Source organism: Dendrobates tinctorius, unplaced genomic scaffold, assembly GCF_039654945.1.
Source record: "Dendrobates tinctorius isolate UK_male_01 unplaced genomic scaffold, ASM3965494v1 ptg000094l, whole genome shotgun sequence".
Taxonomy (NCBI): domain Eukaryota; kingdom Metazoa; phylum Chordata; class Amphibia; order Anura; family Dendrobatidae; genus Dendrobates; species Dendrobates tinctorius.
The window spans coordinates 9692696-9764784 of record NW_027361762.1 but is presented as its reverse complement, the minus strand read 5'-3'; the positions used below and the strand labels follow the sequence as shown (position 1 = coordinate 9764784).

Here is a 72089-nt window from a genome sequence, read left to right as displayed (position 1 = left end):
AGCTTTATATATTAGATATCTAATATATAAAGCTCAAAGTGTGTATGTATGTATGTATGTATGTGTGTGTGTATGTCCGGGATAGGTATCCGCACCGTCGCAGGTACAGCCGCAAAATTTGGCACAGTCGTACGTCTGGACCCCGAGAGCGTCCTAAGCTATGTTGTGAGACGAAATTTTAACCCCGGGTCTTCCAATTCACCAAACAATTTTGCCCCTATCTACATACTGGGGAAAAAGTGTGTGCGTATCAAGCCCCGCCCCTCATTATGATGTCACAATGGTTGCATGGCGACGCTGATGTCATCATAAGTTGCAAGCCCTGCCGCCGCTCATTATGATGTCATAATGGTTGACTATGGGATGGAGGATGTGTGATGGGTATATGGGCACTGGACTATGGGATGGAAGATATGTATGACAGGTATATGGGCATGGGACTATGGGATGGCGGATATGTATATGGGCACAGGACTATGGGATGGAGGATGTGTGATGGGTATATGGGCACTTGACTATGGGATGGAGGATATGTTTGACGGGTATATGGGCACGGGACTATGGGATGGAGGAAATGTTTGACAGGTATAAGGGCACGGGACTATGGGATGGAGGATATGTATGATGGGTATATGGGCACGGGACTATGGGATGGAGGATATGTACGATGGGTATATGGGCATGGGACTATGAGATGAAGGATGTGTGATGGGTTTATGGGCACTCGACTATGGGATGGCGAATATGTATGATGGGTATATGGGCATGGGACTATGGGATGGAGAATATGTATGATGGGTATATGGGCATGGGACTATGGGATGGAGAATATGTATGATGGGTATATGGGCACGGGACTATGGGATGGAGGATGTGTGATGGGTATATGGGCACTCGACTATGGGATGGAGGATATGTATGATGGGTATATGGGCATGGGACTATGGGATGGAGAATATGTATGATGGGTATATGGGCATGGGACTATGGGATGGAAAATATGTATGATGGGTATATGGGCATGGGACTATGGGATGTATGGGCATGGGACTATGGGATGGCGAATATGTATGATGGGTATATGGGCATGGGACTATGGGATGGAGAATATGTATGATGGGTATATGGGCATGGGGCTATGGGATGGAGGATATGTATGATGGGTATATGGGCACGGGCCTATGGGATCGTGGATATGTATGCTGGGTATATGGGCACGGGACTATGGGATGGACGATATGTATGAAGAGTATATGGGCACTGGACTATGGGATGGCGAATATGTATGATGGGTATATGGGCATGGGACTATGGGATGGAGGATGTGTGATGGGTATATGGGCACGGGACTATGGGATGGAGGATAATTAAAATTTGCTATAACTAACCACAGTTAGTTACTATGCCCGGGCAGCGCCGGGCTCTTCAGCTAGTATCCATCTATCTATCTATCCCATATTTATCTATCTATCTATCTATCTATCTATCTATCTATCTATCTATCTGTCTGTCTGTCTGTCTGTCTATCTATTATCATCTGTCTATCTGTGTGTGTAATGGAGGGTGGGTTGGACAAATGTAAAAGAGGAGGTTGGACAGAAATAACATCACAAATCTTTTTTTTTGTTAAATAACATATCTTTATTTAGCTTACAAAAACGCATGCAAATCAACAAGCAATACCGCACTGAAAAACCGCATGAAATCCGTGACAAAAACGCATCAAAAACACACCTGCATTTTCTGCCAAGAGGTGCGGATTTTGTGCGGAAAAATCCGAGAGAGAATCCGCACTGTGTGCACATACCCTTAGATCATGAAATAAGGTCTGGTGCCTGCACCAGACTATTGCACCAAACTATTTGGATTATGAAAGTAGGCCTGGTGCCTGTAACACATTATTAACAAAAAGTATTTATATTATGAATTGTGGGATGATGGTGGAACCACAAATTTTGATTACAAAATGTCTGGTGCCTGTAAAAGACTATTATCCCAAAGAATTAGTATTATGAAATGAGGCCTGGTGCCTGCACCAGGCTATTATCCCAAACAATTTGGATTATGAAATGATGCCTGATTCCTACACCAGACTGTTAACCCAAACACTTTGGATTATGAAAGGAGGCCCTTTGCCTGCAACAAATTATTAGCACAATGAATTTACATTATGAAATGTGGGTGGACTCCTGCACCAGACTATTATCAAAAATTATTTGGATTATGAAATGAGGCCTGGTGCCTGCACCAGACTATTACCCCAAACGATTTGGATGAAATGAGGCCTGATGCCTGCACCAGACTGTTATCCCAAACAATTTGGATTACGAAAGGAGGCTCTTTGCCTGCAACAAATTATTGGCACAGTGGATTTATATTATGAAATGTGGGCGGGCTCCTGCATCAGACTATTATCCCAAATGATTTGGATTATGACATGAGGACTGGTGCTTGCAGCAGACTATTATTTCAAACAATTTGGATTATGAAAGGAGGCCTGGTGCCTGCACTATATTATTATCCCAAATGATTTGAATGAGCTAATTGGCCCTTGTGGCTGCACCCCAATATTAGGCCTAACGATTTTCAAGTGGAAATCCTGCCTTCTGATTTGCCGCTGAAGCAAAGCTTTATCACAAACGTTTAGATTAGCTAATTGACCCTACAGGCAGCACCCCAATATTAGGTCTAATGATTTTGAAGTGGAAATGTGACCTTATGATTTATCTCTGAAACACAGTTTTATCACAAACAATTTGGAGCAGCTAATTGCGCCTCGTGTCTGTGCCCCAATATTAGGCCTACAAATTTTGAAGTGAAAATTTTTCCTTATGATTTGTCTCTGAAACACAGTTTTATCACAAATAATTAGTTGTAGCTAATTAGGCCAAGTGGTTATACCCCAATATTAGGCCAAATAATTTTTAAGTGGAAATCTGGCCTTATGATTTGTCTCTGAAACACAGTTTTATCACAAACTATTTGGAGTAGCTAATTGGGTCTCATGGCTACACCACAATATTAGTCATAATGATTTTTTAAGTGGAAATCTGGGCTTATGATTTGTGTCTGAAACAAAGTTTTCTCACAAACGACTAGGATTAGATAATTGGCCCACCAGGCTGAACCCCAATATTAGGCCTAACAATTTTTAAGTGGAAATCTGGCCTTCTGCTTTGCCACTGAAACAGTTTTATAACAAAGGATTTGGAGTAGATCATGGGCCTTGTGGCTGCACCTCACTATTAGGCCTAATGATTTTGATGTGGAAATCTGGCCTTCTGATTTACCACTGAAACACAGCTTTATCACAAACAATTTTGAGTAGCTAATTGGGCCTCATAGCTACACCTCAATATTTGGCCTAATGATTTTTAAGTGGAAATCTGGCCTCCTGATTAGTCTCTGAAACACAGTTTTATCATTAACAATTTGGGGTAGCTAATAGCTTTTATATGTCCAGGAACATGTGACTTCAGCAGCCAGTCACAGAAGACCCTGTATCATGATGTTGTAGATGTTTTCTGCACTCTGATTGGCTGTCGTAATCAACACACAAAAAGTTGAGGGGGAAAAAAAGAGTGTGCTGCTCCTCTAACCTCCCCAACACGCTCTTCAAACCTCTCCACACCCCCTACCCTCATCAAATACATCTCACTGTTCCCCCTGCTCATCATACAGCACCACTATCCTAGCCAAATTATTAACAAAAGCATTACAGGAAACGCAATGATTTAACGAAATGTTACCAAATTGTGCCAACTTTGAGTAAAAATGCTCGTGAAAATGAACACGAATCGGAATATGCTACCTTTGGGCCAAAATTGAGATTGGCTAACATTTTCTGAACATTTTCCCTCATCAATACTACTGAGTCCTGACTGAAACACAGTATTAGCCCAAACAATTTTGAGTAGGTAATGTGGACTCTGGGATGCACATCACTATTAGCCCTAATGATTTGGATTATCAAGTTGGGCCTTCAAGTTGAACCCCAATATTAGGCCTAACAATTTTCATTAGCAAATGGTGCCTGCTGAGTCGTGACTGCAGCACAGTATTAACCCAAACTATTTTGAGTAGGAAATGTGGAATCCTGCAAGCATAACACTGTTGTTATTATTATACATTTTTATAGCACCAGTTATTCCATGGCGCTTTCCATGTGAAAGGGGCAAATATAGACAAGCACAATAAACATGAGCAATACAAAATACACACAGGTACAGAAGGAGAGAGGACCCTGCCCGTAAGGACTCACAGTCTACAGGGGATGGGTGAGGATACACTAGGTGAAGGTAGAGTTGGTCATTTGGAGATTCAGTAGATTGAGGATCACTGCAGGTTGTAGGCTTGATGGAAGAGGTGGGTCTTCAGATTCCTTTTGAAAGTTTCCATGGTAGGCGAAAACCTGATGTGTTGGGTTAGAGAGTTTCAGAGTATAGGGGAAGCATGGGAGAAGTCTTGTATGCAGTTGTGGGAGTAGACAAGGATATCTTGAGAGGATCGAAGGTTGTGTGTAGGTAAGTACCAGGAGACCTTGTCACAGATGTATGAAGGAGACTGGTTGTGGATGGCTTTGTATGTCATATTTAGGGTTTTGAACTGGAGCCTCTGGACAATAGGAAGCCAGTGAAGGGCTTGGCAGAGAGGAGAGGCTGGGGAGTAATGGGGAGACAGGTGGATTAATCGGGCAGCAGAGTGTAGGATGGATTGGAATGGTGCAAGAGTGATAGAGGGGAGGCCAGAGAGTAGGAGATTGCAATAGTTGAGGCGGGAGATGATGAGGGTGTGTACTAGCGTTTTTGCAGTTTCTTGGTCAAGGAATGTATCGATCCGGGAAATATTTTGAGTTGGAGTTGGCAGGAGGAGGCAAGGGCTTGAATTTGTGGCCTGAAAGAGAGGGCAGAGTCGAGGATCACACCGAGGCACCAAACATATGGGACTGGGGAAAGTGAGCAGCCATTGACATTGATGGATAGGTCTGGTGGGGGGGTAGAATGAGATGGGGGAAATATTATGAATTCTGTTTTGTCTATGTTCAGTTTAGGAAAGCGCGCATGAAAAGCTGAAATAGCAGACAGACATTGTGGGATTTTGGTCAGTAGGGAGGTGATGTCAGGTCCAGATAGGTAGATCTGCGTGTCGTCGGTGTAGAGATGATACTGCCAACCGTGGGATTCTATGAGCTTTCCCAGGCCGAAGGTGTAGATGGAGAAGAGTAGGGGTCCTAGAACTGAGCTTTGGAGAACACTGACAGACAGGAGGCGAGGTGAGTAGGTGTTGTGAGAGAGAGGGAAACACTGAATGTTCGGTCTGTTAGATACAACGAGATCCAGGATAGGGCCAAATTTGTGATGCTGAGAAATGAGAGAATCTGTAATAGGAGAGAATGGTCCACAGTGTAAAAGGCAGAAGACAGGTCCAGGAGAAAGAGGACAGAGTAGTGTCGCTTGCTCTTGGCAGTTAGTAGGTCATTGGTGACTTTAGTTAGGACAGTTTCAGTTGAGTGATGCGGCCGGAAGCCAGATTGCAAGCGGTCAAAGAGGGAGCAGGAAGAAAGGTGGGAGGACAGTTTAAGATGGACATGCTGTTCCAGTAGTTTTGAGACATAAGGGAGAAGAGGTATCGGGCGATAGCTAGACACAGAGAATGGGTCGAGGAAGGGCTTTTTGAGGATGGGTGTGATTGAGGCATGTTTGAAAGATGAGGGGAAGACACCATTTGTAAGTGAAAGGTTGAAGAGATGTAACATAGTAGCATAGTAACATAGTTATTAAGGTTGAAGGAAGACTTTAAGTCCATCTAGTTTAACCCATATCCTACCCTAACTTGCCCTAACATGTTGATCCAGAGGAAGGCAAAAAAACCCATGTGGCAAATAGTAAGCTTCACATTGGGAAAAAAAATTTCTTCCCGACTCCACATACGGCAATCAGACTAGCTCCCTGGATCAACGCAATATTAAGGAAACTAGTGTATATACCCTGTAATATTATACTTTTCAAGAAAGGCATCCAGTCCCTTCTTAAATTTTATTAGGGAATCACTCATTAAAACATCATATGGCAGAGAGTTCCATAGTCTCACTGCTCTTACAGTAAAGAATCCGCGTCTGTGAGTATGCTTAATCCTTCTTTCCACCAGATGTAGAGGATGCCCCCTTGTCCCCGTCACAGGTCTAAGAGTAAAAAGATCATTAGAAAGGTCTTTGTAATAAGATCACCCCTAAGCCTTCGATTTTCCAAACTAAATAACCCCAAGTGTAATAACCTGTCTTGGTATTGCAGACCCCCTAGTTCCCTAATAACCTTGGTCGCTCTTCTCTGCACCCGCTCCAGTTTAGCTATGTCTTTCTTATACACCGGAGACCAGATCTGTACACAGTATTCTAAGTGTGGTCGCACTAGTGACTTATATAGAGGTAAAATTATGTTCTCCTCATGAGCATCTATGCCTCTTTTAATGCTTCCCATTATTTTATTTGCCTTTTCAGCAGCCTGACACTGGCCATTAAATGTGAGCTTGTCGTCCACACATACACCTAGGTCTTTTTCAGTGACAGTTTTGCCCAGTGTTTTACAATTAAGCACATAATTATACATCTTGTTCGTTCTACCCAAGTGCATGACCTTACATTTATCCCCATTAAAGATCATTTGCCATTTATCTGCCCAAGCTTCTAGTTTACATAAATCCTCCTGTAATATAAAATTGTCCTCCTCTGTATTGATTACCCTGCAGAGTTTAGTGTCATCTGCAAATATTGAAATTCTACTCTCCATGCCCCCTACAAGGTCATTAATAAATATGTCAAAAAGAAGCGGGCCCAAAACTGACCCCTATGGTACCCAACTGCTAACCGTGACCAAGTCCGAGTGTGCTCCATTAATAACCACCCTTTGTTTCCTATCCCTGAGCCAGCTCTTAACCCACCTACACATATTTTCCCCTATCCCCATTGTTCTCATTTTATGTATCAACCTTTTGTGTGGCACCGTATCAAAAGTTTTTGAAAAGTCCATGTACACCACGTCCACTGCATTCCCTTGGTCCAGTCCTGAACTTACCTCTTCATAAAAGCTTATCAGATTAGTCTGACAGGAACGGTCCCTTGTAAACCCATGTTGATATTGGGTCATGAGGTTATTCTTCTCCAAATACTCCAGTATTGTATCTCTTAAACCCTCCAGGATTTTACCCACAGTCGAGGTTGAACTTACTGGCCTATAATTTGCAAGTTCAGTTTTTGTCCCCTTTTTGAATATTGGCACCACATTTGCTATACGCCAGTCCTGTAGTACAAACCCTGTTATTATGGAATCTTTAAAGATTAAAAATTATGGTCTATCTATGACTGTGCTTAATTCCTGCAGTACTCGGGGGTGTATCCCATCTGGGCCCGGGGATTTGTCAATTTTTGTGATTTTTAGACGCCGCCGTACTTCCTGCTGGGTTAAGCAGGTGACATTTATTGGAGAATTTTTATCCCTGATCATGTTATCCGTCATGGGATTTTCTTGTGTAAATACTGTTGAAAAAAAGTCATTTAGCATATTGGCTTTTTCCTCATCCTCATCCACCATTTCACCCAGACTATTTTTAAGGGGGCCAACACTATCATTTTTTAGCTTCTTACTATTTATGTAGTTAAAGAATATTTTGGGATTATATTTACCTTCTCTGGCAATGAGTCTCTCTGTCTCAATCTTTGCTGTCTTGATTTGCTTTTACAGAATTTATTTAATTTTCTGTATTTATTTAATGCCTCATCACTACCCACTTGCTTTAATTCTCTAAATGCTTTATTTTTATCTCTTATTGCACCCCTTACAGCTCTATTTAGCCATAGTGGTTTCCTCCTATTGTGTTAGGGTTGGGATGAACACTGGGGCGAGGTTAGGGATGAGGTGGGATGGGAGCAGGTAAAGCATGCAAGTGGTGAGATGGGATCTTGACAGAAGGGGGAAGAGATGATCTTCTGTCATGGTGGGGAAGCTGGTTTTGGAAGAACAGGGTTGAGCAGGTAAGAGGAGGGGCATTGGGGGCTGCGGGCCAAAGCTTTCTCTGATGTTATCAATCTTCTGCTTAAAGAGAAAGGCAAAGTCTTCAGCAGAAATGAGAGGAGAGGGAGGAGGTGCCGGGGGACGAAGTAGAGAATTGAAAGTGTGGAAAAGCTGTTTAGGGTTGTGAGACAAGGAGGATATGAAAGATGAGAAGTAAGCTTGTTTTGCGGCAGTGAGCACGGACTTGAAGCTGGCGAGGGACTGTTTGTATGCAGTATCATGCTCGGCAGAGTGAGATCTCTTCCATCTCCGCTCAGCAACCCTGGAAGCCCATCTCAGTTCTTTGGTCAGGCTGGTTAGCCAGGGTTGTCTGTTGATTGTACGTGCTTTGCTGTGCATAAGAGGGGCGCCGAATCAAGTGTTGCTGTTATTGTGGTGTTTAGAGTTGAGCGACTTTGGTCGGATCGGGTTTCATGAAACAAAATTCGCTTCAGATGAAACTGGTCCGACTAGGGCAAAAAAAGTCGGAGTTTCATCCGAAACCCGACCCCAATGCAAGTCAATGGGGAATAAAAGTCGGCATTGAGTGGATGAATGTCATCCGCTCAATGACGACTTTTATTTTCCATTGACTTGCATTGGGGTCGGGTTTCGGAAGAAACTCCGACTTTTTTTGCCGTAGTCGGACCAGTTTCATCTGAAACAAATTTTGTTTCATGAAACCCGATCCGACCAAAGTCGCTCAACTCTAGTGGTGTTATAAAAAGTGGCAGCAGCATCTGTGTCATGGAAGGAAGCTGTGTCTGTGAGAGGGAGAAGGGACTCAGAGAGTGATTGTAAGTTGAGGTGTTTGAGATTTCTGTGAGGGTGAGTGAATTTGTGGAGCAAGGGATGTGCACTAGGAGAGGAGAGGGAAGAGAATGTCATTAGGTTGTGGTTAGACCGGGGGAGGCATTAGTTAGTGAGATTAGTAAGGGTACGGAGGCAGGTGAAGATAAGGTCCAGTGTGTGGCCATCTTTGTGAGTCGCCACGGAGAGCCATTGAGTGAGGCCAAAGGAGGCAGTGAGTGACAAATGTGTAGAGGCAGCTGAGCAGGGAGTGTCAATGGGAATGTTGAAGTCACCCATGATGATAGTGGAGATGTCAGCAGAAAGGAAATGAAGTAGCCAGGTGGTGAAGGTGTCGAGAAAGGTGGAGATGGCTAGTTCTGGGGGGCAGTAGATGACAGCCAGCTGGAGGTTGCAAGGGGAATAGACGCGAATGGCGTGCTCCTCAAACAAGGGAAGAGTAGCAGAGGGTGGTAGTGGAATTGGGGAAAAGGAGCAGGTATCGGACAGGAGCAAGCTAATTCCTCCACCACGTTTGTTGCTGGGGCGAGGTGTGAGATTTAATCTGCCAATAGAAAGTGCAGGTGTAGAGCAGAGTCAGAAGGGGTGAGCCAGGTTTCAGTGATGCCAAGGAAGGAGAGTTTGTTTGTGATAAAAAGGTGGATATACGACAATTTGTTGCAGACAGTGCGTGCATTACATAGAGCTCCAGGTAGGGGAACCGGCAGAGTGGGGGCTGGATGAATGGGTATGAGGTTATCATGATTGCGAAAATGTGTAGAGGACCATGGCAGTGTGTTAGAAATGAGTGTGGGAATGTGTTTAGGATGGCCAGGATTTGGGGATATGTCACCAGCCATGAGGAGTAGCTGACAGAGCGCTAGAAGGTGGGAGCAGGATAGGACATGATGTGGCAGTGTGTACCTGGATATAAAGGATTGTATATGGAGGAACAGTTCTGAGGAGGAGGTGAGATGGTTGGGGAGGATGGAGGGGGAAATGGTTAGTTCCTTACTAGGTGGGGGAATTGTAGGAGATAGTAAAAAATAAAGCAGTATGGGGGTGAAACTGAAAAGAAGCTGAAACATTGTAGTAGTTTTCTATTCTGTTACATTACAGTCAATTTCAGTCCAATTCTAGTCTAATTCAAAGTAATGTAATTAGAAATCTGGAATTTGAAAGATGCCTGGATCAGACAGCTGTCTGGATCAGGCGCATGGCTCAGAATATATCTGCACCTAAGGACAATCAGGTGTGAGTGAGGGGTTGGGTGTGAATGGCCAGACCAGATGCTCAGAGAGAAACAAAGGTCATAAAAAGAGGTAGGGTTTGAAGTGACCTCTCAAAGATATGCATGAATAACAAGAGAAGTGAAACCGATTATGGAAACCAAATGATGGGTAAGCAAAGCATACCAGAGATATTAAATGCAATTCACATAGTGTCATGTCCACGGCCACCACAGCCACGGCCGTCCCGTTCACCAATACTTACCCCTCCGCTCTGGCACCTTGGTCGGGGGTTGCAGCGTGTCTCTTGGTACCAGCTGTCTTGGTATCTGACTCCCCAGGGCCTGCCCCTAGCGGTCCCTGTATAGGGGTTGGGTCCACCTGGTTTGCTCACCCTGGGGAAGTACAGAGCCACGACCCAGAGGGTCCACTCCTGGAAACTCGCCTCTCCTAGGAATCACACATAGACAGTCAGGAGCCAGGGAAAGTTGTGTACATTCAAAGCGTACCTGTGGGAAGAGGAAACAACTCGATTAGATGGTGATGGTGATGATGCTGATGATATTATAGGAGTGATGGTGGTGATGGTGATGAGTGGCCAAATGCATTATAGAATTGTAGTCTAATTCAAAGTAGCGTAATTAGAAATCTGTTATTTGAAAGATGGAATTTGAAAGATGCCTGGATCAGACTGACAGCAGTATAAGCCTCTCTGTGCAATAGCTCCAGCAAAACAAGATGTCCGCTTTTTATATGGAAAGGGACATGTGACTTCACCAGCCCTAGTGTCTCGGATGTTGTGTATGGTCTCTGCGCCCTGAATGGCTGCCAGACTGCACACCCATTGAATTAATAAAGAAAAAAAAAGGAAAAAAAATTACACACCACCGCTAATTTGACCCATCCAACCACTCCCCTCAAAAAACATGTCCCACCCGCTCATCATACATAACCACTAATCATAGCCAAAGTCCTAACAAATGCATTAGTGGAAACGTAATCATTTACCAAATTGTGACTGAATTTTGCCGACTTTGAGGAAAAATGCTTGTGAAACCGAACACGAATATGAATGTGCTACATTCGTGCCAAATTTGAGATTAATATCGAGATTGCCTCCTTTATTTGCCGGTTTATAAATTACATTGTTCCATGATTTTAGTTCCTGCAAGGCAGTTTTTTCTTTTCTAGTCAAATTAGAATATCCTTTGTGATCATCTGCCAAGGATTCAATCTCGGTTGTGCCTAATCTGGTGAAAAACGCAATGGCAGGACAAAGTCCCAAAGCTGGAAATTTTTTAAATTTATTAAAGAGATGAATAGGGACTGCACCATCCTCCTTAGATTCTCATTGATTTTCTAATGATTTGAGTATCTCAAGAGCCTCCATTTCCTCTTTTGTTGAGAAAATATCTTGCCGATCAGGTTTAAAATGTAATTTCTTCAATATTAATTTCCTTGCAAATAAATGGGTATCTATTATCAATGTAAATGCATCTAAACAAGAAGATGGAGAAAAGGTTAGGCCATATTCGATTCCGTGTTTGTCAATTCGTGGTGAGATAGATTGACTACCTGTAGTTGATCTCTAGTTTTCATTTGGCTTAAGTAGTCTGTTAAACATGTCTGGGAATTTTTTTCCAGCTCCTGCTTCTTAAATGGAAGACCCTGTTATACTCAACATCACTACTCGAAGCATTACTTTCTTGATCTGAAGGGCTGGAAGTTTCTGTCACAAAGTGACTGTCTAAGCATGACACGACCCACCAATCGGTTGGTAACCAAATGGCAAAACAAAAAACAGACCAGGAAACACCAGGGACCCAATAACAGCAGTAGTGTCATGGTCATGCGTAGCTGGACACAGTGCCTCCAGCAGGGCGGATTTAGATGACACGCGTGACCCTGGATACACCGCCTCCAGTTGGGCGAATTTAAATAATAAAACGTGCAGCTGGATATGCCGCCTCCAACAGGTGAATTTCGGAAATACACATATGTCTGGAAACCCAGCTTCCAGTAAGGCGATTTTAAACAATAAAGGGAAAACCTGGGTAACAATAACAATGGTGGCCCTGCGATAGGGAACGGGGACGTGGAGCTCTCCTGCACTCCCCTGAGTCAGTGTCTCTACACTCCTAACGGTCCATAGGCCGATTCCGCACCAGGCACCCCTCAGGATACCTTTAAACCCTAGCTCGCCCTCCACCTACCCCTTTCTAGTGTAATGGCCGGTGCAGAAACTAATCCCACCACTGCACTAAAACACACATAAGGAAAAGAGACAAAACAGGGAAACACCACTTAGCTTTGCTCTGTTGCTTACGCTCCCAGCAACAGAGCCCACCACCTGCGTGCATCTTTTCCTCCAACCGGATCCAACACCATAGTGCAGCCTTGGAGCAAACAAAGTCCACCTCCTGCATGCAGCTGTCCAGAAATAGAGTCCAGCATATGAGTCCAGCTTTCCAGCAAAAGAGTCCAGCATCTTGAGTCCAGCTTTCCAGCAACTGGATTCCAGCATCATGAGTGCAGCTGTACACCATAGCTGCCACTCCACCAAGCCATGCAAGAACTCCTTGCTGACACCATAGCTGCAACTCCACCAAGCCATGACAGCCCTCCTCACAGACACCATAGCTGCCACTCCAGGACTCTCACTGAGCTGCCCGGAACTCTCCTTCAGCTCCATCCTTCACCCAGGCTTGCTTGTAACTGAGGACTATCACCAACTGTGATTACCACACCTGACACTATTTATAGAGCAATCACACCTGTTTTATAATTACATGCACAAAACTAAGGTAACCAAAGTGCAATGACCCTAATGGCCACTGGGGGGAAACTAAGAAAAAGACACCTCAGTGTAATAACGCTTAATGGCCACCGGGTGCAAAACCAACCCTGAGCAAACAGCTCACAGAAAAAAAGGTTACTTGTGCATTTTCTCTGTCATATCCAACCTGGATCATGACAAGTAGGCCCTGTCGATAGGGATCGGGGGAATGGGCACCTCCTGCACTCATCTAAGGATATGCCCTGATCTCCCTATCATCCCTATACGGTTCTTTCACCCCGTCACTGACCAGGATACCTAAACCCTCACTTGCCCTGCTCCTATCCCTAAGTAGGGAACTGGCAAGTGAAGACACTGGTCCCACTGCTGCACTAAGACAACACAAGGTAAAGTAAGACAGACACCAAAAGAGAATGGGGAGCAAAAATATAACACTTAGCTTTCTCTGCTGCAGTGCACCGCACAGCAGAGTAAGGCACCAGATCACAGCATTCAGCTGAAGCACCACTGTACCAGAAAGCTCCTGTCTCCAGCTCGGCTGTTCTCCAAAAGGACTTGTATAACTAACAGTCACCTGATGCATTAGGTGATCTTTTAAGGATGGTGGGGGTGGTCACCACTTACATCTGCAGAACTGGCAGCATTGCAATTACACCAGCAGGCCAGCGGGGGAAAAAACTGACATTAACCCTCGATGGCCTGAATTTTAAAAAAAAGTTTTAATATGAAAAGCCAAATCTGCCACAGATCCAAAAATGGATTGGGACAGTACCCCCTTTCAATGAGGGGCCTCTGGACCCTCAAGACCAGACCTCACCAAAAAGCATCCTACATTGAGGATGCTTCAATTCGCCAGAGTTCACCTCTGCAGTCACCTGACCCTCAGGATAACGGCAAACGCATCTCAGTGGAGATGACAACAATGTAGGCTCCGGAGGCACCACAAATCTCCAGAGCGCCAACCTGTTAAATGAGTTGTGTACGGGCATTACTGGGGGGAACTCCAGCTGGTAAGTCCCCAGGCTGAGAATGGCTGACACCTGATATGGCCCGATTACCCTAGAACTCCAGCCCCCGGGCAGCAGCCCTCACACGACTGATCCCAACTGACTACTTCCCCGGACTGACAATCTATGACTGGGTTGTGTCCTTTCAACCAAGGGAGGCCTAAAACGATGGGTGCTGGCATTCCCCCCAAGACATAGCACAACAGGGACTCTTCATGATGAGTCCCTATATGCAGGTGTATATGATCTACGACTTGAATCACCCTCCCCTGGCTGAGTGGGACAGAGTCAAAGAGTCAATGGCCTGGACGCTTTGGGGTTTTGCCAGCATCCTACACCTCAAGCCATGAGTCCAGACGAAGTGAGCATCCACCATATTGACACCTGCTCCACTGTCCAACAACACTGGTATACCCTCTGTAACCCCGCCAACCACCACTTCAGCAGACAAGGTACACTGAGGGGAAAAAATGGAGGAAATATACACTCCCTGGTCGCCTCCCTCCACATGATCAGGGGGACATGGCTTCTTAGATGGTAATACTTTGGCACGAGCTGGGCAGACCCCGATAAGATGCCCAGTTCGCCAACAGAAAAAACATGCCCCCACACCACAGCAAACCACAGGCAACCCTATTTAGGAACCAACTCCTCCTACCTGCATGGGTTCGTCCACCTGCACTGGTATGATGTGTGAGAAGCGCTGGAAGCACTGCGGCGCTATGCAGTGCCACCGCTCAGCGCTGACTCCACCAACTACTTACCCTAAGCCTGGGCACTGGACAGGCTAGGCTACACAACACATGCGTACCAAGGGGTAGGGGTTTCATAATAAGTCATTCACCAGTTTCATTCATCCATCATCACACATACCACAACTTAATACTATAAGAGTCTATACTAGCACATGGCCATGCGGCCATGTGACTCTTTTATAGCAGCATCCTTACGGGACCTTCCTAGTGGTCCAATGGGAGCAGCAATAGTACCTGAGCATGTGACCTCAGACCTCCAATAACAGGACTTCCCACGGGCATGCTCAGTGAGCTGAAAGAAGGACTTAGTCCAAAGAGCTGCTCGCTGCTGGCTATTGCAGGTTACTATAGCTGAACCCTGATTGGCAGCAGTAACCAAGCCAGCAGTAGTAGACTGAGCAAGATGCCAGGAACGACGTCTTTGCTGAGTAGGCTCCTATGTGACTGGAGAGGAATGGGGGACCGCAGAAGGCAAGGCTTGAGATTCCTCCTGTGCATAGGCAGGAACCCGACGCCTAACACTGAGTTATAAACTTCTGTGAAGCATTTGGGGTTCAAAGTGCTCACCACACATCTAGATAAGTTCCTTGGGGGGTCAAATTTCCAAATGGGGTTTCTACTGTTTAGGCACATCAGGGGCTCTGCAAACGTAACATGACGCCCGCAGACCATTCCATCAAGTCGGCATTTCAAAACGTCCCAACTTTCCTTCCGAGCCCTGACCTGTGCCCAAGCAGTGGTTTCCTCCCCATATATAGAGTACCAGCGTATTTAGGACAAACTGGAGAACAACTTTGGGGTCCAATTTCTCCTGTTAACCTTGTGAAAATAAAAAAAATTGTGGGCTAAAAATTCATTTTTTGAGGAAAAAAATGATTTTTTATTTTCACGGCTCTGCATTATAAACTTCTGTGAAGCATTTTGGGGTTCAGAGTGCTCAAAACACATCTAGATAAGTTCCTTGGGGGTCTATTTTCCAAAATGGGGTCACTTGTGGAGGAGCTCCAATGTTTAGGCACACAGTGGCTCTTATGTCAGCCAGGTCTTGGTTATACAGTGACATGTAAAAGTTTCCCTGCCGTGCACCCAAACAGTGGTTCACTCCCACATATGGGGTACCAGCGTACTCAGAACAAACTGGACCACAACTTTTGGGGTCCAATTTCTCCTGCTATCCTTGTAAAAATAAAAAAATTGCGGGCTAAAAAATCATTTTTTGAGGAAAAAAAATGATTTTTTATTTTCATGGCTCTGCGTTATAAACTTCTGTGAAGCACATTGGGATTCAAAGTGCTCATCACACATCTAGATAAGTTCCTTGGGAGGTCTAGTTTCCAAACTGGGGTCACTTGTGGTAAGTTTCTACTGTTTAGGCACATCAGGGGCTCTGCAAACATGACAAGACACACGCAGATCAATCCATCAAGTCGGCATTTCAAAACGTCACTACTTCCCTTCCGAGCCCCGACGTGTGCCCAAACAGTGGTTCCGCCCCACATATGGGGTACCACCGTACTCAGGACAAACTGGACAACAACTTTTGGGGTCTAATTTCTCCTGTTACCCTTGTGAAAATAAAAAATTGTGGACTAAAAAATAATTTTTTGAGGAAAAAATTTTTTTTTAACTTCTGTGAAGCACTTGGGGATTCAGAGTGCTCACCACACATCTAAATAAGTTCCTTGGGGGGGTCGAGTTTCTAAAATGGGGTCATTTGTGGGGGAGCTACAATGTTTAGGCACACAGGGGCTCTCCATATGCGACATGGTGTCCGCTAACGATTGGAGCTAATTTTCCATTCAAAAAGTCAAATGGCGCTCCTTCCCTTTTGAGCTCTGCCGTGCGCCCGAACAGTGGTTTATGACTACATATGAGGTATCAGTGTACTCAGGAGAAATTGCCCAACAAATTTTACGATCCATTTTATCCTGTTGCCCATGTGAAAATGAAAAAATTGAGGCTAAAAATTTTTTTGTGAAAAAAAGTACTTTTCATTTTTACTGATCAATTTGTGAAGCACCTTTGGGTTCAAAGTGATCACTATGCATCTAGATAAGTTCCTTAGGGGGCCTAGTTTCCAAAATGGGGTCAGTTGTGGGGAAGCTCCAAAGTTTAGACACACATGGGCTCTCCAAACGTGACATGATGTCCGCTAACGATTGGAGCTAATTTTCCATTCAAAAAGTCAAATGGTGCTCCTTTCAGTCCTGCCATGTGCCCAAACAGTGGTTCTCCCCACAAATGGGGTTTCAGCGTACTCAGGACAAATTGGACAACAACTTTTGGGGTCCACTTTCTCCTTTTACCCTTGGGAAAATAAAAAAATTGTTGCTAAAAGATAATTTTTGTGACTAAAAAGTTAAATGTTCATTTTTTCCTTCAATGTTGCTTCTGCTGCTGTGAAACACCTGAAGGGTTAATAAACTTCTTGAATGTGGTTTTGATCAGCTTGAGGGGTGCAGTTTTTAGAATGGTGTCACTTTTGGGTATTTTCAGCCATATAGATCCCTCAAACTTACTTCAAATGTGAGGTGATCCCTAAAAAAAGGGTTTGTAAATTTTGTTGTAAAAATGAGAAATTGCTCGTCAACTTTTAACCCTTATAACTTCCTAACAAAAAAAATTTGGTGCCAAAATTGTGCTGATGTAAAATAGACATGTGGAAAATCATATCTATTAACTATTTTGTGTCACATAGCTCTCTGGTTTGACAGAATAAAAATTCAAATTTGAAAATTGCGAAATGTTCAAAATTTTCGCTAAATTTCTGATTTTTAAACGATTAAACGCAAAAAATTATTGACCTAAATTTACCACTAACAAGAAGCCCAATATGTCATGAAAAAACAATCTCAGAATCGCTCGGATCCGTTGAAGCATTCCTGAGTTATTACCTCATAAAGGGACACTGGTCAGAATTGCAAAAAATGGCCGAGTCATTAAGGTCAAAATAGGCTGGGTCATGAAAGGGTTAAGATCCATATTCGTGGACAATCTGCTGTTAAAACAGTAAAAGAAATTTATTTATCAAAATATGTCCAACATTATACAATTAAGAGTCAGTGATAAGCGGTCATAAAGGAGCGCTTAGGAATCAACCCAGGTGCAGACAAGGATGTCAGGTCTCCACCGCATCTCCAGCCTTAAACCTCATCCTCCGAAACGCGTTGTGGTTTAAACCCATCTCTTGTCTGAGTCTCTTTCCTGTGCTCCTAAGAGCGTTTTCCATTTTCTCAAAAATCTACAAATGGCACTTCAAACAATACAATAAACACATACCCTGCCCATATCTATATGGTCCAGAGTAAAGAAGAGATCTGTTACATTAAAACCCATAAACTCTTTATTAGAAAAAAGTTACAAAAATACATAGTTAAAAATGTAGAAACAGAGTGTCTAGTAGGGGAACACCACAAAATCCCCAATAATGTACTGTCACTCACATGGGAGATGTAACAAAACAAATTGTTAGGAAATATACAGTATATAAACAGATGTTAAGTTTATGGTATGAAAATCAGGTACATATCCAAATGTAGGACCAAGCAAATCTTCAATATCAAACAATCAAAAAAGTAATGAATAAAACTTCCAACAATGGCAGTACAAACTGGCACCTAGTATTTGCTCTTATAAAAATAAAAGGAGAGTCCTAATAGGATAAAGCTTAACATCATGGCATGGTTCATCAATAACCCTAATGTGGGCAATGAATGTTGGTAACAAAACCCTACAAGGAGTACTATAATAAGAAATTCAAGTGAACAACTCACATGCATAAAGATAATAAAAAAACAGATCCATAATAGATTCCTGTATGTAAGATGTTCAAGGAGGAAACTTTTACATGTCACTGTATAACCAAGACCTGGCTGACATAAGGAAATATACAGATTGCTATTAAGGGGTTCAATAATGTTTTCACAGTTGTTTATAGTGAAAAATTATCTATTTTAAGAAAGAAGATGGTGGTACATGAAAATGTTTTGTATATTCTGCATGTGATATGCCTTTTTGGAAAACAGAGAAGCAGAAAATGAATGTAAGACATTACACTAAGGAGGCTAAATGTCTGAATCTAAGGAACGTTGCTTGAACTAATTATAACTAGAGGAGGCATCTAGAAATTGCATGTCATTCTCATGGAAGTTGCTCTGTTATTCGCTAGGAAGCTATGTCATTACCCCCAACTGGATATACTTTCTCCTGAAATTGCAGTTTCTAAGCAACTAAAACAGCAGCCTCACATGAAAAGAATGAGCGAGAAAAAAAAAAAGCAATTTTAAATAAGAATGTTTCTGTCCAGTACTACCTCCAGCTGCATGTGGGCGGCTTACAAGGCAAGAACACTAAGGTTATCATGGAGAGAAGGAAAAGTGTTTAAACTGTGCAGCAAACAATGAATTCAGGTAAGGAGAATCAAGAGAGGTCACTTACCGTCTACAATGCGCTAGTTACTGAGCAATATGCTACAAGTGTCTTTATGCCAAGCAGCTTAGAACAATATAAGATGCAAACAGTTCTGGGAAGGTTCATGCAAATCAATATGACTCTTGCAAAAACTGTAATGGACAGCTAAATGTCATCACTTCGCTAAAGTTTAGAGCAAAAGTATGTTTATTGGTCTCATTGGCAACACAAGGACCAGATAAACAGAAAATTACTTGTGCAAACATATAAAGAACCAGGGGCGCTAGCGTGATTAGGGTACTGGCTGCAAATAATAGGACAACACCACACCCTTGTCCAAATAAATCAGGATTTAAATATGTATATGTTATCTGCACTGATATGTATCCTAAGAGTCAAGAGCTGGGCCTTAGTCAAAACACGACTTTTATAATTAATAGTAGCAAAAAGTAAGCATAGACGGATTATTGGTCCAGATCGCGCTCCGTAGCTAGTCATATAATCAACCACGTGACCGTGACATCACGTAAGGTCCTGCAGGTTTACCGCACCCTGCTGGCTATCATTGAGGATACTCGACTCACGCGCAACGCGGGATACAGACGCTGAGCGGCACCTGTCACCGTCCGGGACAGTGCCCCAGAAGAGACGCTACAGTAATCATTTCTCTTCACCTCAGAAGGACTCCATTTAAAGTGGACACCACTGACACTAGTCCATTGGACATAGCCGCATTATATAAGGTCAAATTGTCTGTTTAGAAATGTGGCCTCATATGACCTTTTAGGCTTTCTACTAATCACTAGGGCCATGTTACCTAAAGTTTTTTAATCACACTGTTTTGCATGTTTTTTAAAAGCCTTCTATGCTTACTTTTTGCTACTATTAATTATAAAAGTCGTGTTTTGACTAAGGCCCAGCTCTTGAATCTTAGGATACATGTCAGCGCAAATAACATATACATGTTAGAAAATTAGAAAATTAATTGTACTTTGTGTATATGAGTGTACTGTAGCCTTTTAATTATCAGGACACAAACAGCCTTAAAGGAAATCTGTCTGTAGGATCAACCCTCTTAAGCCATCTACATGGGCATATAGGTCAAATGAAGCTGAATAATATGATACCTTGGTATCTTAGATTTGATGTCTTATTCCAGAGAAGTCTACATTTTTCTTATATGTAAATGAACTGTCCAGGGCTATGGGCTGGACACTGATCTCTCTGATAATCTTCCTCCAGAGATAATTTTAAGTGAAAGAGGAAGTTATCAGTGTGATACATGTAGATCAGGAGAGCAGACTGTTAGACATTACATGTCTCAAAATAAACTCTGGAGGCAGATTTTCAGGATGATCTCTGTCCAGCCAATAGATCTTTGCAGCTTATTTACATATTAAGAAATATGTGGATTTCTCTAGATTAAGGCTATGCTCACCTGCTGCATTGTTGCTATGTTTTTTGCTGCTTTTTTATGCAAATTTTAAGCTGCATTTTACAGTATCAGCAAAAGCTATGAGATTTCAGAAATCTCATGCACACATATCGTTTTTTTTCCTGACTGAATTGGAAAACTGCTGCAAATTTGCAAACTGCAGCAGGTCACATCTTTTAGCATTTTTTCACCATTTTTTCATCCATAGAAAGCAATGAGTACATTAAAAAATCAGCAAAAACGCATTAAAACACATGTATCACATTTTGCTGCATTTTCAGTGAAAAAAGCAGGTACAGCAGTATGTGAAACACATTATTTTTTTTTAATTTTCAAAAGTTTACACGATAACCTCTTGGTCCTTTCACCTGAGAATGACAGTTGAAATTAGTACAGTTTAATTTATTTAGTGATGTGACCAAGGTGAGAAATTGAACAATACCTGATCAACTCAATGGCTGAATAAAGTGTGAAAAGTGGAAGTTCCAGCCGACCATGACGTCATGGCGATATTGGATACGTCATGACGATTTTGCGAGCACAGAGGCTGTGCTTGTGTGATCATTGTCGGGTGTCAGCTGATTCTGACAGCTGACACCAGGCACTCGATGCAGGAGCGGTGCCGTCACCGCTCCCGCAATTTAACCCCCTAAATACTGCGATCGATATAGATAGCAGTAATTAGCAGGCAAGCAAAGGACAGGAGTCCCCTCAGACCATGATCTAGCAAGTTTGTAAAGCATAGCAATGCAATCAGGCTGCAAAAAGTGAAAGTCCCATAGGGGGACATAGTAAAAAAAGTTTTAAAAAAAAGAACAACATTTTTTTAAATATTTCAAAAATCATAAAATAATAATTAAAAAACATATATATTGTACCCATAAATAAATATTTTTATGAAAAGAAATGTACACCCACTTGGAATCGCCACACCCAGAACAATCCGAGCTATAAAACTGTCCCACTAGTTAACTCCTTTAGTGAACACCACAACAAAAATAAATAAAAAATGAGGCAGAAAGCAATGCTTTATCGTCATAACACCGAACAAAAAGTGGAAGAAAATGTCATGTAATCAAAAAGATGAATGTAAATAACAATGGGATCTCTCAAACCGTCATCTATTCGCACAACAAAAAAGCCGCCATAAGCGGAAAAATAAGAATGCTCTTAGAATAAAGCGATACAAAAATAATTATTTTTTCTATAAATAGTTTTTATTGTTTAAAAGTGACAAAACATAAAAAAAGATATAAATGTGGTATTGCTGTAATCGTACTGACCCAAAGAATAGAATTGACTTATCAATTTTACCACACGTGGAAAGGCATGAAAAAAAAGCATGAATTGCTGGTTTTTGTTCATTCTGCCTCACAAAAATCGGATTAGAACGCAATCACAAATTTCATCTGTCCGAAAATAGCACCAATAAAAAGGTCAACTCATCCCGCAAAAACCAAGTTGTTACATGACTGTATCGGCCAAAATATGGAAAAATTATAGCTCACAAAATATGGTGATGCAAAAACTATTTTTTGCAAAAAAAAAAGTCTTTTAGTGTGTCAACGCAGCAAAACAGAAAATCGCGATATACATCTGATGTTGTTGTAATTGCACCGACCTGAAGAATAAAGTCGTCTAATCACTTATACTATATGAGGAATGATGTAAAAAAAACAATTCTTCACCTGCTGTTGATTTGTTCATTCTACGCATTAAGGCTTGGTTCACAGTTAACTTGCGCTCTATGCTGAGTCCTTGCATCGGGGTTTCCATGTAAATATCAGAAACACGTGATTCAAATGGAAACCATATAATGAGGCAGATAGAGGTACTGTGGACACTGTCTGGACTATGATTCAGTCGTGTCCATCTTTTTAGGCGTGCATAAAAACGCAGTCCGCCACTGCTTTGTACACCTCTGCAAAAAAGAACATCGCTGAATAAAGGTAACTCGGCTGCCTCACTCAGTGAATGGATCCCTCAGGGGTTTCATCTGGATCATGCCACTCAGAGATTTAGATGTAAACCCCAAAGTAAGAACTCAGCATAGAGCGCCGGATAACTGTGATTCCAAATGTTATGTAAAATGTTCCCAATAAAATCTTCAACTCAATCCACAAAAAAGTCCTCTCTCAGGTCCATCATCTGTTGATGGAAATATAGGGGGATACCATGTTACTGGTAGCACAGGCTCTGGAAAAGCAAAATGGTTCATTCCCTCCCCCAAAAATTCAGCAAATTCTGTGCCCCAAATCCAAATTCCTTTCTCGTTTCTGAGGCCCACAGTGTGCTTAAACTACATTTAGTGTCCACATGTTGGGCATTTCTGTAGCGATGAGAGCCTGCCTAATTTATGGGTGCTTGTCTCCAGAAGCATGAGCTGGGCACAATGTACTGGTCGCTACAATGTCAGTTTGCAATTTTCAGCAACATACACTGCTGCTTGTTTCTGGAAAACATCCACGGAGTCAAAATTGTCATTACACCTGTGAATAAATTCCCAAAGGGGTATAATTTTCAAAATGGGGCTACCTCAGGGGTGAGTCTGCTTTTCAAATAAATGCAAGTCATAGCAAAGAAATGTTACCACTGTCATGAAGTACAATATGTCAAGAAAAAAACGCTCTCAGAATCAGTGGGATCCATTGAAGCATTCTAGAGCTATAACTTCATAAAGTGACAGTGGTCAGAATTGTAAAATTTGGTTTGGTCATTAAGATCAAAATTGTTTCACTAAGGGGTTAACTTTGTGCCAGGGTCACACTTGCGAGAAACTCACATGAGTCTCACGTCTAAATACCCCTGCAAAAACTAGAGAGAGGGGGAGCGCACTAAGGCGGTAAATGAGGGACACCAGCGTGTTTAACAAAGGTAATCCACTCACCTGGTGTGGTTGTGAAGGCTCACAACCACCTGGAGACGTTTTGGCTGCTGCAGATCCCGGGATGCAAATACATACAGTACATGTAGAGAAAAGCCGGGGTATATCCGCGCTAGACCACAAGGAACCAACCGAAGATGCAAGCAAACCTTTATTCACACTCAAGCCAATGCGTTTCATGGCCACCTGGCCACTTCATCAGGGCAACAATGTTACAGTCAGTTCACAAGAAACCATTATATACATTACACAGATGACATCAGAATGATGTCAGTTCCTGTGGGAAAGCCCACATTAAACTAAAAACCCTAAAAATTATCATCCTGATGAAAAAATTATTAGAAAACTATGAATAAAGACATTTATATAATTTGAAATGCTAAAACCAATATTTACCATATATGAGAAATATAAGATTGTGTAAATCGATGTGCAATTCAACAAAAATGATATCAGCATAGAACCCATGCTTCAGCTGCTAAACGATAGAATTAAGAACATAATTTCCAATTCTAGCTGCTTTCAGCTTCTGCAGTCATCATCTAAGGTTACTTTAAAGCTTCAGCACATGGTTAAATCATCTAGATAAAAGAACATTGGGGGGTTTGAACTCATATTAAAGAGCCCACACTCCAATATACACTGATGACACCGCTAACCTGTGGCTCCACCAGGACTTCATCTGATTTGACACCACCAAAAAATGATATCTGATAGAAAAAACTTTCATTATCAGTTGATCCGGCACAAGGAATAAGGGACCAGCGGCAAAGAAAGAGGGGAAAAAAAAGGGGAGAAGAAAGAAGAGAAAGGAAAGAAGAAAGGTAAAGAAACCACGGCAGGGATCAGTTCGAAGAGAGGACACCCATCTAGATATAAAAGGAGAGCCAAAAGGAACGGGACTGAGCCAAGCAGGGGACCCGGAAACAGACACCAAGGTTCATAGGCCAAAGGTCACACTAGGACCGCCTTGGCTCCCCCTGGGTGGGTAACTCTGGATAATAATCCAGGGTTACCCACCCAGGGAAAACCAAGGCGGTAAAGGAAATAAATTGGGAAAAAACAAAAATTAAAACAAATCAGAAATTTCATTTAGTCCTCCAAGATATATCGTGCCTAATTTATAGATCAAAAAAATTTCACGTTTATTCAAGGCTTGAACCCTCTTGGGACTATCAATGGGAATATGATCTGTAGGGGTAACCTTCAATTGGACATGACCCCTATGCATTGATAACCCGTGTTTTGAAAAACCTATTTTAATGTTGTGCTTGTGCGCATTAATCCTTTTGTGCAGGGTTTGGCTAGTTCGACCTATATACTGTTTACCGCATGTACACTCTACAAGGTAGATTACAAAACTTGACTGGCACTCTAGCCTGTACTTGATGTTAAAAATTGTCCCTTTATCATTATGGGAAAAAAAGGTAGACGCTTTATGATTAATCCAGGCGCAACATAAACAGTTCTTTTTATTGCACCTATACGATCCCACTGACATTGTCCTAGAGAAGGCATTAAATCTCTTTATAGCCGATTTATTTTTCCTCAGTATACTGGGCGCCAATATACTTTTTAAGGAAGGTGCTCTCTTGTATGTCACCAACGGGGTCAGGGGTAAACATTTCTTGCATATGAGGTCATTTAGCAAGATCCCCCAATGTTTCTGAATAATATCCTTAATCTCTTTATTTTGAGATGAGAAAGTGGTAATAAAGTTATCTGGAACCTCTAGAATATTTTTGTCTTTTTTTTCTAATAACTCAGCCTGAGGGATATCCTTAGTTTCATTATAGGCTTTTCTAATCAGATTTCTTGGATATTTCTTTTCCAAAAATCGTTCACGCAAAATGTCACTCTGATATTTGAAATCTTCCTCACGAATACAATTTTTTCTGATACGTTTATACTGATTACTAGGTATGTTTTTTAGCCACTGAACATAATGGTTACTGTTAAAGTGTACTTAATTGTTAGCGTCTACTGTTTTAAAATAAGATTTTGTATTAATTTTAACCCCAACATGCCAGATGGTTAAATCAAGAAAATTGATTGTCTGCTTACTGATTTCTGGGATTAACTCAATACCCCAATTGTTATTGAGAATCAGCCTCAGGAATTACTGTAGGGTGTTCTGCTCATTATCAAAGATATAATTATAATGTCATCAATAAACATTTTGTATAGGATAACATTCCCATAATAATCATTATTATATACATGCCAAATCTCAAATACTGCCATAAAAAGGTTGGCGTAAGTGGGAGCTACCCTGGACCCCATAGATGTACCTTTAATCTGATGGAAAATGGAATCTTCAAAGGAAAAATAATTATTTTTTAATATAAAATTCATACCCTCTAGGAGAAAATTTTTTTGAGGGATTGGGATACAAGAATCACCCTCCAGATACAAGGCAAAACAGGACAAGCCAATCTCATACTGGATGTTGGAGCATAACCCCGTTACACCCATGGATATGAATTGAAATGAGTTTTTCCATGGAATTCCATTAATCAGTTTAATTAAATGTGTGGAGTCTTTAAGGTGACTTCTGAGATTAAAAACATTACAGTAGCAATCATTATTTTATCTATATATGCTGAAAGATTAGAGGTGAGAGAATCGATCCCAGACATAATCGGTCTACCAGGCGGGCTTTCCATCCTTTTATGTATCTTTGGTAAATGATACATGAAGCCATACCTGGTTTACTTTTGGTCAGATAATCCTTTTCCTGCTTGTTTAAAATACCCATATTGGACGCTGTTTTGATCATCTTATTGTACTCAGCAATGTCCTTTAAATACTCATGTTCATCACTTTTTCTGTAATTTTCAATATCTGATAAAATCCTCTAGGTCTCTTTTAAATATTTATCCCTGTCCTGTACACAGATACCCCCACCTTTATCGGCTGGTCTAATAATTATATCATCATTATTTTTAAGATTATTAAGGGCATTGCTTTCTTCCCTGGTTAGGTGATCTCTTTTGTCAAAGGATATTTTAGGGTTAATACCACCTTTTGTTAATAGATTTTTAAAGTCATTGAGCACCAGATCTGTATAAGTCTTAATATGGTGGTCCTGACTTTGGATGGGAAAAAAAGTGGACTTTTCACGTAGATTAATGGGTCGCCCTCCCAGAGCTGTGGAGTACTCGGTACCGGGCCCGATGAGCTTCAATGGGAGATGTCACGGCAGCTGGGACCCGGCCCGTGACCCTGAGTGCCCATTGTAGAAGGGGTTGTTGCAGTGTGCTTACGGTGATGAAAGTATATAAGTGATTCGTGACGCCACCTGAGGTGTTCGGTAATGAAGATGTAAGCCGACGCTGCAGACAGATCCTCTGGGATAGATGGTGTAGTGCAGCAGTGATGTTATAGCCCTCCACAGGCAGAGCTGGAGTCCCAGGGCAGTGTAGGTGAAGTGACACGTAGATGGTGTAGTGTCAGGCGCAAGGGATGTAACAGTGTTGGGCAGGTTGGCGCAGGAATAAGTGGAGTACACCAGGGCATGTAGTTCCAAAGCTTTACTCACAGTCTGTTGCAGATACAGGTGCCCGCATACGTGCCGTGTCCTCCGGGTCAGGAGCTCAGCCAACTTCCACGCAAGATGAAGTACTCCTTTCCAACACTCCACCAACATATGTGCCTTTTCTGAACGTCTCCTCTTATAGCGCCTTTGAATGAAGTACTCCTAGTACTGAGTTACATTGGAGTTCCTCCTGTCGGATGTTCCTATGAACTCTACTTGTACGGCAGACAGCTGTAGCCTGCTTCGGGGACTCCTTGCTACTAAGTCCTGGCTCTCTCTTATGTTGCTGTTGTGCCCCCAAGTCTTGTGTGGGAATAAAGTGGTCACTACTTCTATTCCTCCAGTGTCTGCTGCAGGACCATTAGTATCCATACAACCTCGGGGACCGGACCCTGGCCTTGTGCTTAGAACTTGAAAAGGGTTCTCCTCTAATCCCAGTCCTTGTTCTCTTATTCTCCTTACGTTCTGTGCTAATCCTTCTTCCCAATGGAGAATCAAGTTTCCTTTCTCTGTCTCTTTCCTGTGCCAGCAGACCCAGATCACTGTGGCCTGCTGCAGCACTTCCTTCTTCCATCCCTCTCCCGGGGATCTTCTCTGTCTCACTCTCTGTCCTTCTACATCCTCACTCACTGAATGAATGACTGACTCAACTCTTCCCGCTCTTTTATGTGAACTAAACTCCACCCACCTTCCAGCACGTTTCGTCTTCCATGCAGGGAGCCACCAAGGGGTGCTATGCTACCCTCCAAGCAGGGAGCCGCCAAAGGTGCTTTGCTACACTACTTTGTGGTGTGGGGTGCAAGTGTTGGAGTGTGGTCAGGTGTCTCCACCTTACCTGGATGGTGGGGCACCACACCTCAGGAGGAGGTGCAGTACCTCTGTGGTGACTGAACCCTCAGGGGCGCCACATTAACATGTACATTTGAATCATTGGTTCCGGAGATCGTATTTATAGGATTCAATTCATAATGTCTCTTTAGTGTGAGTTTACGAATACATTTTTGGAGGTCAATAAAAAGATCTACTTCTTGACTGTTGTTTCTAGGGCAGAAAGATAGGCCCTTTTGTAGCATCGATTTTTCAGTTTCTGATAAATTATAACTGGAAATGTTAAATATATTATGAATTACATTTTTGTGGGATTCGTTTGTTATGTTAGGGGCTGAATTTAATGAGGTCTCATTATTTTGCTGTTCTTGATTTTTTGACCCTCGCCTTTTGCCCCCTCTCCCTCCTCTTCCACATTTTTTCTTTTTATAGGCTTTGGAGAGAGGAATTGCCGGATATTTAAATTCACCTCTGTGATTCGGGGTAAAAAAGGAACAGACAGAGATGAGGATTTGCTGTTGTCAATAGTGATTTTTTCTTGGATCATATCCCCCAAACCAACCTTTTTGGATGTGTCAGATGAATTTGAGTTATTTGTTTTGGTGAGACTTACACATACCGGAGAAAAAGAGGAGTTAGTTTCCTCCACCACCTCTACAGGAGTGTCAAGGATGTTAGTTACTAAAAAAATGGTGGGGGGAACAAGAGGCGCAATAGTGCCCTATCACTAGTGACACTTGAAGTATGAGCGGTATAATACAGTTCCACTCACCTATTCCAATTGGGTAACCCACAACTGGCTTGAGAGTATATCACAGAATCAGCTGCTGCAGGACCTCCACCAACCACTCGCACGTGGAAAAACCTTCAGAAAGTTGTGGGAAGCAGGATGTGTTACAGTCCGCGCTGCCGAGATTCACAGATCACCTGGGATACAAGATGTTGTAGCAGTGTACTCCTTTATTTCCTCCTACGCGTTTCGGCGCCCTTCCTGGCACCTTCCTCAGGGATATCCCTGAGGAAGGTGCCAGGAAGGGCGCTGAAACGCGTAGGAGGAAATAAAGGAGTACACTGCTACAACATCTTGTATCCCAGGTGATCTGTGAATCTCGGCAGCGCGGACTGTAACACATCCTGCTTCCCACAACTTTCTGAAGGATGTTAGTTATCTCACACAAGTTTATCCTATTTGCCTCAAAAATTAATTGGTCAAGGGGTGTCCCCTGGCAAATTGTGTTCAGATCAAGTGACCTGTCTTTCCTGATCTGTTCCAATTGGCATTTAACCATAATCAAATGCTCCTCCATAGAGTGAGCATCAATACAGGCTTTATCAACCGGCAAATAATTTATATTTGTCTGAGTTTCAGTTACCTCATTCATATTAAGTTACAAATCCTCCTGATTGGAGAATTTTACCTTCTCAGATTTCTCAATCAGTTCCAAAAACTCCAGATCGGAAGATTTTGCCTTCTCCCCCTTTTTAATATAACTCTCCTGTTTACTCTTAACAGAACTGTCGGTTCCATCAACCTTCCCTTTAGCTATGGGGAAAGATTCAGTGGTCACAGGCAAGCTCCTAGGTTTGGGCAGGATAGGGGTTCTAGGGTGATTTGAGGAAGGTTTCCTACTGGAGTTAACTATTTTTAAGTTTCGAATTGGAGTTATCAAGGAGTTCTTTCTCATAGTATTTATTACCGTAAGGTTTACGGGGATCTGTTAGTTTGGAATTAACTGATGGATCGACAACATTTGCGCCTCTTGATTTTATTTTTCTATAGTCCTCCCTATCACGCTGAAGTTTTTTAGACTTCCTGGAGATAATCTCTTGTTAATCTACGTGAAAAGTCCACTTTTTATCCCATCCAAAGTCAGGGCCACCATATTAAGACTTATATCTGGTGCTCAATGACTTTAAAAATCTATTAACAAAAGATGGTAGTAACCCTAAAATATCCTTTGACAAAAGAGGTCACCTAACCAGGGAAGAAACCAATGCCCTTAATAATCTTAAAAATAATGATGATATAATTATTAGGCTAAGTGCACACGTTGCAGAAAATTTCTGCTCAAAAACCTGAATCCCTTCCCAGAAACCGCACCTATTTTTCCGCGGCAGTTATTGGGCGTTTTTTGCATGGTTTTGATGCGTTTTTGATGCATTTTTTCCGCAGCGGTTTCAAACCGCATGGAAGAAGCCAAAACCGCGGAAAAATCCGCAAAATTAAATAACATGCTGCGTTTTTTTCGCGGTAAAAAACGCATCAATGTGCACAAAAAGTGCAAAATGCATAGAAATGACTGGGAAGCTTATTTTTAGTGGTTTTATAGTGAAAACCGTGGTAAAAACCGCTAAAAAAACGCTGTGTGTGAACACAGCCTTAGACCGGCCGATAAAGGTGGGGGTATCTGTGTACAGGACGGATAAATATTAAAAGAGGCCTAGAGGATTTTACCAGATACTGAAACTCACAGAAAAAGTGATGAACATGAGTATTTAAAGGACATTGCTGAGTACAATAAGATGATCAAAACAGCGTCCAATATGGGTATTTTAAACAAGCAGAAAAAGGATTATCTGACCAAAAGTAAACCAGGTATGGCTTTCATGTATCATTTACCAAAGATACATAAAAAAAGGATGGAAAGCCTGCCTGGTAGACTGATTATTTCTGGGATCGATTCTCTCACCTCTAATCTTTCGGCGTTTATTGATTGCTAATGTTTTTAATCTCAGAAGTCACCTTAAAGACTCCACACATTTAATTAAACTGATTTCATGGAATTCCATGGAAAAACTCATTTCAATTCATATCCATGGATGTGACAGGGTTATACTCTAACATCCAGCATGAGATTGGCTTGTCCTGTTTTGCCTTGTATCTGGAGGGTGATTCTCGTATCCCAATCCCTCAAAAAAAATTTCTCCTAGAGGGTATGAATTTTATATTAAAAAATAACTATTTTTCCTTTGAAGATTCCATTTTCCATCAGATTAAAGGTACATCTATGGGGTCCAGGGTAGCTCCCACTTACGCCAACCTTTTTATAGCAGTATTTGAGATTTGGCATGTATATAATAATGATTATTATGGGAATGTTATCCTATACAAAAGGTTTATTGATGACATTATAATTATCTTTGATAATGAGCAGAATACCCTACAGTCGTTCCTGAGGCCGATTTTCAATGACAATTTTGGTATTGAGTTAATCCCAGAAATCAGTAAACAGTAGTGTTGAGCGATACCGTTCGATACCCAAAAATATCGTATCGGATGGTATCGCCCGATACGAAAAAAATATCGGGTATCGCCGATTCAGATACCGGAAGTCCCATTCAAGTCAATGGGACTTCCGGTATCGGAATTTAAAAAAGCCCTTTATTTCCTTGTTGGCTAATTCTACGTAATTGAAAACAAATAAGAGTCATGTAGAATGTATTGTGGAAGGTGGAGGAGACATTAAAGGCATAGTGGTTTATTCAAATCACATGGCATAGCATTAATTCCAATTTTTTTTTTCAAGACGTTCGGAGTTAAAAAGATATTGACTATGTTAACTTTTTTATATTTTGTCAGATATGTATGTTTCACAACTTCCATGCTCTTCACCTTCTTTTGTACTTCTCCCACACTTTCTCCTTCATGATCCGCAGCAGTAGCATTTTTTTCATCAACTTTTTCTTCACCTTATTCATCTTCTTCACCTTCTTCCCATTAATTTTTTTTTCCATTCTTCATATTCTTCTTATTCAGCTATTATTAATTTTCATATGCTATTTCTTCATCTTCTTCCTATTCTTCTTTTTCTTCATTTTCTTATGGTGACAGGCATTCCTGTAGTACTTATCTATAAAAGTTATAAGTTTACACCTTACGTTCTGCCTGTCACAAAAGATTTACAACAGGATTTGTCCGCCTTCAGTTTGGCCTGCAGCAGCAGGCATTTTCCAGGGGCACCACGAGGAGGAACGGACTCACCCCCATTTACTGCTTAGTCTTCTTCTGCTTATAATTTTGATTTCTTCTATGCTGAGTTTTAGTCTTATGCTTAATGTTCTTCTGCTTTCTGTTCTTCTGCTTTTGCTTCTTCTGCTTCTTGTTCTTCTGTCTTTTGTTCTGTATCTTGGTGGTTGTCTTCATGTTCTTTGTCCTCTTGGTCTTATTATTTAGGGTCATATTTCTGGTCTTCTTTGGTGTGGTCTTCAGGGTCGTCGTCATCAGGGTCGTCGTCATGGAGATCAATAAGGATTACCAAAGACAATTTCAAAAAGCTTGATCTTGGAAATGTAGCAGAAGGTACAAGAAGGCTGAGAAACTGGCGAGAACCAGCTGACAGTAATGGAACCCCTAGTGGCAGCAGAAGGAACAATAGCCAATGGCACTACTGAGGAACAGCTGACGGTGCTGGACCCCAGTTACTATGCAGGAGATACCTGTGCTAGAAACCACTACCAAGGACCAGCTGATGTTGCTGGACCTCGGATCCCGAGATGGAGGCACCTAGGCCAAAGGCTCTGGCGAGAACCAGCAGACAGTGCTGGAACCCGGATGGGTAGCAGAAGGAACAAGAGCCAATGGCACTACCGAGGACCAACTGACGGTGAAGGACCACGGTTACTAAGCAGAAGGTACCTGTGCTAAAAAGCACTACCAAGCGCCAGCTGACGGTGCTGGACTTCAGATACCGAGATGGAGGCACCTAGGCCAAAGGCTCTGGCGAGAACCAGCTGACAGTGCTGGCACCCGGATGGGTAGCAGAAGGAACAAGAGCCAATGGCACTACCGAGGACCAACTGACGGTGCTGGACCACGGTTACTAAGCAGAAGGTACCTGTGCTAAAAAGCACTACCCAGGACCAGCTGACAGTGCTGGACCTCGGATACCAAGATGGAGGCACCTAGGCCAAAGGCTCTGGCGAGAACCAGCTGACAGTGCTGGCACCCGGATGGGTAGCAGAAGGAACAAGAGCCAATGGCACTACCGAGGACCAACTGATGGTGCTGGACCATGGTTACTAAGCAGAAGGTACCTGTGCTAAAATGCACTACCAAGGACCAGCTGAAGGTGCTGGACCTCGGATACCGAGATGGAGGCACCTAGGCCAAAGGCTCTGGCGAGAACCAGCTGACAGTGCTGGAACCCGGGTGGGTAGCAGAAGGTACCCATCCAAAGCAAAGTAGCCAGGCCGCAAGCCGGCTGCAGTTACCGAAACCCACAGTCCTACAGGGGGTCCATGTCCCATTGGCACTACGGATCCAGCCTTCAGTGCCAGTTCCCGCAGCCCACATAGGAGTCACCTAAACTGCAGGCACCGTAGAGTCGGCTAACCCGGCCGCAAGACGACAGGACAACGGATTGGTGGCATAGTGACCTTGACACTACCCGGAAACAGCTGGCGTGCTGGAACCAAGCTGGGCAACAGGGAGTACCTGTGCCAAAGACACTGCCGAGAACCAGCTGACGGTGCTGGAACCCAGATGAGTAGCAAAAGCTACAAGAGCCAATGGGACTACCGAGGAACAGCTGACGTTGCTGGACCACGGTTACTAGGCAGGAGGTACCTGTGCTAGAAAGCACTAACAAGGACCAGCTGACGGTGCTGGACCTTTGGATACCGAGATGGAGGCACCTAGGCCAAAGGCTCTGGCGAGAACCAGCTGACAGTGCTGGAACCCGGGTGGGTAGCAGAAGGTACCCATCCAAAGCAAAGTAGCCAGGCCGCAAGCCGGCCGCAGTTACCGAAACCCACAGTCCTACAGGGGGTCCATGTCCCATTGGCACTACGGATTCAGCCTTCAGTGCCAGTTTCCGCAGCCCACATAAGAGTCACCTAAACTGCAGGCACCGTAGAGTCGGCTAACCCGGCCGCAAGACGACCGGACAACGGATTGGTGGCATAGTGACCTTGACATTACCCGGAAACAGCTGGCGTGCTGGAACCAGGCTGGGCAACAGGGAGTACCCATGCCAAAGACACCAACTGGCGTTGTTGGAGCCCAGGGACAATCATGGTGCAGGCCGAGGCCTACTAGGAGCCAGGTGTAAATCGGAGGTATTTTGACTTTGGAGGGAGCAGGACACTTTCCCCTCCACACAGCAGGGGATCAGCAGACGTTACCGAAACCCACTTTTACATGAACAAGTGTGTTTTTCTGTGTGGACAGCACTTCCGAGCACCAACTGGCGTAGTTGGAGCCCAGGGACAATTATGGTGTAGGCCGAGGCCTACTTGGTGGCAGTTTTAGATTGTTTGTAGGCTACAACAGACTGTCAACGTGCTCCAATTAGGCATCTGTCTCCACTCTGTTTCCAGGATTTCACGTGACCACCAACACCGCCAGTTTATGCGTACAGCAGCCGTCTGCCCAATCCACACGTGTTCCTGTGTTACTGGGGTTCTGTAATGTCAGCAGATCCCCTGATGTGTGTCTGCCACTGTCTCCTGTTCTGTCCACATACCCAACACTTGCAGTGGGAAGGTGGACAGCGCAGGAGACAGTGTCGAACACACATTGGGGGATCTGCTCATGTAACAGAACACCAGGAACACAGGAACAAGTGTGGAATGCGTGGACGGCAACTGTGAGCAGGAACTGGCGGTGTTGGAGGTCAGGGGAAATACTAGAGACAGAGTGGAGACAGAGGCCAAATCAGAGAATGTTTAAATCTGAAGTAGTTACAATTTGGAAGCAGCAGCAGTTTGCCCTCCACACAGCAGGGGATCAGCTGACGTTACCGAACCCCACTTTCACATGAACGAGTGTTTTTTTCTGTGTGGACAGCACTTCCGAGCACCAACTGGCGTTGTTGGAGCCCAGGGACAATCATGGTGTAGGCCGAGGCCTACTTGGTGGCAGTTTTAGATTGTTTGTAGGCTACAACAGACTGTCAACGTGCTCCAATTAGGCATCTCTCTCCACTCTGTTTCCAGGATTTCACGTGACCACCAACACCGCCAGTTTATGCGTACAGCAGCCGTCTGCCCGATCCACACGCGTTCCTGTGTTACTGGGGTTCTGCAATGTCAGCAGATCCCCTGATGTGTCTGCCACTGTCTCCTGCTCTGTCCACATTCCCACCGCTTGCAGTGGGAAGGTGGACAGCGCAGGAGACAGTGCCGGACACACATTGGGGGATCTGCTCACGTAACAGAACACCAGGAACACAGGAACAAGTGTGGAATGCGTGGACGGCAACTGTGAGCAGGAACTGGCGGTGTTGGAGGTCAAGGGAAATGCTAGAGACAGAGTGGAGACAGAGGCCAAATCAGAGAATGTTTAAATCTGAAGTAGTTACAATTTGGAGGCAGCAGCAGTTTGCACTCCACACAGCAGGGGATCAGCTGACGTTACTGACCCCCACTTTCACATGATTGAGTGTTTTGTCTGTGCGGACAGCACTTCTGAACACCAACTGGCGGTGTCGGAGCCCAGGGAAAATCAGGCAGTAGGCCGAGGCCTACTTGGAGCCAGGTGTAAATCTGAGGTTGTTTGACTGTGGAGGGAGCAGGACACTTTGCCATACACACAGCAGGGGATCAGCTGACATTACCGAACCCCACTTACACATGAGAGAGTGTTTTGTCTGTGTGGACAGCACTTCTGAGCACCAACTGGTGGTGTTGGAGCCCAGGGAAAATCAGGTAGTAGGCTGAGGCCTACTTGGTGGCAGTTTTCGATTATTTCTAGACTACTACTAACTGTCAACGTACTCCAATTAGGCCTCTGTCTTCACTCTGTTTCGAGTATTTCCTCTGGCTTCCAACCACGCCAGTTGCTGCACTGAAATGCCGTCTGCACAACCCACACTTGTTCCTGTGTTACTGGGGTTCTGTAACAGCAGCTTCTCCCTAGAGGTGAGTCAGGCAATGTCTCCTGCTCTGTCCACTTTTCCACTACAAGTAGTGGGAATGTTGACAAAGCAGGAGACATTGCCGGACTCACCTCTGGAGATGAGCAGATGTTACAGGACCCAGGTAACACAGGAACAAGTGTTGATTGTGCAGACGGCACTTGAGAGCAGAAACAGGCGGTGTTGTAGGCCGGAGGAAATACTCAAAACAGAGTGGAGACAGAGGGCTGTGCTACCGATTGCTGGTGAGTGGCCTGGGAGTGTGCTGATGACTGAGAACGTGGTTCAGTGGGTGGAATTTCACTGGGTCTCTGGACAACAGTGGCAGAGGTTCTTCCATGGCATTCCAGTGAGGAAGCCGAACCAGCTGTGTGTGAGCTGGAGGAAGAGGCCCCAACACGAGCTGAAGAGGTGGTAGGTGCTGCTGAAGGTTGGCCTACATCTTCAGTGTGTCTGTGTAACTCCACCTCATGCTTGGTACGCACATGTTTCCACATATTTGTGGTATTGAGGTTGCTCACATTTTTCCCTCGTTTAACTTTCTGATGACACAGCTTGCATTTGACAAAGCAAATGTCATCTGCAACTGTGTCAAAAAAAGACCACGCACTGCAAGTCCTGGGAGCGCCCGTTTTCTGTTTTGGAAGAGGATTGCTCCTCACGGGTGCCAAAGTGGAGGCTACAGGCAACCAAGTCTGCCCCCGCCCTCTCCCTCCTCTTTTGGCCATTCGGGGAATCTCTTCCTCAGAGCTGCTCCCACCACCTTCCTGTGGCTGACGCCATGATGGATCAAGGACCTCATCATCTCCACTCCCCTCTTCAAGCACCGGCTGGTCCTGGGTTGTCTCGCCAGCACCGTACGCACCAGAAATTGGCAACTGAGTCTCATCATCATCAGATGAGTACTGAGGTGTGCTGACAATAGGCACTGGCCCACCCGCCTCTTCAGATTCAGAGGGACAAAGCAGTTGCGCATCACTGCATACTCCCTCTTCTTCACGCTCTAGAATGCTGCTTGGCTGGCCACCTTTTTCTAAGCCAACAGATTCTGAGAACAGAAGTAAAGATTGAGATGGCTCCTGTCCAGGGCTCTCAGACTGCCTGGGCAATTTGGCAGGTGGTGAAGAGACAGATGGTTGCTCTTCAGTGCTCTGGCCCTGGGAGGATGCGGAAGTCATTGAAGTGGATGCGTTAGCTGCCATCCATCCGATAGCGGCTTCAATTGTTCGTCACGCAGCAGTGGGGTACGGCGAGGTCCTACAAAGCTGCGCATGAAGGACTGTTGCCTGGTAAAAGTGGGGGATGCCGGGTCACAGGTGGCCGCAGCAGACACCGAATCCCCACGTCCTCTCTCTGCTGAATCCCCCCGTCCTCTCCCTGCTGAAACTCCATGGCCACGACCACGTGCCTTACTCCCTGCCTTCTTCATCTTGGTAGACTGATAAAGATAGGCAGAAAAGTAAAAAAGGGGGGCTTAGTGTTCTTATTCCTGAACACCTGCTAACTAGTATAAGAAACACTAATTTGGCTAAGAGTGTGTGTACTACACTTTAATATGATCTAATGAGGCCTACACAACTCTAAAGTGGAGTGTTTGGTGAACTTTATTTCCTTTTTTTTTGGGGGGGGAAAGATAAAAGGATGTGACCAAAGTTTGAAAGCTATAGTATCACAAACTTTTTGGAGCGATTACAATGCAGGAAGCTAACCTACAATGCAATTGATGAGGCTCCAAAAAATAGGGTGATACTAGTCTGGCTGGCCCTGAAGGGCACAAGCCAGCAAAAAGGCTCCTCTATCTAATCCTATATAGTGTTTGCAACCAACCAATGACAATGGATGCGGATGGAAGCACACTAATATAGGAGCAAAAATCTGGACAAATTAGCTGCAAAAAAAGGACTATATATGAGGCAGTGACGCACACTGAGCGGACTACAACCAGCGGTGGCTGTAGAACACACTGCAACGTGAGTTGCACTCACACACAGAGAGACCTATCAGCCAAAAACAGTGCGGAGAAATGGGCTATAGCACTGAAAGGCAGCTGAAAGGCTCCGCTGTCCACTCCTTTAGTGTTTGCAACCAACGTATATGGATACGTATGGAAGCACACTATACAGGAGAAAAAAAAAGCAGCAATAAAAGAAAAATGTGTATGAGGCAGAGACACACGCTGGGCAGTCTACAAGCAGAGGTGCCTGCAGGACACACTACACAGCGTGGGTCTGCACTCACACAGCCCTTGCAGACAGCTATTAAAACAGCGCTGCTGGGCTACAAAAATGCTATAGTGGTGGATTATGTAGCCTGGGTAGAGCAATAGATATGTTTGATGATCGCTATTTCTAACTGTCCCTCACAGTCTTCAACAGCAGCCTGTCCCTAACTGAATTCACTGCAGAGTGAACCTGAAATGGCGGCTGCTGCGGTTTTTATAGTGCATCATGACATCATTTCAGCAGCCAATCACAGCCATGCCAGTAGTTAACATGCCTACATGCCTAACAGGATGTGCCCACACTTCTGAGGATCCCCATTGGCTGAATCAAATCGAGCAGGCTCCTAGCATTATGGGAACTTCCGATTCCGGTATTCGATATGAAAAAAGTATTGGAACTAAGTATCGGAATTCCGATATAGCGAATATCGGCCAATACTCGATACTTGCGGTATTGGAATGCTCAACACTAGTAAACGGACAATCAATTTTCTTGATTTAACCATCTGGCATGATGGGGTTAAAATTAATACAAAATCTTATTTTAAAACAGTAGACGCTAACAATTACGTACACTTTAACAGTAACCATTATGTTCAGTGGCTAAAAAACATACCTAGTAATCAGTATAAACGTATCAGAAAAAATTGTACTCGTGAGGAAGATTTCAAATATCAGAGTGACATTTTGCGTGAACGACTTTTGGAAAAGAAATATCCAAGAAATCTGATTAGAAAAGCCTATAATGAAACTAAGGATATCTCTCAGGCCAAGTTATTAGAAAAAAAAGACAAAAATATTCTAGAGGTTAACTTTATTACCACTTTCTCATCTCAAAATAAAGAGATTAAGGATATTATTCAGAAACACTGGGGGATCTTGCTAAATGACCCCACATGCAAGAAATGTTCACCCCTGACCCTGTTGGTGACATACAAGAGAGCACCTTCCTTAAAAAGTATATTGGCTCCCAGTAGACTGAGGAAAAAGAAATCGGCTATAAAGGGATTTAATGCCTTCTCTAGGACAATGTCAGTGTGATCGTATAGGTGCAAAAAAAATAACTGTTTATGTTGCGCCTGGATTAATCATAAACCTTTTTTTCCCATAATGATAAAGGGACAATTTTTAACATCAAGTACAGGCTAGAGTGCCAGTCAAGTTTTGTAATCTACCTTGAAGAGTGTACATGCGGTAAACAGTATATAGGCAGACCTATCCAACCCCTACACAAAAGGATTAATGCACACATGCGCAACATTAAAATAGGTTTTTCAAAACACGGGTTATCAAGGCATGTTAGTACTATGCATAGGGGTCAAGTCTAATTGAAGGTTCATAGAATCATAGAATCATAGAATCGTAGAGTTGGAAGGGACCTCCTGGGCCATCTGGTCCAACCCCCTGCTCAAAGCAGGATTCGCTAAATCATCCCAGTCAGATGTCTGTCCAGCCTCTGTTTGAAGACTTCCATTGAAGGAGAACTCACCACTTCTCGTGGCAGCTTGTTCCACTCATTGATCACTCTAACTGTCAAAAAGTTTTTTCTATATCTAATCTGTGTCTCCTCCCATTCAGTTTCATCCCATTGCTTCTAGTCTTTCCTTGTGCAAATGAGAATAAAGTTGATTCTTCTACAATGTGACAGCCCTTTAGATATTTGTAGACAGCTATTAAGTCTCCTCTCAGTCTTCTCTTTTGCAAACTAAACATTCCCAAATCCTGCAACCTTTCCTCATAAGACAGGGTTTGCAGACCGGTCACCATTCTGGTCGCTCTTTTCTGAACTTGCTCCAGTTTGTTGATGTCTTTTTTAAAATGTGGTGCCCAAAACTGGACACAATATTCCAGATGAGGTCTGACCAAAGAGTAGAGGGAAATAATGACTTCACGTGATCTAGACTGTATGCTTCTGTTAATACATCCTAGAATTGCATTTGCCTTTTTTGCTGCTGCATCACACTGTTGACTCATATTCAGTCTGTGATCTATTAGTATACCCAAGTCTTTTTCACATGTGCTGTCACTTAGCCCTATTCCTCCCATTCTATATATGCTTTTTTCATTTTTATTGCCCAGATGTAGTACTTTGCATTTCTCCCTGTTAAAAACCATTCTGTTAGTTGCTGCCCACTTCTCCAGGTTACCCCTATTGATCATATTCCCATTGATACTTCCAACAGGGTTCAAGCCTTGATTAAACGTGAAATTTCTTTGATCTATAAATTAGGCACGATATATACTGGAGGACTAAATGAGATTTCTGATTTGTTTTAATTTTGGTTTTTCCCAATTTATTTCCTTTACCTCCTTGGTTCCCCCTGGGTGGGTCACCCTGGATAATAGGTCCTAGTGTGACCTTTGGCCTTTGAACCTTGGTGTCTGTTTCGGGGTCCCCTGCTTGGCTCAGTCCTGTTCCTTTTGGTTCTCCTTTTATATCTAGGTGGGTGTCCTCTCTTCGAACTGATCCCTGCCGTGGTTTCTTTACCTTTCTTCTTTCCTTTCTCTTCTTTCTTCTCCCCCTTTTTTTCCCCTCTTTCTTCACTGCTGGTCCCTTATTCCTTGTGCCGGATCAACTGATAATGAAAGTTTTTTCTATCAGATATCATTTTTTGGTGGTGTCAAATCAGATGAAGTTCTGGTGGAGCCGCAGGTTAGCGGTATAATCAAGTGTGGGCTCTCTAATATGAGTTCAAACCCCCCAATGTTCTTTAATCTTGATGATTTAATCATGTGCTGAAGCTTTAAAGTAACCTTAGATGATGACTGCAGAAGCTGAAAGCAGCTAGAATTGGATATTATGTTCCTAATTCTATCGTTTAGCCGCTGAAGCATGGGTTCTATGCTACTATCATTTTTGTTGAATTGCACATCGATTTACCCAATTTTATAATTTTTATATATGGTAAATATTGGTTTTAGTATTTCATATTATATAAATGTCTTTATTCATAGTTTTATAATAATTTTTTCATCAGGATGATAATTTTTAGGGTTTTTAGGTTAATGTGGGCGTTCCCACAGGATCTGACATCATTCTGATGTCATCTGTGTAATGTATATAATGGTTTCTTGTGAACTGACTGTAACATTGTTGCCCTGATGAAGTGGCCAGGTGGCCATAAAACGCATTGGCTTGAGTGTGAATAAAGGTTTGCTTGCATCTTCGGTTGGTTCCTTGTGCTCTAGCGCGGCTATTCCCCACCTTTTCTCTTCATCTACTGTACGTCTAAATACCCGGCACTGCCGCCGACACTCAGCTGCATAGAAATACATGCAGCCGCACGCTCTGTTCCCCAGTGCGGGCGGCAGTGCCAGGTATTTAGACGTGAGACTTGTGTGAGTTTCTCACAAGTGTGACCCTGGCCTTACTCCTCAATCTGCCTCTGTTTTGGTGGAAACCTCAGTTCATATCTTGCTGGCTATGAGGCATGTGGCCTGGCTACCCTCCCTATTATCCTGCTCTTGTTGCAGGAGATCAGTTGTATCCCCTAGCGTCTTTTCATTGCCCTGTATTTCCCTATAAGATACCTAGCGCCTCCCCTCTCTGCCTTCTCTGCGGGAGACATAAATAAAATCCTCCAGACTCCAGAGGGAAAAACTCTCCAAGCAAGTTTATTTCCAATCTAACTTTAGCATTAATTTCTAGGTTTAAAGCCGGATGCCCACAATTTGGAACTTGCAGCGCTTTGGAAACAGTGTATGTAAGCTTCATCTGAAGCGCTGCCGTCCATTGAACGCAGGTAAATTCACATGTGGTCACTGAACCGCGCAGATTTAGTGCATTCACTACATTCTGTTGATGTAATTTCTGTTGTGGAGACACTAGTGAGAGAAGAGAAATTGACATGCTGCGGTCTGGAAAGATGCACTGCATGTCAGTGTCTACAAATCCCATCCATTATGCTGTCACAGCTGATCGCTGCAGATTTGACGCTGCATATATACGCAACGTCAAACCCCCTGCAGTTCCTGATCATGGGCACATACCCTTAAGGCAATCTATCATCAGGATTTTGCTTCTCCATCTAAGTACAATAGATGCAGAGACCCTGAATCCAACTATGTGTCATTTACTTTACTGGTTGCTGCTGGTGTGACAAAATCTCTGTTATATCTGTTGCAGATCTATCAGTTCTCTGAATGCTGAGCACTGTATAACCCTGCCCCCAGCAATTATTGACAGCTTTCAGTGTACTCTCTGCATGGGCTGAAAGCTGCCAATCAGTGTTGAGGGCAGGTGTTTTGGAATGGTTGGCAGCAATTTTATTACTCCTCTAGTGATGATCTCTTGCTGATAAAACAGAGATTTTATAACAAATATACCAAGATGCCCAGTAAGTGACATTTCACTGGAACCAGGGTCTCTATCTCTATATTCTGCTGCTCATAGATTCAGTAACCTAGTTACAGATTCCCTTATTTATTTTTATGCTTGGCTGACAGTGTTATCATATTCCACAGCGCTTTACAGACATTATCTTTGCTGTCCCCATTGCAGATCAAAATCTAATTTACTTATCAGTATGCCTTTGGGGTGTTGGAGGAAACCCACGCAAGCATGGGGAGAACATACAGGCTCCATGAAGATGTGAGATTTGTTCCCAGGAGCCCAGAGGTGCAAAACAACACTGTTAACTACTGAGCCAGTGGGCTGCCCCTTTAAGCAACAGTATTGAGGATGGACTACGTTGTTGTCATATTGATTAAAGCATACTGTAGTTATTCCAATTTTTTATTACATTTATATCTCTAATTTATATCATTATTCCTTGAGCATAGGTAGTGAATTAATTGTTAACTCTCATCTTTATCTATTGCCGTAACATCATAGAGGCAGGAAGATGACAATTTCCTCTGTGTTTTATTTACTGACATAAATAGCTGTACTGAATTACCAAAGGATCCTCTTTAATATTCACACTTTATTGTTTGCGCATTTCTGTGCACCATGTAGAAGGGGTTTAAGGATAATCAAATTTCTCTCTTGAGTATTTAGAAACTACCTGTTTTTCCCTGTTTTATTTAAATCATCACAAAAACTAAGTAAGCAACATTCCATCCTTGTTCATTAATCTTGTATGTAGAACATAGGGACAGAGTTAAAAGGGGTTGTGCCACAAACAAAAGTATATTTTAATCAACATATCTTGGAATAAAAATAAACTCCACAAATTGGATGTGCTTAAATAAAATGTTCCTGTGCTGAGATAATCTTATAAATGTGCCCCTGCTAAGTACTGTGTAATGGCTGTGTCTGACCATGCAGGAACATCATGTAATGGGCTGGGTGGTGGAACCACTGTGCCAAACCCCAAGGAAGGTCAGAGGGCTGTGACTGGGAGCTTCACCCAGGGGTGTATCTAGGGGGGGAAACCGGGGCAGTTCCCCCGGGTGCAGCCGGCAGGGGGCGCAGTCCGGGCCGGAATGCAGCGGTCCGCAGTGTCCTCCCTGGCGGCTGCGTTCTGCCGCCCCCCCGGCCTGAGAGTCGGCGGTTCTCTGTGTCAGCTGTCAAGCTGACAGCAGGCGCAGAGAAGGTGCGCGTGCCGGCTCCCAGGGAACAATTGTACTGACGTCTGTATAGACGCCAGTACAATTGCAGCTCTGACCGCGCCGGGCCAGAGCGACGTCAGCAGCGTGACATGTCATGTGATCACGCTGCTGACGTCACTCCCCGGCGCCCAGAGTGAACGCTCAGCACTGGTGGTAAGTGTGCTCCAATGTGGAGCTGAAGAAACCACAGAAGATGGGAGGTGTTAATGTGTGGCGATGGGGTTAATGAGTGGGGATGGGGTTAATGCGTGGGGGGGTTAATGAGTGGAGATGAGGTTAATGTGGGGATGGGGATTAATGTGTGTGGGGGTTAAAGAGTGGGGATGGGGTTAATGGATGGGGGTTAATGTGTGGGGATGGGGGTTAATGAGTGGGGGGGTTAATGTGTGGGGATGGGGGTTACTGTGTGGGGGGTAAAGAGTGGGGATGGGGTTAATGTGTGGGGGGTTAATGAGTGGGGTTGGGGTTAATGTGTGGGGGGTTAATGAGTGGGGATGGGGGTTAATGTGTGGGGGGTTAATGAGTGGGGATAGGGTTAATGTGTGGGGGGTAAAGAGTGGGGATGAGGTTAATGAGTGGGGGGGTTAATGTGTGGGGATGGGAGTTACTGTGTGGGGGGTAAAGAGTGGGGATGGGGTTAATGTGTGGGGGGGTTAATGAGTGGGGATGGGGTTAATGTGTGTGGGGTTAATGAGTGGGGATGGGGGTTAATGTGTGGGGGTTAATGAGTGGGGATGGGGGTTAATGTGTGGGATGTTAATGAGTGGGGATGGGGATTAATGTGTGGGGGGGTTAATGAGTGGGGATGGGGGTTAATGTGTGGGGGTTAATGAGTGGGGATGGGGTTAATGTGTGGGGATGGGGGTTATTGAGTGGGGATGGAATTAATTTGTGGAGGGGTAATGAGTGGGGGATTTGGAATGGGAGGGTACATAATGTGTTGGGGGATTTGGGAGTATGGACGGGGCGTTAATGAGTGGGGATGGAATTAATGAGTAGGGATGGGGGTTATTGCTTGGGGGGGTTAATGAGTAGGGATGGGGTTAATATGTGGGGGATTTGGAGTGGGGGGTACATAATGTGTGGGGGGATTTGGGAGTGGGGATTGGGGTTATTTAATGTGTGGGGGATTTGGAGTGGGGATGGGGTTAATGTGTGGGGTATTTGGAGTGGGGGGGGCGCCGAACCAAATTCTTGCCCCGGGTGCCAGGAAGCCTAGATACGCCTCTGGCTTCACCCAATCTGACCATGGACGCACAGCAGCTAACGACACTGCAGTCCATGGATACACAAGGGAGGTGATCCAGGTGCTACTCCAGGACTGACCTTGGGTAGATGGCGGCTGACCCCTAGGAGCGGATAGCTGGAATGAGCCCAGGAGAATGTACAATAGATGCAGGCGGGTAGAGAAGATAACAGGAACCATAGGTGCAGATAGCACAGTCTAACGGACAGATGAGCACTGGTGGGTGCAGCTGGCTCTGCTGCAGTTAAGGTGAGAACTGGTGGGTGCAGCTGGCTCTGCTGCCGTTGAGGTGAGCACTGGCAGATGCAGCTGGCTGTGATACTGTTAAAGGAAGCACTGGCGGGTTCAGCAGACTGAGATGCTAGTACAGGGACCTGAGAACTTACAAGTGTATTAGGAACAAACTCACAACATTGCACAGGCACATCCATGTTGGAGAATGTGGTTTAAATAGTAAGAGACCTCCAGCTATTAGCTGGGGAAACTTTATAGAAAAGTGCGCAGCCCCATTAAGAAAGAAGAAATGTACGTGGGCGATCTCTAAGCACAGTGCCTGGAGACCTGCTAGGAGTGCATGTGGGTCGCCCCTCACACTCAGGACAGCGGGGTACTCGGTAACGGGCCGGTGTCAGGGGGATGTGTCACAACAGCGGTGACCCGGTCCATGGCCCTGGGCGCCCAATATCAATGGCAGTGATGTCAATAGTGTTATAGCTTAGTTGAATAGTTCGTGACACCACCCGTGGTGTTTGGCAAGTAAGATATTGAGCCAACGCTGCATGCAGATCCACTGGGACTGATGGTGTGGTGCAGCAAAGATGGTGTAGCTCCCCACAGGTGGAGCTGTAGTCCCAGGGCCGTGTGGGTGCAATGGATGAGGAGAGGTGCAGAATGGTATAGATGCTGGTACCCAGATGTAGCGGTGCTGAATGTGTTAGCGACGAATGAATGGAGGACACCAGGGCTTGTAGTTTCAAATCTTTACTCACAGTTCGTGGTACCCACTGGTGCCCGCCTCCATGCCATGTCCTCCGGGGTAGAGACTCAATCAACCTCCCGGGCAAGTCAGGGTTCTCCTCTCCAACACTCCGCCAACATGTGCCTTTCCTGAACGACTCCTCTATTGCGCCTTTTAATGTGAAGAGCTCCAGTACCGTAGTTCTCTGGAATTCCTCCTGTCAGATGTTCCTAGAACCTTACTTGTATGACAGACAGCTGTAGCCTCTGTCGGGAACTCCTCTCAGAGTCCTGGCTCGCAAATCGGTTGCTGTTGTGTTCCAAGTCTTGGATGGGAGTAGTGCATTTACAGCCAACTACTCCACCGGTGTCTGCTGCAGAACCATAAGTGTCCATACAACCTCGGGGACCGGGCCCCGGCCTTGCGCTGAGAACCTATAGGCAGGGTTCCTCTTCCAACCCACAACTCCTCTCTGTTCTCCTACTCCTTCGTTCAGCGCTGTTCCTTCTCTCTCTTATGGAAGCTGAGGTTGCAGGTCTACGTCCTTCTCCTTCTCTTCTCTTTCCCGTGCCATCTGGCTCAGATCACTGAGGCAGCTGCAACACTCTCTCTTCTATCTCTCTTCTAGGGAGCTCATTCCACTAAGACCAGTCCTCGGCCTCGCCTGACTGACTGCCTTCCTCTGCCTTGAACTCCCCTCAGGCTGACCTCCTGTCAGCCTGCCCTCTCACTGGCCTCTGCCAGACTGAACTACAATTCTACACTTTCCCCCTCTTTTATACTAACTCCACCCACCTCCCAGCACATCTCGTGTTACGAAGCAGGGTTCCACGAAGGGTGCTCTGCTACCCCCAGCCTGAAGCTGCTAGGCTGACCTACTGAACTATTCTGTGTGTGGGATGCAGGTGTTGGAGTGTGGAAAGGAGTTCCCAACTTACCTAGTTGGTGGGGCACTACACCTTAGGAGAAGTTGCAGTACCTCTATGGCGACTGAGCCTCAGGGGTGCCACACATGCACTCTGGGCAGCAGCAGACCCAGAAGTAGCAGGACGTGAGCCTTGGCGGTGAGTACGCTGATGGCTCTGCAGGGAGAGATGGACTGCAGGCAGAGATGCAGGCTCTACAGTACGCCCCTATGCCCCTCCTTTTTCAAGCCTGTCAGAAATTTCTCCAGGAGGACAGGGACATAGATGTTCTCCCTGGGCTCCCAGGACCTATCCTCAGGACCAAACCCGTTCCAATCCACAAGAAAGAAGGTCTTTCCTCTTACCTTCTTGGTGTCCAAAATTTTTTCTACCTTGAAAATGTCCTCAGTGCTGACAGGAGTCGGAGTGGCACCAGGAAACTTGAAGAAAGAATTGAGGACAACAGGTTTGAGAAGAGACACATGGACGGAATTGGGGATTCACAAGGAAACCGGGAGATTGAATTTGTAGGCTCCTAGATTAATCCATTTCAGCACCTCAAAGGGACCAATGAAACCAGGACCCATTTTATAGGATGGTATCTTGAGGCGGATATACTTAGATGATAGCCACACCTTATCTCCAGTATGAAACAGAGGTGAATCCAGAAGTCTCTTATCTACGTGTCTTTTCATCCGTTCGGAGGATTTTAGCAAAGATGCTTTGGTGTCCTTTCAGATCTTAGAAAAGTTCCAGATGAGAGAATCGGCAGCTGAAATATCAGAGGTGACAGCCACAGGCAACAGAACTTTGGGGTGTTTACCGTAGACCACCAAAAAGGGAGATTTGGCCGAAGACTCGCTCATGTGGTTATTGTAAAAGAATTCGGCCCAAGGCAGGAGTTCAGCCCAGTCAGTGTGATGAGCATTAACAAAATTAGTCAGGATCTAATTGACCCATTCCCCTTGGCCATTAAACTGAGGATGGTTAGAAGATGAAAAATCCAAAGTAACATTCAGTAGGTTTCAGGTGGCCCTCCAGAAACGAGAAGGAAACTGGACACCTTTATTGGAGACTATGTGAAGACGTAGACCATGGAGATGAAAAATCTGAAGAATAAATTCTTTTGCCAGTACTGGCACAGATGGAAAAAAACCTGAACAAAGATGAAGTCATGAAGTACAAAGTATTAAACTATCCAAATCATTATTAATAATATGATCAGAAAAAAGCAGACAAGGGGTTAAAATGTGGATGCAGGAACAGCATCCATGCAAGGGGCTGGTAGAACCACACTAAAAGTATAGTCTATAGTATAAACAGAACATAGTTAAACCTATGATGTCCATGTTGTTACAGGACAAGATCCCACATGACATAGATAAATTCATTAGTGGTATTGGTATAAATGCATGAATAAATAACATGAAAAGTACCTTGCAGAGTGCAACAGCGGGATCACTCGTGGTCTCCCAGCTTTATTATTAATAAAGATTTGGATAGTTTAATACTTTGGACTTTGTGAATGCCTCTTTGTTCAGTTTTTTTTCAAGTTATTTTTATGCAGTTGGTCCAGATTAGGTCCATATGTATACTGTGGGTGATATGTGATACATTATATTTTGAATTTGGAAACGAAAAGTGGATATTCACCACCCATTTAGTATATTATGCTTGCCATCAATTTTGTTTGGCACAGATGGAAGACCGGATAGCGGGATGAAATGAGCCATCTTGGAAAACTGATCTACCACCACTCAGATGACGGTACATCCAGCCGACAGTGGCAGATCCATGATGAAATCCATTGAGATATTCTGGAAGGGAGCAGATGGCACAGGCAAGGGAAGCAACTGACCGGTCGGAAGCTGTTTGAGAGTCTTATTTCAGGCACACGAAGGACAAGCAGAGACAAATTTTGCAATATCTTTGTGTAGAGTCGGCCACCAATAGTGTTGAGACATAAGGAGTGTAGTCTTCTGTTCGGCGTGGCCCACCACCTTAGAAAAATGTCCCCAGAGAAGAACCTGCTTCATGTCAGGTTCAGCCACGGAAGTCTTACCGGAGGGTAGATGAGATAAGCGGAATGACAGTGATTATTTTGGAGGGCTTGATGATATGCTTAAGCTCCTCCTCCTGGTCGGAGGCCTGGAAGGACCTGGAGAGAGCTTCCGCCTTAACGTTTTAATCAGCCGGATGAAAGTGGAGTGTGAAGTTGAAGCGATCGAAGAACAAAGGCCATCTGGCTTGATGGGGGTTAAGCCGCTAAGCAGACTGCAGATAAGCCAGATTCTTGTGGTCAGTGTAAATTACCACAGGGTGCAATGCTCCTTCCAGCAAATACCACCACTTCTCCAGAGCCAGCTTGATCATGAGCAGTTCTCTATCGCCAATAGGGTAATTACATTCTGGTGCCGAGTAGAGTTTAGAGAAAAAGCCGCAGGACACCATGTGACCGGATGAAGACTTCTGAGTGAGGATGGCTCCAGGCCATGTGGAAGATGCATCCACCTCCAGAAAGAACTGTTATGGGCGATGCAGCACCAGAGCTGAGGAGTAGAATTGAGTGACTTTTGGTTTTTTAGGGTCGAGTTTCGTTTCGTGAAACCCGACTTTTCCAAAAGTCGGGTCGAGCAAGATCGTCCGATTATAGGGAAAAGTCGGGGTCGTCCCGAAACACGAAACCCAATGTAAGTCAATGGGGAATAAAAGTCGGCAGTGAGAGGAGGACAGGAAACACACCTACAGTGCCCATTTGAATGCCAAAAGCATCAATTCTTCTCACTTAAGCTTGTCAACCTTAATTAACTTCATAATACAAGTTACGCACTGTAAAATGGGGGTTATTTGGCTAAAGTTGTGGGGGGGAGGGCTGGCTCCAGGTTTTCATGTGCCCTGGGCGAAAGAGCGCCCCTTTAACACATACCACAACTCATCGTGCTCCGATACGGCAGAGAAATAGCGGTATAGTACAATGAAAAATACTTCACTTTTTACATCTCATGACGAGGCCCATCTATTTCGCCATACAGAATCATTGGTCCCATATAATGTTTGAAACAGTATATGATGAGCTCCACATAATGCTACAGTATATGTTGGTCCCCATGGATGAAGCTCCACTGTCTTATGGGCCCAAATAATGCTCCAAACATAATGGGCCCCATTTTTAATGCTCTAGTGTATAATGGGCCCTGTAAATGCTTCTCCAGTGTCTGATGTCCACCTTTGGAATGTTCCAGTGTATGGTGGTCCCCATCTATCATTCTCCAGAGTATAGTGCTCCCCAAAAATTGCTGTCCCAACATTGAAAACAATCAAATAAGTCTCCTCGCTAGGGAATCCCTGTACTAGTCTGGAGTCTGGACTCCTCGTCGTCCCCATCTTCCATCTCACTGCACAGTATTTCAACCTTGCAAGTGCTGTGATCCTGAGCAAGCAGGGGGGGCCCACTCATTGGCGACGGCACTGGCACAGGGCCCCTGATAGTACGGTGGTGTGTATGATGGCGGGTGGGCCGAACCTGCACTTTCATCTGCAGCTTCCTCTTTGTCACCGTGTAAGATGGAACTGTATATGGGAAGGGTAACCTGAGTTTCATCAGGGTCAGATTCAGGCCGTGTAGCGTGCGAGGGGAATGTAGTGGTCTGGGTCAATGTACCAGCAGATTCATCAAGCAGTGGCTGGGCATCAGTGCACTTGTGTCGCCCCCAGGAGTACGGTCGCCACAGTGGCATTACCTTCCTCCTAGGGAGTGTGATGTCATGCTTGGGAGCAACGAAGGATCTCTCTAGCAGGTTAACTGATTGGGCGGCGTTATTCCCACGAGTCATGACCCTCCAAACAGCGTTCATGAAGGCAAAGTGTTTGTTTTACGTGGGCAGTATGGTTGCAAAGCTGAACCTTAAAGGAATGTCCAGAAGGGCACCACCAGGAGTGGAGCCTACTGTGTAATTTGACTCAACACGGGCAACCTCAACCATGCCAGCTACAGAACAGATGCACACATTGCAAGCTTAATTCCGTTAACGAACGAGACTCCGTCATGCCCCGCGGTCCGAGTCCGGCTTACTAGAGGGACACGTGAGGCTCTGGCACATGAGATTGGCCAATAACTGGTGTGTCATGCCCTTACATGTCCGTGGCTGCATGTGCGCTACACTGAAAAGGCCATCGTTTGTCGCTTACAGGTGCAGATAAACCGCTGAACAACGTTAGTGATGGGGATCTGTGATTACAATTATTACCAGCGAACGATGATTTCCCAGTAAGTGCAGGTCAACCGCAGTTCCGGAATTAGGCCTAACCGTCATTCCTGAAAAAATTAAAAACTTACGTGTGCAAACCAAAGGTGCTGTAGCTTGCTTAACAGCTCGCCAGCCGTTCTCACGCCCAGTATGGATTACACGTGATTGCACAAAGCTGAGAAAGGGTACCGTATCCCCAGATAACATGTATGGATAGCGTACACATTCAAAATATATGTCTATACATCAGGAGGCAGGCTCAGACGGTGTTAGGCCCAGTATGGATTGCACGTGATTGCACAAAGGTTAGAAAGGGTACCGTATCCCCGGATAACATGTATGGACAGCGTACACATTCAAAATATATGTCTATACATCAGGAGGCAGGCTCACATGGTGTTAGGCCCAGTATGGATTGCACGTGATTGCACAAAGGTTAGAAAGGGTACCGTATCCCCGGATAACATGTATGGATAGCGTACACATTCAAAATATATGTCTATACATCAGGAGGCAGGCTCAGATGGTGTTAGGCCCAGTATGGATTGCACGTGATTGCACAAAGGTTAGAAAGGGTACCGTATCCCCGGATAACATGTATGGATAGCGTACACATTCAAAATATATGTCTATACATCAGGAGGCAGGCTCAGACGGTGTTAGGCCCAGTATGGATTGCACGTGATTGCACAAAGGTTAGAAAGGGTACCGTATCCCCGGATAACATGTATGGATAGCGTACACATTCAAAATATATGTCTATACATCAGGAGGCAGGCTCAGACGGTGTCAGGCACAGTATGGATTTGACGGCCCAGATTACACAGCGGAGGAGCAGGGAGAGGTAAAGATTGCAAATGCTGGGGCCCTGCCCAAGCAAGGGGGGCCCACTCGTGGGCGTCGGTACTGGCACTGGGCCCCTCATAGTACAGCGGTGTGTCTGATGGCGGGTGTGCACCACCACCGTCAGAGACACTTGATTGCACTATGAGGGACCCTGTGCCAGTGCCCGCGCCCAAGAGTCGGCCTACCCACCTGTCCAGGGCAACGGCACTTGCACGGTGTCGTGCGCTAGTTGGTGACCCCGGCCATGGGGGGGAGGCAGCACAGTTAGGGAGTTTTAGAAAGTGGCATATGTTGATGTTGGACATTCAGCTGATGCAAAAGGCGAAATAGGTCAAGTCCCAGGAAGAGGTGGACCAAAGCAAGCCATTTTTCTGTCACCCTATGTGTCATCAGGGGAAGGTGGGACAAAATCCTTGGAAACCCATGCATGGTTCATTTTAATGAAGGTTAGATCATCCACATTTTGGGTTGACAGACGGGTCCTTTTTTCTGTCAGGATTGATCCAGCTGCACTGAAGACTCTTTCCGATAGCACACTTGCAGCTGGGCAAGCGAGCTCCTGTAAGGCATATTGGGCCAATTCAGGCCAGGTGTCCAGTTTAGCGGCCCAATAGTCAAAGGGGAATGACCTGTGTGGGAGAACATCGATATGGGAGGAAAAGTAGTTTGTAACCATAGTTGACAACTGCTGTCTCCCGTCACTTTCCATCGATGCAGTATTACCAGTTGTGTGAGCGGTATTTGAAAAATCAGTCCACAACATTGTCATGAAACCCCTGTCTCCAACGCCACTTCTGCTGTGTGCACCACGAACACCTCTGCCAAGCTGCCCCCGGCCCGTACGGCTCGTGTGAGAACCATCACCGCTGCTGTGTGCTGGGAATGCCTCAAGCAACCGATTTACCAGAGTTGCTTGTTTATTAGCCAATATTAGGTCAAGGTTCTCTTGTGGCATGATGTTTTGTAATTTGCCTTTATAGCGTGGATCCAGGATGCTGGCCAACCAGTAGTTGTCATCGTTCATCATTTTGGCAATGCGGGGGTCCCTTTTTAGGATCTGCAAGGCATAATCTGACATGTGGGCCAATGTTCCCGGTGTCAATGATGCACTGCGAGTGCTGGGTGGAGGAGCACTTTCTGGCAAATCCACATCCCTCCAGTCACGCACAAACCCTGTACCAGACCTTGCCACGCCAACATTTTCACTTGCCCCACGAGATGCATCCTCCTCCCCTAAGTAATCATCCCCATCATCATCCTCCTCCTCCTCTTCTTCCTCCACCTCGTCCAGGAGAGGTCCCTGAGCAGACAATGGCTGAATGTCATCAAGGATTCCCTCCTCCTCTTCCTCCTCATCAACATTGGCTGCAGACGCCTGCTCCTTAAGGTGCGTCAAAGTTTGCATGAGCAGACGCATAAGGGGGATGCTCATGCTTAGGATGGCGTCGTCTGCGCTTACCAGCCGTGTGCATTCCTCAAAACACTGAAGGACTTTACAGAGGTCTTTCAGCTTCGACCACTGCACACCTGTCAACTCCATGTCTGCTCTCAAAGTGCCTGGCCGTGTATCCTCCCACAAATGCATTATGGCCTGCCTCTGCTCGCACAGCCGCTCCACCATGTGCAGGGTGGAGTTCCACCTTGTTGCAATGTCGATAATGAGGCGGTGGTTGGGAAGGTGGAGCAATCGCTGCAGCTTCTGCATACGAACGGAGTGTACAGGCGACCGGCGGATGTGCGCGCACAGTCTTCGCACCTTCTGGAGCAGGGCTGTTAACTCCGGATAATTTTTGAGGAAGCACTGCACCACCAGGTTCAAGGTGTGAGCCAAGCAAGGTATGTGGCTGAGTTTTGAAAGGGCTATGGCTGCCACAAAATTACGGCCGTTATCACTAACTACCTTGCCTGCCTCAAGATGTACACTGCCCAGCCATGACTCAGTTTGTCGCTTCAAGTACTCGGCCAGTACCTCGGCGGTGTGTCTGTCGCCCAAACACATCATCTGCAACACAGCCTGCTGACGCTTTCCACTAGCTGCTTGATAGGGGGACACATCGTGTGCAACAGTGGCAGCTGCAGATGGAGTGCTCGTACGACTGCGCTCTGTGGACGAGCTTTCGCTTCTGGAGGAGGAGGAGGAGGATGAGGGTGGAACGCCTACAGCCAACTGTTTCCTATACCGTGGGCTAGGCAGCACTGTCCCACCACCGCTGTCCCCTGTGGACCCTGCATCCACCACATTAACCCAGTGCGCAGTGATGGACACGTATCGGCCCTGGCCATGCCGACTGGACCATGCATCAGTTGTGAGGTGCACCTTTCCGCTCACTGACTGCTTGAGTGCTTGGACAATGCGGTCTTTCACATGATGGTGGAGGGCTGGGATGGCTTTGCGAGAGAAGAAGTGGCGACTGGGTAGGTCATAGCATGGTACTGCATAGGCCATGAGTTCGCGGAAAGCTGTGCTTTCCACCAACCGAAAGGGCATCATCTCAAACGAGATTAGTTTGGCAATGTGGGCGTTCAAACCCAGTGTACGCGGATGAGAGACTGAGTACTTTCTTGACCAACTCATAGTGTCTGGGAGGGTGAGCTGGACTTGAGAGCTGCATATGGTGGAAGTAGCGGTGGACAGGGCGGACTGAGAGAGGGTTGATGATGGTGATGGAGTTGGTGTTCTTTCTGATGGCCTAGAATCAGTCTTTCGTTGATATAACAGTGGGATTCCCTGACTGCTGTGGCCTTGCAACGACACCTCAACATTTGCTGCTGTGCTAACCGGTGGGCTTACAGTGGGGGAAACAATGTAGCGTTGCTGACTACCTTCGTTGTGATCAGTTGCACATGTGGCACTTGAGGTTTGGTGTTGTGTCCACGCTTGCAAGTGCATGCTGGTTAAATGTCTAAGCATGCAACTGGTATTCAAATTTTTCAGATATTTCCCTCGGCTAAAGGTCTTTGCGCACTTCTTACAGATAACCTTGGCCTGATCATGAGGATTTTGTTCAAAAAAGTGCCACACTGCACTCTTCCTACTTTGGCAGACATTTTGCGGCCTAGCACGCTGTGATCTTTTGACCCTCTGGACAAGCTGTCCAGCAACTCTTTTGATGTTTGGAACCTGTCTTTGGAGTGCTACGGGCCTGCCAGATAACAGCTGTTGCGATGTCGATGTCTGCTGTGGATGCTCCTCATCTGAGCTATTGGAAGCAGCACCCTCTTCCCCCAATGGATGCCAATCTGGGTCAACAACTGGGTCATCCATCACCTCCTCTTCTATGTCATGTGCACCTTCCTCTGTGTCACCGTGTATGGTGGTATAGTGTGCGGGAAGGGGCACCTGAGTCTCATCAGGGTCAGAATCTGGCTCTGTACACTGCGAGGACAATGTAGTGCTCTGAGTGAATGTACCAGCAGAATCATCCATCAGCGGCTGTGCATCAGTGCACTCCATGTCAGATTCATCATGGCCTTGGTAATTCACCATTTGACTTGATAATCCAGGCATGGTATGTGAAAACAGCTCCACGGAGTAATCAGTAGTATGGCCTGCGTCATCCTTCAATCTTGGTTGGGGTGAAGGACACAAGGAAAGGTGTGGTTCATGAACATGAGCCTCCAATGACGACTCAGTGCTTTTACTTTTTACAACTGAAGAAGAGGGGCGATAGAGCTGGAGGCTGAGTCAGCAATGTAAGACAAAACTTTTTCCTGATGCTCTGGCTTTAAAAGCGGTTTGCCAACTCCTAGAAAACTAAGCGTTCGAGGCCTTATGTAGCCAGACGATGACTCAGGCTCAACACCTCCTGCATTCGGTCCTATTTTGCTCTTGCCACTACCATCAGATCCACCACCAACACCATCATTACCAGCTGCCAACCCCCGCCCAATTCCACGGCCCCTTCCACCAGCCTTCCTCATTTTTGGTAGAAATGTAGACAAAATCCAACAAACTATATAGTAATGTAAAACAAGGTACAAAGTGTCTATAGGACAGGGGAGATTTTGAATTTCTGCAGACACTTGTGGACACTGGACACTTTTGGATTGTGTGAGGCCCAATGAATATCTGAGCGCTATGTGACAGGCTCGATGGCACAGCTGTGACCAAAGTGACGAGAGGATAAGGGAGATTTTGAATCTCTGCACACACTTTTGGACACTGGACACTTGTGGATTGTGTGAGGCCCAATGAATATCTGAGCGCTATGTGACAGGCTCGATGGCACAGCTGTGACCAAAGTGACGAGAGGATAAGGGAGATTTTGAATCTCTGCACACACTTTTGAACACTGGACACTTGTGGATTGTGTGAGGCCCAATGAATATCTGAGCGCTATGTGACAGGCTCGATGGCACAGCTGTGACCAAAGTGACGAGAGGATAAGGGAGATTTTGAATCTCTGTACACACTTTTGGACACTGGACACTTGTGGATTGTGTGAGGCCCAATGAATATCTGAACGCTATGTGACAGGCTCGATGGCACAGCTGTGACCAAAGTGACGAGAGGATAAGGGAGATTTTGAATCTCTGCGCACACTTTTGGACACTGGACACTTGTGGATTGTGTGAGGCCCAATGAATATCTGAGCGCTATGTGACAGGCTCGATGGCACAGCTGTGACCAAAGTGACGAGAGGATAAGGGAGAATTTGAATCTCTGCGCACACTTTTGGACACTGGACACTTGTGGATTGTGTGAGGCCCAATGAATATCTGAGCGCTATGTGACAGGCTCGATGGCACAGCTGTGACCAAAGTGACGAGAGGATAAGGGAGATTTTGAATCTCTGCACACACTTTTGGACACTGGACACTTGTGGATTGTGTGAGGCCCAATGAATATCTGAGCGCTATGTGACAGGCTCGATGGCACAGCTGTGGCCAAAGTGACGAGAGGTTAAGGGAGATTTTGAATCTCTGCGCACACTTTTGGACACTGGACACTTGGGGATTGTGTGAGGCCCAATGAATATCTGAGCGCTATGTGACAGGCTCAATGGCACAGCTGTGACCAAAGTGACGAGAGGATAAGGGAGATTTTGAATCTCTGCGCACACTTTTGGACACTGGACACTTTTGGATTGTGTGAGGCCCAATGAATATCTGAGCGCTATGTGACAGGCTCGATGCCACAGCTGTGACCAAAGTGACGAGAGGATAAGGGAGATTTTGAATCTCTGCGCACACTTTTGGACACTGGACACTTGTGGATTGTGTGAGGCCCAATGAATATCTGAGCGCTATGTGACAGGCTCGATGGCACAGCTGTGACCAAAGTGACTACAGGATAAGGGAGATTGGATTGCTTTTAAAAAAGCAGTTTGCGGAGCAGTGGGTAAACAGCAATGCCAGCCTGTCAGGAAGCCTTAAAAGGCAGCCCAACAACCAACACCACTGATACACCACAATATAGCCTCCCCTTGCACTGCACACACAGTGACTTGTGTGTTGTGCAGGCCAAATTGCTAGCAGCAGAAGCAGTTTTTTTTTCTTCTCAGCAGGACAAAAAAAAAAAATTGGGATTGCTTTTAAAAAAGCAGTTTGCGGAGCAGTGGGTAAACAGCAATGCCAGCCTGTCAGGAAGCCTTAAAAGGCAGCCCAACAACCAACACCACTGATACACCACAATATAGCCTCCCCTTGCACTGCACACACAGTGACTTGTGTGTTGTGCAGGCCAAATCGCTAGCAGCAGAAGCAGTTTTTTTGTCTTCTTCCCTGCCTAACGCTCTCCCTACAGAATCAGCAGCAACCTCTCCCTATACTGAGATCGGCAGAAGTAAGATGGCGGTCGGCGTGCACGCCCTTTTATACCCCCTGTGACGCCCACCAAAGCAAGCCAATCACTTGCATGCTCTTCTGAAAGATGGTGGTGACCCCTGCCTATGTCATCACGTTGCCCACAGTGTCCGTGGATCCTGATTGGCTGAAAAAGAGCGCAAAACAAACTTTTGAAACGCGACTTTGGCGCGTAAGTCACCGACCTCGTGGGCGACCTCATCCTAGGGTCGGGTTTCGTTTCATGAAACCCGACTTTGACAAAAGTCGGCGACTTTTGAAATTTTTCGACCCGTTTCGCTCAACTCTACTGAGGAGAATGTCTGATTGAGGGATACAAAGGTTTTTTCTGTTTCTGGAGTTCATTCTGTAGGATTAGCTTCTTTGCGGGTCAGGGCAGAAATAGGAGCAGTTGGAGAAGAAAAATGCTAAATAAATTGTCGCTAATAATTTGTAACCATGAGAAACCGCTGGATAAGTCTGGAAGAGGCCACTTCATGACAGCAGATACCTTCTCGGGATCCATCTTCAGATTGGTCTCAGAAACGATGTACCCCAGAAACAGAAGGGAGGACTGTTCGAAGATGCACTTTTTATAATTGGCATAGAAACTTTTAGTTCTTAACCTTAGTAGAACCTGGCAAACGTCCCTCCTGTGTGTTGGCAGATCAGGAGAGAATACCAAGATGTTGTCCATGTATACTACCACACATGTATAGAGTAGGTCTCGGAAGGTGTCGTTCTCCAGTCCTTGGAAAACGGCTTGAGCAGTACAGAGTTCAAATGGCATAATGAGATACTCGTAATAACCATCGCAGGTGTTGAAGACCTTCTTCTATTCATCTCCCTGCTGAATTCAAACCAGGATGTATGCCCCTCGTAGCTCAAGCTTCATGAAGATTCTAGAACCCTTCAGGCGATCAAATAGCTCGGAGATCAGGGGTAGGGGGTATTTTATTTTTTACCATGATTTGGTTAAGGCCCCTGTAGTCAATGCAGGGTCGCAGAGAGCTGTCCTTCTTCTTCACAAAGAAAAACCCAGCTCTGTCCGGAGATGAGGATTTCTGGATAAATCCCCTATCAAGGTTCTCTTCTATACACTCAAACATATCAAGAGTCTTGGCCTGGGACAGGGGGTAGATTTGACCTCGTGGAAGTCAGGTACCCGGCAGGAGGTCAATCGAGCAGTCATACGGACTATGAGGTGGCAAGGTCTCAGCCTCCTTGTCGAAGACGTCCGCATATGTCCAATATGCCACAGTCAGGCCAGGCAAAGTAGCAGGAGAAGTAGGAGACTGGACAGGACGAACGGGTGGCAGACACATTTCATGACATCCTGAGCCCCAGTGGAGTACTTCTACAATCGTCCAGTCCTGAACAGGTTTGTGTTTTTGCAGCCATGGGAGACCTAGAAGTAGAGGATAAGAGAGACCAGACAGCACATGAAGAGAAATCTTCTCTGAATGCAGCATCCCCACCTGAAGATCCAAGGGCTCTGTGATGAGAACTGGATAGTCTTGGGAAGAGGCTCTCCATCCACTGAAGAAATCACCAACGGATCCAGAAGATGTAGGACCGAAATCTTATACCATTCTACCACAGCCTGTTGAACAAAGTTACCCGTGGAGCTGGAGTCCAGGTGGGCCAATTCAACAAAAGACAATTTGCCGCAGGAGACAGATACAGTCAGGGTCAACAATTGAGAGGTAGAAGTCTTGCCCAGGTTAGCCTCTCCTACCGACCCTAGGCACTGGCGTTTCCTGGCCTCTCAGGGCAGGACCGAATAAAGTGTTTAGAGCTGCCGCAGTAGAAGCATGTTCTTTCAGCCCTATGAACCTCTTGGCGGCGCTTGGATAGCTTCACCTGGTCAATCTGCATAGGTTCAACCAAAGAAGTCGCAGCAGGAACGTGCTTAATGATCGGTCATTGGAAGGTGGGAGCCAGGCGTACCGATCTTCTCTCACGGTTCACCTCCTTGATCCGTTCCTGGAACCGTATGTCAATTCTGTTAGCAAGAGACACCAGATCATTAAGAAAGGTGGGCAGCACGGTGGCTCAGTGGTTAGCACTGCAGCCTTCCAGCACTGGAATCCTGGGTTCAAATCCCACGAAGGACAACATCTGCAAGGAGTTTGCATGTTCTCCCCATGTTAGCGTGGGTTTCCTCTGAGTAATCCGATTTCCTCCCACATTCCAAAGACATAATGATTGGAAATTTATATTGTGAGCCCCATCAGGTACAGCGATGACAATGTGTGCAAACTGTAAAGTGCTGCAGAATTTGTTGGCGCTATATAAAGATTATTTATTTATATTGATTCACACAGAGAGACTTTCCCAGAAGGTTGCCACCAGAGCCTCATTGTTCCAAGCGAGTTCTGAACACAAGGTATGAAAATGGACTGCATACTGGCCCACGGAGAGGTTACTTTGGGGTAACTGAAGCAGAAAAGAGGCTGCAGAAGAAATGTGATCAGGCTCGTTGAAGACCTTACCAAAGGCTTCCAAGAAAGACTGGAGGTTTGACAATATCAGATCCCCTCTTTCCCAAAGAGGATTGAGCCATGCTAGGGCCTCACCAGATAGGGGTGACATAATGAAGGCCACTTTGGCTCGGTCCAAGGTGAACTGATGAGTCAGGATTTCAAATTGCAGTGTGCACTGGTTAATGAACCCTCAACACTGGGTGGGATCTCCGTCAAAGAGTGGAGCAGCCAACAGATGGGGTCCGGAACCTTGTGCATAACTGGCTGCCTGGTGGGTCACCGTTGTGGTAACTGCCACCTGAGAGTACTGCCAGCGTATCGAGATGAGTATTCACAGACCGTGGATAGGATAGAATCTTGTCCAGCTGATCCTTCTGGTGGGAGACCTCCTGGTATAGGTCTGAGTTGGAAGATGCATGGGAGCCAGCGGATTCCATGGCTTGTGCAAGCAGTAATGGGCTACTTTGCCAAAGCTCAAGGAAGACCTGGAGGGGCGTGACTAGGAGCCTCACCCAATCCGACCACGGATACGCAGCTGGAGAGACAAGGGAGATGATCCAGGTGATACTCCAGGACTGACCTTGGGTAGATGGCGGATGACCCCCAGGAGCGGATATCTGGATTGGCCCAGGGGAATGTCCAACAGATGCAGGCAGATAGAGAAGATTACATGAACCGCAGGTGCAAACAGGACAGTCTGACGGAGAGATGAGCACTGGCAGGTACAGCTGGCTCAGCTGCCGTTGAGGTGAGCACTGGGGGGTGCAGCTAGCTCTGCTGCCATTGAGGTGTGCACTGGTGGGTGCAGCTGGTTCTGCTGCCATTGAGGTGACCACTGGTGGGTGCAACTGGCTCTACTTCCATTGAAGGAAGCACTGGCAGGTGCAGCAGACTGAGATGCTAGTACAGGGACCTGAGAACTTGCAAGCGTGTTAGGAACAAACTCACAACATTGCACAGGCACCTCCATATTGGAGGAGGTGGTTTAAATAGTAAAAGACCTCCAGCTATTGGCTGGGGACACTTTAGAGGAACACGTGTAGCCCTATTAAGAAAGAGGAAGTGTGCGCGCATGCTCTAAGCACAGTAACTAGAGACCTGCTAGGGGTGCGTACACCCCGGGCAGCATCAGACCTGGAAGAAGGATAGGAGCCCTGGCAGTGAGTACGCTGATGTCTCTGCAGGCAGAGAGGGAATGCAGGCAGAGATACAGGCGCTACACCTGGTCTGATCATACCACAGCTCCTGGGCAGGGGAGAAGGCAAAAGAGCATACAGACAGGACAGCAGGAGATCATATCTGATTATTTTTGTGAATAACATTTCATTGCCTTGTTTTAAACAATATTTTACCTCAAAGAAGGAATCAGCTGCGATTCCATGTGAGGCCGGGATCACACACGCGAGGAATATGGACGCATCTCGCATGTTAATACCCGGCACTGCCGCCGGCACTCCGGAGCGGAGCATGCGGTTCCATGTATTGCTGTGCGGCCCCACGCTCCGATCCGAGTGCCGGCGGCAGTGCCAAGTATTAACATGCGAGACTTGGCCGTATTCCTCGCATAAATACAGCAGAAGACGACCAGTGCACAAACGTCCAAGTAGATTAAAATATAAATCTTTATTCGAGACCACAGATAAATGTTAGAGTGTTAGAGTGTTAGCGACTCCTGGAGTGGACCCTCTGGGTCGCGGCACCAACCCTCCCAGGGCGAGCTAGCCTAGTGAGGACCACCCCCTATACAGGGAGTGTCAGGAGCAAGCCCCAGGGGATACGATACCACGAATTCTGGCACCAGGCGGCCGGCTCACAGGAGATATGAGACTGTGTGACTGGAGGGTGCAGGATACTATGGAACACAGGAGAGTACACGGGAGTGCGCTGGATACAGGATAGTGCTAGACGAGTACACGTGGGCACATAAGCAAGTAACCCATCCGGAGGTAGGCAAAGCAGGACGCGTGCAAGGAGCACGACAGGGTACAGAATGAGGCATCAGTCGTGCCAGGTGGTGTAACAGAACACAGGAATAGAGTGAATGCCAGGAGGCACGGCTGAGCAAGAAACAAGGGACAGGATACGAGAGGATTTGCCAGGAGGCACAACTGAGCATGAAGCAACAAGGGTTCAGAGCAAGTGCTAGGAGCACCACAGAATAGCAGACAGAGAAGAGGACCTGAGAACAGCGCACAGCCAGGCTGGGACACAGATGACCCAGCCAGGAAGCACAACAATAATCAGGCACCTCCCCTAGGGGGAGGTCGTCTGATATAGCACATAACTACTACTGGTTCCGGGTCAGGACCTAGCCAGAAAGCACATGACCACTAGTGGTTCCGGGTCAGGTCCTCCAATACCATAGAGAGGACCGAGCCCTATACAGCACTGACAGGAGCGCGCAAGCACAAACGTGACATGGAGGAGGAGACCCGGGGACGAGAGCTGCGCGTGCGCACCCGACGGGGACCCCTGAGGGACCGCCGTACCGGAGGGAGTGACGTCGGGGCCGAAGCCCCGCCTCCTGGTGAGCGCGGCATAACAATAAAATTGGCAATAAATGCATATAACAGTGACAACGAAAGAAAATGGCAGTGTGTAGGAGCACAGTGCACCTATATAAGATGGTATATAGCAGTCAGGATGTGCAGAGTGATAGATAGAAAGTTAACAAAAGAAGACCCAGGAGAACAGGGTTTAAATATATTAAACCAGTGAGTGGCCAGCAAAAAAAGTAAGGGAAAAATCCCAGCTGACTACCACAAAGACTATATCTGAGTAAACATACAACAATCCTTAGGGCCTCATAGGTAATAATAGCTAAAGCACATACCCAAACGGGTTAACACGGGGCTATCACACGCTGCCAGACCCCTGGTATTCCTCACATGTGTGATCCCAGCCTAATGTCTGTATTCTCTCTTTCAGTTCCCCCACTGACCAGGAGCTGTGGTACTGTCAGACCATGTTTCTGTATGGTCATACACAGCCATTACACAGTACACAGCAGGGGCACATTTATAAGATTATCTCAGCACAGGAACATTTTATTTAAACACATCTAATTGTGGAGGATTTTTTTAATTCCAAGATCTTTTGAATAAAATGTACTGTTGTTCATGGCACAACCCCATTAAATATCTTTTAGAGCATGATTCATTATTATATTGATGGTCACCCCAAATAATTTCCTTGCTGGACAGGGTAAAAACACAAACTCTACTTTACAAATTCAGGCAGGTCAAACATTTCTGTTCTATACCACACATGGCTAGTTAAATAAGTAGTCATACATTTGGAGCACCTTTGGCACGCAGCGCGCGGCGCAGGGCCATGGGGTACTCGGTACCCGGCCCGTCGACTTCAATGAGGGATGGTGTCACGGCGGCGATGACCCGGTCCGTGGCCCTGGTGTGTCCATTAAATAATAAAATAGGGGAAGGGGAAAAGTTGTTCGTTTGTTGTTAGATGTGGTAAAAATGAAGATAAAGTTTATAGATGATTAAATACGTGACGCCACCTGTGGTATTCTGGTCAGAGGTGACCAGTGCTGCGGTGTTTTTCCCCTGGAGGCTGTTGGTGTGTCGCTCTTGAGGTGAAAATAGCTCTCCACAGGTAGAGCAATAGTCCTAGGGCAAAGATGTTAGATTAATAGTTAAGATGGCTGTGAACGTTGGGGTGCAGAGAAGTGAGAGGAAGACACAGAGAGGTGCAGTTTCTTTACCTTTTACTGGCAATTGATTGCAATCCTGACTACCACATACAGGTGATGGGATGAGTCTGGCTCACCTGGAGGCATTCAGGGGATCCACCTTGCCAGGTGGGGGTTTGGGACCTTCCTTCTGCGCTTTGTGTGTGGGTCTCTGCTGTTTGTAACTAAGCTGAGACCCTCAATTACGTGATGATTTCACTAACCTGTATGGCTGTCAGCGTGAGCCTATTCCACGGGTACCGTCCTTTTCACCATCAGCCCCGGGCTCCTTATCTGCTGCCGTGCCCTCAGGTGTTCAATGTCGCACAGGAACTTACAGTCCCCTGTACTTTCAGATTCGGCGATCAGGACATACAGCTCCTGACCACCAAGGAATCTGGCGTCCCTTTTCTCTCTTTTAGCGCTTCGCTCTGGGGTCTGCTATTCGCAGTTTTTTAGCTTCCCCCAGAGACTCTCTGTCTCTGCTCGTGTCCTTTCCCTCTTCACAGGTCAGCTCCTCACAGATCAGCTCCCTCTCTTGAACTGAAAGGATCTTCCAGAAAGATCTCTTTACCTGACGTTTTACTGTCTTGTCATTTTCTCACTGCTCACAGCTGCTCTCGTTTCCATGACAACTCCCTCTGCTCACTTCTAGCTGACTCACCAACCCCGTCTGCTGGCCAGAATTTATAAGGCAGCTCCCTTTTCTGACCTGCAGCAGTAATGGTGATTTAATCAATGTTACCTGGCATGGGGGTCCCCTTTCAACCTCCAAGCATGACTTCACCTCTTAGAGGAAGGTAATGTCACTGTGACAACCGGACTCTGGGGTGTCACACATTCATTCCAAAGCTTCGCTAACGACAAAGTTGTTCTGCCCATGACATTGAACACTATTGCTTACGAACTGGAAATAGCAATTTTATTTTGCTCTGTGACAACATTTTGCAATGTCTTTCAAAAATCTTGTTCCTTCAAGGGTTAATGCACATTGCTGTTTTATTCCACCTGAAGCTTTCATGTGACTGCAGAAGACTTTGCTCCTTATATGATGCCTGACAACCTATATCCCTTATTCCTGCTCACTGCCACCCCCAATTACCACGTAAAACCTTCTTTGACATGCTTAATATGGATCTTTTAGCTGCTGAATTACTGTTCACTTAGAAGTGCCCTTGAAATTAGCCCATGCCAAGCACGAGGAACGAAATCTGATATCAGTACCTGACCTATTAATGTGCCGTATACTCTGGTCATATTAACAGGAAAAAACATGTAGAGTCTGGATGTCTGAGTCTGAATAAGCTGTAATTCACCATTTTTATTTTATTCTACAGCTTAAGCATCTGCAGCGTACGTGCTGTAAGTAGCAGTGGGGATTGTCAGAGTCAGATGTCTGAATATAGAGTACAGAAGATGTGAATATACATGAGTAAGTCTATACTGAGAAATGTAGGGCGGCTCTGAAAGGATCAAGATGTGCACAAAGAATAGGTAGAGCTTACTTAAAGGCAAACATTCACTTCTTGTTTATATAAATAGATTGCAAATTGGGTAAAAAATGACATATAGTTATAGTAGCAATGTAATTAAAGGGGTTATCTGGGAATTTTTTTACAATCTGGTTAAGCACTTTCAGGCAGATACTGTAGGTGCTAACAGAGTTGGAGAGCACAGCTTCACGGAATGTGCATTGTTGGCCAGTATAAGGGTCTGTGCACACGTTGCGGACTTGGCTGCAGATCCACTGCGGATTTGACCCTGCGGATCCACAGAAGTTTCCATGGGATGTACAGTACCATGTAAACTTATGGAAAACCAAATCCGCCGTGCACATGCTGCAGAAAATTCTGCACAGATTTTCTGCAGTTTATTTTCCACAGCATGTCATTTCTTTGTGCGGAATCTGCAGCGTTTTTACTCCTCTTCCATTCTAGTAATCCGCAGGTGTAAAAACGCAGGGGAAAACCGCACAAAATCTGCAGAAAATCCACAGTAAATCTGCATTAAATCTGCAAGTAAAACACAGGTCATTTTACCTGCGGATTGAGCAAAATCCGTGCGGAAAAATCGGCAGCCAAATCCACATGGTGTGCACATACCCTTAGGGTATGTGCACATGTCACAGATTCGTCTGCGTATTTTTCTGTGCGGAATCTGCAGAATCTGTATGTCAAAATGCCTGCATTTTACCTGTGGGTTTACTGCAGATTTCCTGCGGATTTAGTGCGGATTTCGCCTGCGTTTCTACACCTGCGGATTCTTAGAACGGAATAGGTGTAAAAATGCTGCAGAATCCGCACAAAGAATTTACATGCTGCGGAAAATAAACCGCTGCATTTCCATGCAGATTTTTTTACAGCATGTGCCCAGCAGTTTTTGTTTTCCATAGAATAACATGGTGCTGTGCATCCCATGGAAAACTGCTGCAGATCCACAGGGCCAAATCCGCTGCGGATCCGCAGACAAATCCGCAACGTGTGCACATGGGTCGCCCACCAGGGCTGTGGGGTACTCGGAGCCGGGCTCGTTGATTTCAATGGGAGATGTCACAGTGGCTGTGACCCAGTCCGTGGCACTGGGCGTCCATGTAAAAGAAATAGTGTGGCTGATGATTAAAGCTTATAAGTGGATGATTCGTGACGCCACCTGTGGTATTCGGCAATAAAGATGTTAAGCCGACGCTGCAGACAGATCCTCTGGGACAGATGGTGTGGTGCAGCAATGATGTTGTGGCCCTCCACAGGTAGGACCGTAGTCCCAGGGCAGTGTAGATGAAGAGCTAGTGAGGAGAGCGTAATAGTGCAATGTTAAGCACAGAGATGTAGCAGTGCTGAGTGGGTTTGCGCAGAAATAAGCGGAGGACACCAGGGCATGTAGTTCCAAAGCTTTACTAATAGTCTGTTGTGCATACAGGTGCCCGCCTCGGTGCTGTGTCCTTCAGGTAAGGGGCCCAGCCAACCTCCAGGCAAGATGAAGTACTCTGTTCCAACACTCCGCCAACATATGTATTCTCTGAACGTCTCCTTTCTAGCGCTTGTAATGAAGTACTTGTGGTTGTGTGTGAAACCCAAGTTCCTCCTTTAAGATGTTCCTTTGAACTCTACTTGTATGGCAGACAGCTGTAGCCTGCTTCGGGGACTCCTTGCTACCAAGTCCCGGCTCACTTACGTTGCTGTTGTGCCCCCAAGTCTTGTGTGGGAATAAAGTGGTGACAACTTCTATTCCTCCGGTGTCTGCTGCAGGACCATTAGTGTTATGAATGGGTCACCGAGGAGAAAAAAAAACAAAACAAGCTAAGCCACAGAAAACCAGAGAAGTTGGTAACTATGCAGATTGCAGATCCCTGATCTTACCACACAACTAGCAGTAGCCGTGGAGCGTGCCTACGATGTTCCTAGACGCCTCGTCAAGGCCGGAGGACTATATAAGCCTAAGGCTGGAGTCACACACAACCATTAAAAAATCGGTCCCATTTTAACGGTATGAAATCGCACAAAGATTTCTTGTCCAGGGATCCGTCTGTCATCCCATTTTCCGGCGATGAACCGATTTTATTGGCATCTAAGCATCAAATTGACATCCAATGTCAATGCCTGATGCTCTTTCCTGTTGACCAGGAGAAGTCTTGCGATTTAATCGCAAGTCACACGTGTGGTGCGTTTTCCATGCATTTTTTTATCGCATCCATAGACTTGCATTGTCGAATCCTATCCGAAAATCGGTGACAATCGCAGCATGCTGCGATTGTCTCGGTCCGACGATCGGATGCGATAAAAAATCGCATGATGTGAGGCTGCCCCATAGCAAGAAAAGGGAAAACTAACTGCCCCAGAGCAGACCCCAAAGGAATAGATAGCCCCCACACATGTATTGATGGTGAAACAAGATGAAGGCACAAACACAGGCAGGAAAATAGGCTGAGCAAATGATGGGGCCCAAACTAACTAGACAGGAAAGGAAAGGCAAGTCACTGTCTGCAACCTGCAAAAAACCCTACAAAAATAATGTCCAACACTTCTGATAGCAAAATTAACCCTGAAGTCACTAGACTTCTCCCACTATATCAGCACTCTGAAATATTCTGAGACAGAGAAAAAAGAGACCGAACTAGTAAGGGACAAAAAGCCAATTGGCAAAATACTGATAAATAAGAGTGGAAATTCAGCTCAGCCCCCAGCCGAGGCTGGCAGACCACAGAAAAAACTGAATAGACCAACAAAATCAAGTGTGAACATTAGCAGAAAAACTTAGCTTTAGATGACTGGAACAGAGCTGAAAACCAAGAGCTGACAAGCCTGAAGGAATCAATAGCAACTGAATAGGGCGTCGGCTGTCTTAAATCCAATCTGAGAATCCCGAGATCCAATCATCATCCCCATCCTCAGGTGGCAGATCTCCACCGATCAAACCAGCCGCACCACCTCCCGACACCACCAGAGGGAGTTCAGAAGGGGAACCCGAGAATGAACTCACAACACATTAGTATTCATACAACCTTGGGGACCGGACCCCGGCCATGCGCTTAGAACTTGAGGAAGGGTTCCACTCCGACCCTAGTCCTTAGTTCTCTTCTTCTCCTTACGTTCCATACAAATCTTTCTTCCTTATGGAGAATCAGGCTTTCTATATCTCTTTCCAGTGCCAGCAGCTCCAGGTCACAGGAGACTGCTGCAGCACCTCCCTCCATCCATCCCACTCAGGGGATCTTCTCTCTCAGACTGACCTAGTTCTAATAATCTCCCACTCTCTTGTGCAGACTAAGCTCCACCCACCACCCAGCACGCTGTTCCAAGCAGGGAGCCACCAAAGGTGCTTTGCTACACTACTATGTTGTGTGGGATGCAGGTGTTGGAGTGTGGTCAGGTGTCTCCACCTTACCTGAATGGTGGGGTACCACACCTCAGGAGGAGGTGCAGTACCTCTGTGGCGACTGAACCCTCAGGGGCGCCACATACATGCCCTGAAAATTATCTTAATAGTCAACATGACATTTTAAAATTTTACCTTGAAGTCAGTTCGGAAAATACTCATTTTTTAGCAGTAAAAGTGTTGCCAAAAAATGTTACTTTCTCCATAGCAATATACTTGAAATCCACAGACCAGAACAACCAGGGGTAAAAGTCATTTGATAACAACATGTAGAATTCATAGTGAGGTTGAGGAATATTATGTTAATGTGAAAAATAGAGACACACACATATATATATATTTATAATTCATACAGTTCTTCATAGCCGCTAAAACATTTTCTGGCTTCATTAAAATTATTCCAAAACCCGACATGAAATGACACATGGTTTACATACAGTAAACCATTTCAATTCATGTTTTTTTATATATGTCTTTCACTAGTAATTAGATGAGGGTATGTGTGTAAAATTTGGGAGGTGTAGGTGTTAATTTAAGGGGTTAATTCGTTGTAAAAAATTGCGTGGCTCTCACGGTAATATGTCAACCAGAGGGGTAAAGCAGGTGAGTGAGGGCAGATTTTAATAGCCATGAGAGGAACCATTGTTTTTGGCCCCACCCAGGCTACAAAATTCTGCCCTCAGACACCCCAGAAATGGCACATCTATAAGATGCGCCAATTCTGGCACTTATCCTTTCTATTCCCATTGCCCTGTAGCGGTGGCGAATGGGTTATTATAACAAAGGGTTAATGTCACCTTGCGATTGGAAGGTGACATTTAGCCAATTAATAATGGAGAGGTGTCAATAAAACACCGATCCATTATTAACCCTAGACTATGAAATAGTTAAAAAACACACAGACATTAATTAAAAAGTCTTTTAATGAAATAAATACAACAAGTTTTTGACTAATTTATTCGGCTATTCCAAAATTAAACCATGATCTGCAAAAAAAAAACATAAAAAAGCAACAATATCCTTACCTCTCTGCCGTTCAGTCATGTCCCACGCTGTAATCCTTCACAAGGGGTAAAATAGTTTACAATGAGGACCGGTGCTACTGCGACCAGCCCCACTGTAAACTACTTCAGAATAAATTAGTTCAGCTCTGCGCAGCCTCCCTGGCTGCCCTGAGATGAACTAATTACCATGGGAAATTTTCTGAATTTTTTCGCACGCTCATCAGTTTACCTCAGGTCAGCCGGGGACTCCCGCTGACGTCACTGAGGCTGCGGAGAGTCCCCGGCTGACCTGAGGTGAACTGATGAGCATGAGAAAAAAGTCAGAAACTTTCCCACGCTAATTAGTTCATCTCCAGGCAGCCAGTGAGGCTGCGCAAAGCTGAACTAATTAATTCTGCAGTAGTTAACAGTGGGGCTGGTCGCATAAGCACCGGTCCTCATTAGAGTTGAGCGACTTTTGGTTTTTTAGGGTCGAGTTTCGTTTCGTGAAACCCGACTTTTCCAAAAGTCGGGTCGAGCAAGATCGTCCGATTATAGGGAAAAGTCGGGGTCGTCCCGAAACACGAAACCCAATGTAAGTCAATGGGGAATAAAAGTCTGCAGTGAGAGGAGGACAGGAAACACACCTACAGTGCCCATTTGAATGCCAAAAGCATCAATTCTTCTTACTTAAGCTTGTCAACCTTAATTAACTTCATAATACAAGTTGCGCACTGAAAAATGGGGGTTATTTGGCTAAAGTTGTGGGGGGGGGAGGGCTGGCTCCAGGTTTTCATGTGCCCTGGGCGAAAGAGCGCCCCTTTAACACATACCACAACTCATCATGCTCCGATACGGCAGAGAAATAGCGGTATAGTACAATGAAAAATACTTCACTTTTTGCATCTCATGACGAGGCCCATCTATTTCTCCATACAGAATCATTGGTCCCATATAATGTTTGAAACAGTATATGATGAGCTCCACATAATGCTACAGTATATGTTGGTCCCCATGGATGAAGCTCCACTGTGTTATGGGCCCAAATAATGCTCCAAACATAATGGGCCCCATTTCTAATGCTCTAGTGTATAATGGGCCCTGTAAATGCTACTCCAGTGTCTGATGTCCACCTTTGGAATGTTCCAGTGTATGGTGGGCCCCATCTATCATTCTCCAGAGTATAGTGCTTCCCAAAAATTGCTGTCCCAACATTGAAAACAATCAAATAAGTCTCCTCGCTAGAGAATCCCTGTACTAGTCTGGACTCCTCGTCGTCCCCATCTTCCATCTCACTGCACAGTATTTCAACCTTGCAAGTGCTGTGATCCTGAGCAAGCAGGCGGGGCCCACTCGTTGGCACTTTCATCTGCAGCTTCCTCTTTGTCACCGTGTAAGATGGAACTGTATATGGGAAGGGTAACCTGAGTTTCATCAGGGTCAGATTCAGGCCGGGTAGCGTGCAAGGGGAATGTAGTGGTCTGGGTCAATGTACCAGCAGATTCATCGAGCAGTGGCTGGGCATCAGTGCACTTGTGTCGCCCCCTGGAGTACGGTCGCCACAGTGGCATTACCTTCCTCCTAGGGAGTGTGATGTCATGCTTGGGAGCAACGAAGGATCTCTCTAGCAGGTTAACTGATTGGGCGGCGTTATTCCCACGAGTCATGACCCTCCAAACAGCGTTCATGAAGGCAAAGTGTTTGTTTTACGTGGGCAGTATGGTTGCAAAGCTGAACCTTAAAGGAATGTCCAGAAGGGCACCACCAGGAGTGGAGCCTACTGCGTAATTTGACTCAACACGGGCAACCTCAACCATGCCAGCTACAGAACAGATGAACACATTGCAAGCTTAATTCCGTTAACGAATGAGACTCCGTCATGCCCCGCGGTCCGAGTCCGGCTTACTAGAGGGACACGTGAGGCTCTGGCACATGAGATTGGCTAATAACTGGTGTGTCATGCCCTTACATGTCCGTGGCTGCATGTGCGCTACACTGAAAAGGCCAGCGTTTGTCGCTTACAGGTGCAGATAACCCGCTGAACAACGTTAGTGATGGGGATCTGTGATTACAATTATTACCCGTGAACGATGATTTCCCAGTAAGTGCAGGTCAACCGCAGTTCCGGAATTAGGCCTAACCGTCATTCCTGAAAAAAATAAAAACTTACGTGTGCAAACCACAGGTGCTGTAGCTTGCTTAACAGCTCGCCAGCCGTTCTCACGCCCAGTATGGATTACACGTGATTGCACAAAGGTGAGAAAGGGTACCGTATCCCCAGATAACATGTATGGATAGCGTACACATTCAAAATATATGTCTATACATCAGGAGGCAGGCTCAGACGGTGTTAGGCCCAGTATGGATTGCACGTGATTGCACAAAGGTTAGAAAGGGTACCGTATCCCCGGATAACATGTATGGATAGCGTACACATTCAAAATATATGTCTATACATCAGGAGGCAGGCTCAGATGGTGTTAGGCCCAGTATGGATTGCACGTCATTGCACAAAGGTTAGAAAGGGTACCGTATCCCCAGATAACATGTATGGATAGCGTACACATTCAAAATATATGTCTATACATCAGGAGGCAGGCTCAGACGGTGTTAGGCCCAGTATGGATTGCACGTGATTGCACAAAGGTTAGAAAGGGTACCGTATCCCCGGATAACATGTATGGATAGCGTACACATTCAAAATATATGTCTATACATCAGGAG

The 72089-nt window shown here is 45.3% G+C and overlaps 1 long non-coding RNA gene across 1 annotated transcript; it reads left to right on the top strand.

The window, feature by feature from the left end:
* The first annotated feature begins 18916 nt into the window (after positions 1-18916).
* LOC141098726 (uncharacterized) lies at positions 18917-42970 on the top strand. The gene is made up of 3 exons (XR_012234333.1): positions 18917-19031; positions 41444-41537; positions 42296-42970. It is a non-coding gene; the product is annotated as an uncharacterized lncRNA (long non-coding RNA).
* Positions 42971-72089: the final 29119 nt, after the last annotated feature.